The sequence below is a fragment of the Suncus etruscus genome, chromosome 11, assembly GCF_024139225.1.
Source record: "Suncus etruscus isolate mSunEtr1 chromosome 11, mSunEtr1.pri.cur, whole genome shotgun sequence".
Classification (NCBI taxonomy): domain Eukaryota; kingdom Metazoa; phylum Chordata; class Mammalia; order Eulipotyphla; family Soricidae; genus Suncus; species Suncus etruscus.
The window spans coordinates 74332808-74399216 of NC_064858.1; the positions used below are offsets into that span (position 1 = coordinate 74332808).

At 43.4% G+C, this 66409-nt stretch overlaps 1 protein-coding gene and 1 pseudogene across 1 annotated transcript; one reads left to right on the plus strand and one right to left on the minus strand.

Annotated features, from left to right (window-relative positions):
• Positions 1-2353: 2353 nt before the first annotated feature.
• ADA2 (adenosine deaminase 2) lies at positions 2354-53533 on the plus strand. The gene is made up of 9 exons (XM_049783424.1): positions 2354-2564; positions 6432-6660; positions 9797-10007; positions 38873-39000; positions 41174-41264; positions 48800-48908; positions 52110-52267; positions 52870-53072; positions 53271-53533. Exons 1-9 carry the CDS (start codon positions 2357-2359, stop codon positions 53368-53370), a joined length of 1437 nt encoding a protein of 478 aa, XP_049639381.1. The 5' UTR covers positions 2354-2356; the 3' UTR covers positions 53371-53533.
• LOC126023726 (uncharacterized) lies at positions 25742-25841 on the minus strand (annotated as a pseudogene).
• Positions 53534-66409: the final 12876 nt, after the last annotated feature.

The following is a 66409-nucleotide window of genomic DNA, read 5'->3' on the forward strand; positions in this document are numbered from 1 at the left end:
AAGAATCATCTCACTTATTTTTAGTTAAAAAGAACCCACTGGCTAAGGGATTAGTGTTACACAACCTGAAACTCAATCATAAAATAACTTTGCAACTTTTAATTTTTTTTTTTAAGTTTTCTGTTTGCTTGTTTGAATCTGGTTCTTGATGCTGGAGTGATAGTACAGCTGGTAGGGTGTTTGCCTTGTATACCCAAGTTCAATTCTGAACATCACATAAGGCCCTCTGAGCCACACCAGAGCCAGGAGTAAACATTTAGAATCATCAGGTATGACCCCAAAACAAAGCAAAACACCCCCCAAAATTGGTTCTCCCCAGGAGAGTTAAACTAAGTAGTACTCAGAATGCCATGAAGTACCTAGGACCCTGTGGACTCCAGTCCCTGTGAGCTATTTCCTTGACCCTCTTCTCATTATCTTTTCTCCTATCTTCCTATACTTTTTTTGTTTTTTGTTTTTTGAGGGAGTCACACCCAGCAGCGCTTAGGGATTACTCCTGGCTCTATACTCAGAAATCACTTCTGGTGGGCTCGGGGGACCATATGGGATGCCGGGATTCGAACCACCGTCCTTCTGCATGCAAGGCAAACGCTTTTACCTCCATGCTATCTCTCTAGCTACTTTTTTTTTTTTTTTTTTTTTTTTTACTGTTCTTGACAGTGTTCAGGATTTACTCATTGTGGATAATTGTTCTTGGGTGTCCTCCTGGTTGTGCAAGGATCATGCAGTTCCTAGACATCTATACCTAGACTCCCATAAGCTTATGTTCTAACCCTTTGAGCTATCTCTTAGGCCCTTTAATTGAATTTTGGAGTGGGTTATTTGTTTTTGGTTTGTTTTGGGATTTGCAGTAGGTCTAGGTTTAATTTTACTCCCTTTTTTCTTTTCCTGGCCACATTGGCATTGTTTAGAGTTTATGTTTAACTATGCACTCAGGGATCACTGCTGGAGGTACTCTGGACTATATGGGGGGGGGGGTTCATTGTCTGACTTTCTTTTTAGTTCCTTTTCTCTTTGTGTGTTATATCCTTTCTCCTTCCCTTATTTCCCTTCCCTTCCTGTTTGTTTTTCTAACGATGAGGGTAAATGTTGAACCACTGTTTATGGTTTAGCTAGGGATCTTTGTCTATAATATGCTGCAAATGACCCCTGTGTGGCTCCAGGGGTCCCAGTGGCTGTGCTACTGGAATCACACTTAGCATGTATGAAATGCTGGAAATCTAACCTATGTCCTCCCACTTGCAAAGCAGGTGCTTGACCACTCATCACATCTCCCAGAATCTCTATTTTGGTTTTTGATGTAGGAGCCTGCAGTGCTGAGAGCTTATTCCTGGCTCTGTATTCAGAGATCCTGGTGGAGTTAGGGGAACCATATGTGGATGATGGGAATCGAGCCTGAGTTGCTCGAGTTGTGCAAGGCAAATGCCCAATCCACTATACTTTTGATCTAGCCCCTCTCAGCCTCTATATGTGTGTGTGTGAGTGTATGTGTGTTTAATTTCTTTATTATGTTGAAGGATTTATTTGCTGTCTGTTTTGGAGTCACACTCACTGATGTTCGGGCTTACTCCTGGCTCCATGCTCAGGGCCACTTCTGGCCATAGTTGGAAAACCACCAGGATACTCAGAATCAAACCAGGGTCAACCATGTTCAAGACAAGTGTCTTAAAATCTGTACTATTTTCTGGCACCTGAAGGTTTTTTTTTGTTTGTTTGTTTTTGTCTTGTGATTTTGTGTTCTCTTAGTATATTTAAAAGTGAAACACTTGGGGCCGGGCGGTGGCGCTGGAGGTAAGGTGCCTGCCTTGCCTGCGCTAGCCTAGGACGGACCGCGGTTCGATCCCCCGGCGCCCCATATGGTCCCCCAAGAAGCCAGGAGCAACTTCTGAGCGCATAGCCAGGAGTAACCCCTGAGCATCACAGGGTGTGGCCCAAAAACAAAACAAAAAAAAAAGTGAAACACTTTTATTGGGGGGGGCTCTGTACTCAGAAATCACTCCTGGCAGGAGTGATCCTTGAAGCAATATAGGATGCCAGGACTGAACTCAGGTCACCCCATGCAAGGCAAATGCCCTGTAGCCCAAAAGTGAAACACTTTAATGGTCAGACAGAGTACAGTAAGTAAGGCACTTGCTTTATGGATGTCAGAAATCAAATTCAGGTTTGATAACTGCGAAGCAAGCATCTTACCTTTTGAATCTACATTGAGTCTACATCTGAACTATTTCCTTTTTCAGGCATCATGCTATTGGCGGAGAACCCCCCTGCACAGGCTGTCCTGTTCTCCCTATTTTGGGGGGTGACTATTTCATTCTGCTCAGCCATCCCCATAAATGACACACGGAACCAGCTGCTAATGAAAGAGAAGATGATGCGCCTGGGGGGGCATCTGGTGCTGAAGGAAGAAGAGGAGCTTGCCAATTCAAAGCTCATGTTGCTCAAAAGAGCTGAGATGATGGAGGCCAAAAGGACCCAGACTTTCCCACCCAGTATGCACTTTTTCCAGGCTAAGAATCTCATTGAGAAGAGTGGGGTCTTTAATATTCTAAAGAAGATGCCCAAAGGTAAATATTTAGAGATATTGGTTTTAGAGGATGAGAAGATAGAAAAAACTATACTGGCAGCTGATATTGCCATTGAAGTTATAGTTCTAAATAAAGTCAAGATATTTCCCTTAAACAAATGTTTCTTTGTTCTTGTGGGCAAAGTAAGAGAGTAACTGCTCATTCATCTTGGATACAAAATCACTGCTTCCAGGAGAAGAAAAATAGCTCTGAAAAGGACCTTGAAATTGCTCGTCTTTCAGTAAAGCTGAATATGTATCCAATCTGGTGATCTTCCTTTAATTCTTTTCTAGGAATTATGGTGCTTGGTTGCTGAGTTTGGGGATTTCAGGAATTTCACCCTCAGGGTTGCCTAGGGATAAACTCCTGTCATAATCTCCAGGCTCCTCTGTCCTGCTGCTGCTGCTGCTGCTGCTGCTGCTGCTGCTGCTGCTGCTGCTGCTGCTGCTGCTGCTGCTGCTGCTGCTGCAGACACTACTGGTGCCGCCATCTCTCTGCCATTTTTTTTCTCCCCAAAAAACATATACCGGTAGATAGAGCTGGAGAGAGAGTTCAATGGACTAGTGCATGTCCATTGGGGTTAGACTCCCAGATTACAGAGTTGAAAATAACCCCAGCCCCTTTCAATTTTCAAACTGGAGAGGGAGCTCGAAGTTGGACCCAGCAGAGCACACATGCCAGGAAAGCCGTCCCTCTTTTTTTCTGGTATGTCAGGGTCGCTGGTCAGACAGCGGGCCACAGATCTCCTGGACCGAACACTGGGTCCAGGAGACTGGGACCCCCCACGCCAGACGGGTTATCATGGCCGGCCCTGGCAACTCGGGCCCTGGGAGGCGGGCGGAGGAGGGAAACCGCTCCCCTACGTATATTGGACCCCTGTTTTGTTTGCTAGTAATACTATTTTTGAAAACCGCGCTGGCGGTTTTTTAAAGCATTATCCAAAAACGTTCCTGATCCTAGATTGTTCCTAGGAATAGAATCAGGATGCCCAAGATTTTGATAAAACACTCAAATTGACCTTTATTGTCTAGTCTTTTATGTATTGCCTCTCCCCTCACCCCTGTGTCTCTCCTACCTCCTCATACCCAAACCCTGAACCATTATCTTCCCCTTATTCAACCCTCTTTATCCTCAGTTCCTAATTGGGTAGACACCAAGACTGACCTTCTACACCAACACCACCATCCAGCTCCTCATTGAAAGATATCCTCTCGGTCCCCAGCTCATGCCTCTACAAATAATTACAACCAACATGCCTGTTGACCCCTGCTTGGTGGCCCCTCATGCTCCCATCAAACTATGGACTGTTGCATGATACCGGAATCAGCTTCAGCAAAACCCCTAGTTCAAGGACAATATTGGGTTCCGTAATGCCACAAAACATGTCTCAAATTCAACTATCACCTGTTGTCTTCAAATACCCTTGTTTTCTTTCTTTTTTTTCTTTTTAAAACATAAAATGGTCACATGTATCTCTTTTGTATATCTCAGATGTATTCCCTTAACATCTATAATTCTTTTCGAATATCCTCACATAGTGACAATTTTGCCCACTAGATTAGTTATTTAATTGTTTGATTTTCCCCCTGTGAGATCTGTTTTATAAGCAATACTGGTATAAGAGTAACTCTGTGGGGCCGGGCGGTGGCGCTAACGGTAAGGTGCCTGCCTTGCCTGCGCTAGCCTTGGACGGACCGCGGTTCGATCCCCCGGCGTCCCATATGGTCCCCCAAGCCAGGAGCGACTTCTGAGCGCATAGCCAGGAGTAACCCCTGAGCGTCACCGGGTGTGGCCCAAAAAACCAAAAAAAAAAAAAAAGAGTAACTCTGTATAGATTTCACATTTATACCAAGTTACGGGAAATGTTGGACTTTATTCTTCGGGCCCCAGATGCACCAACAATATCTTGTGGCATTGCTTCTCTTTTGCATAGGCACATTAAAATGGGAAAATAATACATATGCAAACAAGTTCTTATCTAATAGAGATGGGAACACAAATTTGGTAATGTAATTAGGCCTTTTACCCTGAACATTGGCATAATGATTTGGCTCAGGCCTCAGAAGAATGGGCATCAACCACACACACCTGAACAATGGATACCATCTATGGAAACAACCACAATTGTCTATAACATTACCAGGATCCAAGCCTCTTCCAGGGAAGACCTACCACTGCTTTGGCATTGACTTACTCCAAAGAGTGCTCCCAACACCCAGGCAACTCAGCAACAGTCTGCATGCAGGGCAGATCGCTCCGCATTTAATGGTATGCTGAAACTAGAGGATGCTCCATATCAGCCTGACATCGATGAAAGAAATGCACAGAATCCAGAGTCTTTAAGTATAAGAGTCTGATACCAACGATAGCTAAAGTGTGAAAAAGTTTCACTGGGACCTTGAGAATGACTGGCGTTGGATAGACTGGTATGCCTGGAACCCAGAGTCTGTCTTATGCCAATAAACTTCTGGGGTGAGACATTTTTGTAATCAGGTCAAGGATTTTTTTTTCCATTTTCTCCATTTTTCTGGACCTATGCAAACATTGGCGATTGCCACTATCACACCTTTACTATATATTTTTACTCTTATCCTTTAAGGAAAAAAATACAACTTACTGAACTTAAAAACAAATAACTGTAGTAGAATGCCTGTCTCGAATACAGGCAGGGGAGGGGAAGGGGGAGGGGTTAATGTTGCACTGGTGAAGGGGTGTTATTCTGGTTATGACTGTAACCCAAATATGATCATGTTACTTAAATTTAAAAAAATATTTAAAAAAGGGCCCAGAGGGGCCGGGCAGTGGCGCTAAAGGTAAGGTGCCTGCCTTGCCTGCGCTAGCCTTGGACGGACCGCGGTTCGATCCACCGGTGTCCCATATGGTCCCCCAAGCCAGGAGCAACTTCTGAGCGCGTAGCCAGGAGTAACCCCTGAGCGTTACTGGGTGTGGCCCAAAAACCAAAAAAAAAAAAAAAAAAAAAAAAAAAAAAGGGCCCAGAGAGATAGCACAGCGGCATTTTCCTTGCAAGCAGCCGATCCAGGACCAAAGGTGGTTGGTTCGAATCCTGGTGTCCCATATGGTCCCCCGTGCCTGCCAGGAGCTATTTCTGAGCAAACAGCCAGGAGTAACCCCTGAGCACTGCCGGGTGTGACCCAAAAAAAAAAAAAAAAGAAAAAAAAAAATAACCCCAGAACACAACTAGATGTGGCCCAAAACCCAAAAGATAAAAACAAAATACAACAAAACTAGGTAGGGGCGGGAAAAAAAAGAAGAAGAAGAAAAAAAAAAAACTAGGTAGAGTTCCCAACAGCCTGATATGATATATGATATGAGATATATATATAATGATACAGCCTCCAACCTAACCCAAGCCTGCAAACAAGTCTGTTTTTCTGAATGAGACTACCCTGGCTCCTCTCTAGCAAAGGAAGCAGTCAAGATACCCCTTCTAAAACTGAAACGAGAAAGTCAAGAACTATAGTAATGCAAAGATGATATAGGCCTAGAACAATTTGAGCTAGAAAGGATAGTACCATTCATTTAATTTACAGAACTGAGCCAGATAGAAATCTTTGTGCTTGCCACTTTTTCTTATCTATCTACAGTCCTCACTGAGCACTGAACTTTTTTGTTTGTTTGTTTGTTTTTTATTTTTGGGTCACACCCCGCAGCGCTCAGGGGTTCCTCCTGGCTCCATGCTCAGAAATCGCTCCTGGCAGGCTCAAGGAACCATATGGGATGCCGGGATTCGAACCACCGTCTTTCTGTATTCAAGGCAAACGCCTTACTTCCATGCTATTTCTCCGGCCCCAGAGCACTGAAATTTTACTCAAGTTTTCCAATCTTATTTTTGTTTCTTCCTTCCAGGTGCTGCCTTACACCTCCATGACTTTGGCATTTTGAATATGAACTGGCTGGTGAAAAATGTGACATACAGGCCCCATTGCCATTTCTGTCACACCCCAAGGGGGGGCCTGAAGTTCAAATTTGCACACCCATCTCCCCCTGACCCTCTACCATTAACAGAATGTTCAGAGTGGATTTTGCTAGAAAATTACCGTAAGCAGCTGCAGAATGTCACTGAGTTTGACAACAAGTAAGTGAAATTCAGAAAAAAACTAGTCATGTGCCAGTCCCAGGGAGCAGCAATATGTGGTATAATTCTCCTGGTTGCAGAAACTTTCTTTGTTTGTTTGTTTTTTAGGTCACACTCGGCAGCGCTCAGGGGTTACTCCTGACTCTCAGAAATTGCTCCTGGCAGGCTCAGGGGACCATATGGGATGTCGGGATTCTAACCACTGACCTTCTGAAGGAAAAGCAAACGCCTTACCTCCATGCTATCTCTCCAGCCCCGCAGAAGCTTTAATACAAAGCTAGTGTTGGGGATCAGAGAGATAGTATAGATTTGAGATATACATGATCCCCCAAGTACCACCAAGAATGATCCTTGACCACAGCTGTGTATGATCAAAAAAGAAAAAACTTGCCTTGAACCTGAGAGACTACACAAGAGTTAACGCACTTGCCTTGCATCCTGTCAATACCAGTTTAAATCGATGGTACTGCATATGGTCTCCAAACTCTGCCAGTAATCACTACCTGGAGTGATCTTCAAGCATAGAGTTAGGAGCAGCATCCAGCATTGCATGTCACACCAAAACAACAAAGCACTGTCTGGATAAATAGTACAGGTTTAAGGCACTGCTATTACTACTAGGCTGAGTGTGACCCCAAAACAAAACAAAACAAAAAAATAAGTTTTTTGGGAGGGTCATACATGACTATGCCCAGGGGTTACTCCTGGTTCTGCACTCAGAAATTGCCCCTGGCAGGCTTGGGGGAACCAATGGGATGCTGGGAATCAAACCACCTTCTGTCCTGAGTTGGCTGTGTGCAAGGCAAATGCCCTACCACTGTGCTATCTCTCCCCCACCCCTAAAAATTAGGTATTTAAATACTTAGAGCATCTTTGAGTATAGCTGAATACCCGCCCACCCCCAAATTCAGGGGTCAGACCAGGAATGTAGCACAGTGGTAGAGTATGTGTGAGGTTCTGGGTTTGATTTCCAATATTAGAAGTTTCCCCAAGCATAGTTGGAGGTTTACACATGAACACTAAATCAGAAGTTGCTTCAGAGAACAGCCAGGTGTGGACCAAAAACATAAGAAAAAACAAGGGTGGCATTCAATATGCAATGGACTAGGGCACATGCTTCACATGCAAGAGTCCCTGGCACTGCATTTATGATCCTCTGCACACCAATTGAAGCTACCCCTGAGCACAGATCTGGGAGTAGCCCCCAGATATAAAATCAAAAACAACAATCAGTGGCTGAGTATGTAGATTAGTTGTAGGAAGTCTGCCTTCAACACATCAATTCCTGGTATAGAGATATCCCCTATCCCACCTTCCCCCAAATCAGAAGACCTTTTTAATTTTATTTTTTCTTTGGGGTTGGGGTTGGGGAATAGCTCAGGGGCTATTCCTGGCTTTGTGCACAGGAATAATTCCTGGGGATGCTCTGAGCCCATATTTGGTAGGTATCAAATTAGGGACATCTGTATGCAAAACAAGTACCTTATATCCTGTTCTATCTCTCAAGTTTTTCCTTTCTTTTAAAGTGTTTGGTGTTTCAGCCATACTTAGTGGTTCTCAGGGGCTATTCCTGACTCTACTCAGAAGTAGAGTACCATGTGGTACTAGAGTTAGAAACCACACTTCCTGCTTGTGTTCTAGTCCATTGAGCATCTCCATGGACTAGGACTAGGAGGCCTTTTAACTTTATAGAATAATTTCCTTGGCAAAAGCTTTCAATTGTTTTTTTTTTTTTTTTTTGCCCATAAGTTCCTGGCACATTTAAAATTCTACTTAAATCTATAAAATATAGTAATGGCAACCATGTTCCTGAATGAATTCCCAATAAATTGGGATTTGACTTAATGTGTAATAAGACTAGAGAAAAGAAAAGACTGTAACACCAGAAGCAATGACATTCCTGCTGGTGGATGAGATAGATTGAAAGCTAAAGAAAATAACTTTCTAAGGAACTTGTTCAGTAATATTAGACATCATACTCACATTTTAATCATAGAATCCCTAAGAGTGATTTCAAGGAGTTATTTCCCTTTATGTTTAATAAGGTGATTGATGCTCAGCATGGTTAAGGAGGTTGCCCACATCCACACAGTAGGAAATGTCTAGTCAGGGTGCTCATGGTGGACCAGGCAGTGCTCATGTCCATCATAACCCTTGTAGTAGTTGCTGGGGCTACTGTAACAGAAAATGCCACATAGTGGGCAGTTAATAAGTGCATTTCCTGGGTCTGGGGAGATAGTAAAGGATAAGGTACAGCCTACCCAAATTTAGTCCTCAGCACCATGTGATCCCGTGAGCACCACCAGGTATGGCCCAAACTTAATACCTCTACCCCACCTGCCAAAAGAAGTATTTTCTGCCCAGTCTGGAGGTAGAATTTAAGTTCCAGGAGCAGTTCCTGGATTGGCAAGTTTGTTTCTCCTAAGACCTCTTTCCTGGTTTGCCATGTTTCTGGTTTTTCAGGTGGAAATATACATAGTCCTCTGTATGTGCACCACTGTCTGACACAGGATATTAGGGAGCTCCCAACTTACCCCACTCATGACCTTAATGGTAATAAAGTAATTAAGATCGCCTTATCATAGAAACCATATATATTGGGGCTGGATAGATAGCATGGAGGTTGAGCATTTGCCTTTCATACAGAAGGTCGATGGTTCGAATCCCGACATCCCATATAGTCTTCTGAGCCAGGAGCGATTTCTGAGCGCAGAGCCAGGAGCAACCCCTGAGCACTGCCGGATGTGACCCAAAAAACAATAACAAAAACAAAACAAAACAAAATAAACCACATATATTTAACAGATCTTCAACTATAATCACACTAAGGGCTAGGATTTCAAAATATAAATTTGGAAGGGGTGAAGAGACATAATTCAAGATGGAGTGTTTCCTCCACACCCCAAAGAGCTATAAGTGCCATGGCATCATCAATTTGCTAAGAACTGGGATGGGAATAGGAGACCCTAAGAGATATCTTCTGGGGAGCACACCTCCATTTTAGGATTGATTCCTTCACCGGAATGTTAGGGTCCTGTCTTTACTGCTCACTAAGCTGCACCCTGGTTTACTTCTTGGTAAAGAGCCAAACAGTGGCCTGAGTCCTCCTCCATGTGTCACTTTGTGTCCTGAACAGCCTGCTGAAGAATTTTACTCTGATGACCGAGAACCCAGATGTGACTTATGCAAGCCAAGATCTTATATGGTCCAAGTTCGAAAGCATCTTCTTCGACATTGCTGGCCTCGTGCAATTTGCTCCTGTCTTCAGGGACTACCTCCTCCAGGGCCTGAAGGAGTTCTATGAGGACAATGTGCTCTACCTGGAGCTTCGAGCCATGCTCTTTCCGGTAAGCCTTTTCCCTTCTCTGTCTTTTGTTTGTTTGTTTGTTTTGGGGCCATACCCGGTGACGCTCAGGGGTTACTCCTGGCTATGCGCTCAGAAATCCCTCCTTGCTTGGGGACCATATGGGACATTGGGAAATCGAGCTGTGGTTTGTCCTAGGCTAGCATGCGCAAGACAGACGCCTTACACCCCGAGCCACTGCTCTGGCCCCCCTTCTCTATCTTGTTCTGACTTTAGATCTTATCCTTTCAGTTTCCCAGGCCCCTGGCTTAGAATTATCCAGGACAGAATGTTGACTTTGCCATAAGGTATGCTTTTCCAGGGGCTACCATGAGCACAGAGATTTCATAAACTTGACCCCCTCAAAACTTAACCTTCACTGCCCTTTCATCTTTTTCCTTCATGATCTCCAAGTCTCCCATCTTCCCCCCAGGGCCTGCTGCTGCTCAGGGTTCTCTGCCCTTGGATTCTAAGCATCATTCAGTGCTTGAATCATTCTTAACCTCCTTTCATATAAAAATGTAATTCTTTAGCATGATGTTCTTGGTATTAGGGTGACTGAGGAATTTAGGAAATGAATTGAGTTGTATTCAGTGGGAACAGGTTAGTTCCTGAACCCGTTTTGTGGAATTCGGTTTCATTTTAACTGGGGTCTCTTCAAGTAGTGCCGTTATCATCATGATATGATGATAAGGAAGCCTGCTCCCTTAGAGGTTTCTCCTAGGCCCATGACAAGATGTTGCACAGAGCTCAGAACTAGGTTGTCAGGGTCGACTATGCTAGCCAAATGATTGTGGGGAAGACATGGTATCCCCATCTTCCTTCCTCCCAGCCTGGGCCCCTCTGATTCTGCCTTCACCTGTTCTTGGTCTAGGCCTTTGACCTTCACAAGGTCTCCCCAACTACACTCCCTCCTAGAGCCATCAAACTTGCCTGGATTCCTGTTAGAGCCATGCTCTTTTTTTTGGGGGGGGGGGTCCACACCCGGCATGCTCAGGGGTTACTCCTGGCTCTATGCTCAGAAATCGCCCCTGGCAGGCACGGTGGACCATATGGGATGCTGGGATTCGAACCACTGTCCTTCTGCATGGAAGGCAAACGCCTTATCTCCATGCTATCTCACCAGCCCAGAGCCATGCTCTTTCTATGTTGTTTCAAGTCACTCTATGCTCAACCCTTCCCTCACTCTCCTCAAAAGGTTTGTTTGAGTGATTTCAAAATATTGCCAGGATAAAGTTTAGCTCTTGAGTGTCATGAAATGCAAGACTATAGGTCTTTCTTATGAGTCTACTCCTCACCACCTTCTCTACCTTCTAAGTGTCTCTCCTTTTGTCATTTTTGCATTTGGGCCACACCTGGCAATGTTTGGGGGTGTCTCTGAACCTACACTCAGGAATTACTCCTGGAAGAACTCAGGGAACCATATGAAATGCTGGGGTTTGAGCCTGGTCAGCCAAACTCTATACGATTGCCTTATGGGCTGTTGACAATTGTGCCAGCCCTTTTGTGTCTCTCCTTCAGTTCCAACTTTCTCTTCTCTCTCTTCCTTCTTCATTTTTTTCCTTTCCTCCTATGAGGTTAAGTTTAGTATGCTAGGTATACATGGCACATAGGAACATTCCCTTAAGTATAACAATTCTGGGCCAAGGAGGTGACTCAAGGGGCCAGAGCATATGCTTTGCATGTAGAAGCCCCAGATTAGATTTCTAGTACTGCCTAGTACTCCAAGAAAGAAAGAAAAAAAAAGAAAAGGAAAGGGAAAAAAAGGAAGGAAGGAAGGAAGGAAGGAAGGAAGGGAGGAAGGAAGGAAGGAAGGAAGGAAGGAAGGAAGGAACCAAGCAAGCAAGAAAGAAAGAAAGAAAGAAAGAAAGAAAGAAAGAAAGAAAGAAAGAAAGAAAGAAAGAAAGAAAGAAAGAAAGAAGGAGGGAAGGAAGGAAGGAAGGAAGGAAGGAAGGAAGGAAGGAAGGAAGGAAGGAAGGAAGGAAGGGAGAGAGAGAGAGAAAGGAAGGAAGGAAGGAAGGAGGAAGGAAGAAAGAAAGAAAGAAAGAAAGAAAGAAAGGAAAGAAAGAAAGAAAGAAAGAAAGAAAGAAAGAAAGAAAGAAAGAAAGAAAGAAAGAAAGAAAGAAAAGAAAGAAAGAAAAGAAAGAAAGAAAGAAAGAAAGAAAGAAAGAAAGAAAGAAAGAAAGAAAGAAAGAAAGAAAGAAAGAAAGAAAGAAAGAAAGAAAGAAAGAAAGAAAGAAAGAAAGAAAGCACAGCGGTGTTTGCCTTGCAAGCAGCCAATCCAGGACCAAAGGTGGTTGGTTCAAATCCCGGTGTCCCACGTGGTCCCCCGTGCCTCCTGCCAGGAGCTATTTCTGAGCAGACAGCCAGGAGTAACCCCTGAGCAATGCTGGGTGTGGCCCAAAAAACAAAAAAAAAGAAAAGAAAAGAAAAGAAAAAAGGGAAGGAAGGAAGGAAGGAAGGAAGGAAGGAAGGAAGGAAGGAAGGAAGGAAGGAAGGAAGGAAGGAAGGAAACAATTTTTTGCTGAGGCAATTACAATGAATATATATTTATATATTATTTTAGATGCAAAAGAATGATGAACTATTTAGGGGCTGGAGAGATAGTAGAGAGGGTAGGACATTTGCCTTATACGGGCTGACTCAAGTTCAATTCCCAGCATCCCAGCATGGCCAGGGGTAATTCCTGAGTAAAGAGCCAGAAGTAACCCCTGAACATCTCTAGGTATGGCCCAGAACAACAAAAACAACAACAAAAAATTATGTAAAGGTTGTAATAAGGATACAAAGTGGAAATGGTTAGCATTATTTAATAGGTAAGGAAAAGACTGAATCTGCATCATGCTGGAAGCAAAACATTTCAGAGAATCTTGAAAGAACATTCCAGAGAATTCTGGAAGATGAGAATCATTCACTAAATTGAATTGCAAGTGTAGAAGAAGGGAGTAAATTCTGAGACTCATTAGTTGGCTGGTTTCCCAGGAGTTCATGGCTGCCACATGTTGCTTGTTTTCAGCCACCTGCAGTTTGCGGTATTCATTGTGTTCATGTTAATGCCAACCCTGGAATGGACAGGTCATCAGCAAGGAGTGGCACACAAGAAGCCAGAAAGAGTAATGAGAAAAGGTGCATTTCAGCCAAGGGTTGTTGAGTAGCCTCTTGGATCTTATTGAGCCAGCCAAGCTTCTAGCTCTCTGCTGCTTTCCCTTCCACTTATGTTAGCCAGAGTTTAACATAAATCATCTGAGGATCAAGGTTGATGTAATTAAGAGTATTTGTACTAATTAACTCAGAAAAGCTAAAAGGAAAAAATACAAAGTGAATTTTACAGTTGTATGACAACAGGGATCAGCATACTCTATGAACGATTGTCAGGAAATACAGAGAGCTCTTCATGATTAGATCATAAAGACTCCGGGGGTAATCATTGACTGTTCTTGGGGCTTACTTGTGTCACTGTGCTCAGGAATCATTCCTGTGGTCTTGGGAGACCATGTGGGGTGGAGACAAGGGATCCTTCCTGATGTGCTACCTCTCCTCCTCACCCCCCAAAGGATAGCTGAACACAAAGGAGTTGAACATGTTTGCAGTTTGTTAACAAGCTCACTCTTATGGTGTTAAGGAAAAATAGTGTTTTTGGAGTAGTGTTTCTCAACTTTTTTCTGGCTGTGGCTTTCTTCCAACCATGTTTCCAACCATCCTATACTAGAGACAGTCTCATGCTGTGAGGGCCACCATTTACACAATTTTCACCTGTACCCCCATGAAATATATAGACCCTGGTTGAGAAATACTTAATTAGCATTTAAAGGGCTCATCTGAAGAAAGAAAGAGAAATAGAAGGTCAGAGACCCTTAAAGAGACCAGATACCTGCTGTTAAAGATGATGAAGAGTGTAATGAAGTCAGAGCAACAGAAAGATGGGTCCCAGTAAGTGCAGACTCTGCAGGTAAAGGTAACTGCCTGCAATGGGGTGAGGATTCTGGTATTTGACTCCATTGTAAATAGTGGTTATAGTCTGGAGACAAGAACTCTAGGAAGAGCAGGATGAAAATGAAACAATGATGATTTTGGTTTTGTAGTGTCAGAGATACCTGTAAGATGACCATATAAATGAGACTGGAATAATAGTATAGTGTTTTTACCTTGCGTGCTGCTAACCTAGGTTTGATTCCTGGGCACTACATATGATGTCCTGAGACCTATAAGGAGTGTTGAGCACAGAGCCAGGAATAATCCCTGAGCACTGCAAAATATGACCCCAAAACCAAATTCAAAACAAAGTCCATAGGAAGATATTCATGGATTTAAAGAGGAGAGTTCTAGCTTAAAGACACAATTTGATGTTTATCTGTCCAAAGATCATCTCTATTCAAATGCCTAGAAGCAGAAGGTCTCATATAACAAGGCACAGTCAAGAAAAATATGGATTGACAGTGCTGGTGGGGATGTGGAGAGAAAGGAACTCTTATTTACTGCTGGTGGGAATGCCGTCTAGTTCAGCCTTTATGGAAAACATGGAGATTCCTCAAAAAACTGGAAACTGAGCTCCCATATGATCCAGCTATACCATTCCTAGGGATATACCCTAGAACACAAAAATACAATTCAAGAATCCCTTCCTCACACCATATTCATTGCAGTGTTATTTATAATAGCCAGACTCTAAAAACAACCAAGATGCCCTTCAACCTATGAATGGCTAAAGAAACTTTATGAACTTGTGTCACTCCCTAGTACACATACATCTGTAGTACAGATACACATGGAATATTATGCAGCTGTCAGGAGAGATGAGGTCATGAAATTTTTCTATACTTGGATGTACATTGAATCTATTATGTTGAGTGAAATAAGTCAGAGGGAGAGAGATAGACACAGAATAGTCTCACTCATCTAAAAACCCAGTTTTAAGAAAAATTAAAGACATTATTATAATAAGGCCCAGAAACAATAGAATTAAGGGCTGGAAGGGCAGGAAAGGCTGGCTCACAATTTGAAGCTCATCACAAAGAATGGTGAATGCTGTTAGGGAAACTAACTACATTAACAACTAGCATGACAATGTTAAAGAATGAGATAAGTAGAATGCCTGTCTCAATACAGGCAGGGGTGAGGGAGGAAGGGGGCATTGGTGGTGGGAATGTTGCACTGGTGAAGGGGGGTATTCTGTTTATGACTGAAACCCAACTTTAAACATGCTTGTAATCATGGTGCTTAGATAAATATTTTATTAAAAAATTAAAAAAATATGGATTGAGTTTAAATTTTTAGTGGGTAGGTTGGTGAGCTATAGGGTTTATCCTGGCTCTGTGCTCAGGGATCACTCTTGGCAGAGATTGGAGAATCATAAATGGTGTCTGAGTCAATTGCATACAGGGCAAGTGTCTTAATCTCTGAGCTTGTTCTGGAAAATGTGGGTTGGAAATAGTCTATTAGATTTGAAAAGATGAAAGCTACCTTTGAGCACTTAATAATAAGGACATGCTAAGAAGTATAATGTCTGGGGCCGGTGAGGTGGCGCTAGAGGTAAGGTGTGTTTGCCTTGCAAGCGCTAGCCAAAGAAGGACCGAGGTTCCATCCCCCGGTGTCCCATATGGTCCCCCCAAGCCAGGGGCAATTTCTGAGCGCTTAGCCAAGAGTAACCCCTGAGCATCAAACAGGTGTGGCCCAAAACAACAAACAAACAAACAAAAAAAAAAACAAAAAAAAAGAAGTACAATGTCTAAGAACAGAAAATTGATAAGCAGTGGACTAAGGAGGTGGTTAAGTGCTATCAGCTTGGGCTATTCCTAACATCTCTAGGGAATCATTTTCTCTTTTTGGGATTAGCAAGGAGTCATTCCTCCTAAGCAGTTCCTCCTAGTAAGTACCTTCCCTCCTGTATAATTTCTCTAGCTCTCCCTTCCATTTTAACTTTCTAGACTAATATAAATATATAATATATAATATAAATAACTGGGTGGGGGTCGTGTGAGGAGCTGAAGAAATACTATACCCTGTAGGCATATAACAGACACAGCAGCCAAACTGAGTTTGACCCCAACACACTATATGATTCTCTAATCCTCACTAGGAATGATTCCTGAGCCAGGAGTAAATCCTGGGTAAACTCAGTATTGCCCAAAACCTAAACTTCAAAGCAAGAACCTTCTTGGAACTTGTCACTTCCTAGATTTCTTTTTTTTCTCTCAAATCACAGGTAGTATCTTTAATCTGCCTAATTGGTTCTAGTTTACCTCTCTTCTGCTTATATAGCTTTTCAAAAAGAGGGGACATCCCCAGTTGTGCTGTGTCCAGGGATGCAGTGCTCTGGGCTATCCCTAAAGCACTAGAAACTGCCAGGACCTAACTTGATGGTGCCTGTGAGAACATGGGGTGCCAGGGTATGAACCTGGGGCTTCATACATGCTAGATAAGGACTCTACAGCTCCGCCCTATAACTTGATGATTAAAGGCAGTGTTTTCACATCTGCCCTTTCATAGGGCAGATACATTTTTAATCTATTTCTGGAAACAATGAAATGTACAGTGTGAACCTAATCCTGCCCAAGCCTGTATACATCAGTCAAAAAGGAACATTCCCTGACATCCTCCACTGTTGGCCCCGCTACTGTAGAATAAAAGGGTTCCTCCAGAGGTTATCTTGGGGTCCTGTGAGTCTGAGGCTTAAGGGCGTACACACAGCTATCACTGGGAGTAGACTGGGCCCTGCTGAGCTGCTATTGCCATCAGGAGCTGAGGGCTTGTTCTTACAGCTAGCCACTGGACTGAAAGTTTTATCTGGTGGGAGTCCTTGAGCAGAGTGGGGTTTAGCTTAGCAAAGCTTAGTAGAGTTTTGACATTTTTATGAGCAGCGTAGATAAGACTAAGGCACAAATGATCCTTTCTACAGAAAAGAAAAAGTGACTTCGCCTTCTTTTAAGTGAAAAAATTTCTGAAATGGAAAACAGGCATAGCATTATGCCAGTTCTAGGTAGGGTGGAAATAATTGCATCTTCATAATTTCTCCCCATAATTTTGATCAAGTAAGTTCTAGCTTCACTTGGCAGAGAACGGTAAACTCAAGTTTCTCCCACGAATGTATCAGTTAGCCTCCTAACCCAGCTCTGAAACTGGCAGCACTGAACTCCAATTTTTTCAATGTTTCATTCCAGGACTTGCATTTGTTGTTATGTACCTAATATTATTTTTAAACTTTGTCCTTTTTTTGTTGTTATTTTTATTAAGTCAACAAAAACTTAAAAGCTATTCATAATAGTTTCAGATACATAATATTTCCACTCCAAGTGTTATTTTTGTCCAAACATACAATATAATATGGGACTTTTAGGGGTTGGGGGAGTCTGTTCAGGGTCTTGAAAGTCTCCAAACAATGAACCAAGGTGAGACAAGGTAAAAGTGTAAGCGAGGGGCTGGAGAGATAGCTAGAGGGTAGGGCATTTGCCTTGCATGCAAAAGAATGATGGTTCAAAATCCCAAGCAATCCCATAGGGTTCCCTGAGCCTGCCGAGGAGCAAGTTCTGAGTGTAGAGCCAGAAGTAACCCTCTGATTGCTGCTGGGTTATGACCCCAAAAAACAAAAACAAAAACAAAATAAAAAAGTGAAATGAAATGAGATTCCCTGAAAAGTACAGACTGTGTAGCGGAGCTGACAAGTAAAGAAGACACAATTTTGGGAGCTTTATATATTGGTCTGAGAAGGGTTCCTGGAGTGTTAGGGTTGCATGTTTGGTATGGGGAAGAGTATGTTATAACCTAAAATCGAACCTTGGTGAACTGCATGCGAGGCAAGCGCCCTAACCACTTGTACTTTCTCCCTACCACCCTAAAAATTGATTCTTTTATATTGTTTTGTTTTGTCTTTGAGTCACACTCAGTAGTGCTGAGAGCTTAGTCCACTCTACTATTAGGGATTTCTTCTGGCCATGCTTGGGGAGATCATAGGTAAAGACAGGGTTCAAACCAGTGTCTCTCTCTTGCCCTGAACATTTAATCTTATGTGATAATGCTTCCTATGGAATTAGCATCCTAAATAGGCCTGACTGGTCTGGAGAGATAGTAATAGTTGGTAAGTAGCTTGCCTTGCATGCCTGCTATGTCCCCCAAAACAAGTAAGATAAAATAAAATAGGCCTTATTTATAACTATCTTTGCTTTAGTTTCTCAACTAGATTATGAATCATATTGATCCAACATTGCACAAAATCTTCCCTCAACAGGTACCCGATAGTTCTAATCTTACTGATTGGTGGTCCTACAAATATGGATGGATGCATGAGTCAATGTGGTAGGAGTTCTATTTAAAATTACTATTAGTTGGGAGGCGAGAGAGAGATAGTACAGAATACAAGTCACTTGCTTTGTGTGCAATGACCTGCATTTTATATGATCCACCAAGCACTTCCAGGAGTGATTTCTGAATGTACAGACAGGAGTAAATCCTGAGCACAGCTAGGCATAAATTTTAGAAGTTTGAAAGATGGAAGAGCTCAAACAGGTCATTTTGGTTATACACGGTGAGGGACAGAGGCAGGGCTTATCTAAGAAGTGACCTCAGACTTCAACATCGGCCATCTTTTTTTTTTTTTGGTTTTTGGGCCACACCCGGCGGTGCTCAGGGGTTACTCCTGGCTGTCTGCTCAGAAATAGCTCCAGGCAGGCACGGGGGACCACGTGGGACACCGGGATTCGAACCAACGAACCAACCACCTTTGGTCCTGGATCGGTTTGCTTGCAAAGCAAACGCCGCTGTGCTATCTCTCCGGGCCCACATTGGCCATCTTTTACAGGGAAAGAGCACCCCAGGGCTGGCTGAGGGGACATTTACCTAAAATAAATAGAATGTTTGATGTCCCTACACCAAAATTAATATTGTGTGTGTGTGTGTGTGTGTGTGTGTGTGTGTGTGTGTGTACATATGTTTTGGGGCCACACCCAGCATTGCTCAGTGGGTTACTCCTGGCTCTGCTCTCAGAAATTACTTAAGTAGTAGGTAGAGTACAAACCTATCAGATATTTTCTATTGGGGCAGATGTTGACCTCTCTCGGTGTGAGAGAGCTCTGCACCTCAGCAGAGCCGGCTTCTTAGGGGGATAAGAGTGAACAGAAACCTTCAATGGGCTACTTCAAAGCAGAGACTAAAATCTTGAACTCGGTGGAGCAGGAGGAAGTTGCTGAGAAACTGGATTGTGATAGGAGAAAGAAAAGTCGATGAAGTGAGGATGCATATTCCTACCAAACAAAAGCTCGTAGACAGTAACTTTGGGACCTAGTCAGGGTCCTCTCTCCCCCAGTCAGCTCACCCCCACACCCCAAGTCTTCTTCTCTTTTTTTTTTGGGGGGGGGGCACACCCGGTGATGCTCAAGGGTTTACTCCTGGCTATGCGCTCAGAAAATCGCTCTGGCTTGGGGACCATATGGGATGCCGGGGGATCGAACCGCGGTCCCGTCCTAAGCTAGCACTGGCAAGGCAGACCGCCTTACCGCTTGCGCCAAGAGTAAGCCCCCCCAATTCTTTTTCTGTCCCACCTATCACCACCACCTCCAGCCTTGCTGAAAGGTAAAGGGATTTGAAACTAGAGGCGTGGCAGCCTCAACCACCCCACCCCCACCCCGAAGGATGGGATTTAACCTTTTGTTCTGTTCTGACCCAGGAACAATGGCCTCTGGAAAGCAAGAGGCAGTGCCTTCATGTCCCCCATTAGCTAGAAGTAGGGGGACCCATCAACCCATTAACAACTAAAAACCGGTTGGCGCTGGAATTTCTTTTGCTCAGCTGAGCTGCTCCCTCTACTTGCTGTAGGGCAGATTCTGGGCTCAGGATGATGTAGATGGACTATTCAGGCTCTTCAGCCTCCTAATTGTGTTCCTTAGGCTTGCTAACAAAGACCTTTAGTAACAGTTGCTGGGCGGGTTTTACCTCCTGGGCTCCAGTCCCTCCCCCAGACCCATCCCAGGCTCCTCACCAGAGTTCTGGCAACATCCTAACAGCCCCCAAGAGGGGTGGCCATAGGAGCGCACTAGGGGCACTTGCTCTTTGGAGGTTTTGGCTGGAGCGATAAGAAGGGCTGGAGTTTTAGCATATAAGAAGGGCTGGAGTTTTAGCATATCAGCTAGGGTCTTTGTCTTGCATACGACTGATCCAGGTTTGATCCTTGGCATCCTATATGATCCCCTGAGCCTGCCAGGAGTAATTTATGGTCATAGAGCCAGGAATAATCCCTGAGAGCCGATGGGTATGCTTTCCCCCCACAAAACAACAACAACAACAACAACAACAAAAACAAAAACCCAACCCTTCATCATTATCATGAGGGGATTTTTTTGGGAAAGAACAAATCAGTAGCAGAGGTAAAGAACTATGATGGGTCATCTTCCCAGACACCTTGGGAAACAGCCATCCATGGCAACAAAGCACTACTATGTTCTACCTACACACCACACCACACACACACACACACACACACACACTCACACCACACAGACACCCTTGCAAGGCTGTTGGGTTGTTTTTCTGGATTATTTGGGGATTGTGTGGTGTCCAACACTATTGGTGCTCAGAGCTTACTCTTTTTTTCTTGGTTTTTCGGCCACACCCGTTTGATGTTCAGGGGTTACTCCTGGCTAAGTGCTCAGAAATTGCCCCTGGCTTGGGAGGACCATATGGGATGCCGGGAGGGAGATGGAACCGCGGTCCTTCCTTGGCTAGCGCTTGCAAGGCAGACAACCTTACCTCTAGCGCCACAGAGCTTACTCTTGGTTCTGCACTCAGGGATAACTCCTGGTGAGGCTCAGGGGACCATGTGGGGTGATATACTTATCAGTGATCACACTATTGTTTCAGCTCCAGTTTCTGGATTCTTTTTTTTTTTTTTTTTAGGTCTTTGGGCCACAGCCGGCGGTGCTCAGGGATTACTCCTGGCTGTCTGCTCAGAAATAGCTCCTGGCAGGCCTGGGGGACCAAATGGGACACCGGGAACCATCGTTGGTCCTGGATCAGCTGCTTGCAAGGCAAACACCGCTGTGCTATCTCTCTCTCCGGGCCCCAGTTTCTGGATTCTTTTTTTTTTTTTTTTTTTTTTTGGTTTTTGGGTCACACCCGGCGATGCTCAGGTGTTACTCCTGGCTGTCTGCTCAGAAATAGCTCCTGGCAGGCACGGGGGACCATATGGGACACCGGGATTCGAACCAACCACCTTTGGTCCTGGATCAGCTGCTTGCAAGGCAAACGCTGCTGAGCTATCTCTCCGGGCCCAGTTTCTGGATTCTTAATAGAATGTTGAAAGTTCTATCTGGGACTGGAGAGACAGCACAGCAATAGGGTGTTTGCCTGGCAGGCAGCCGATCCATTTTGGGCCACACCCAGCACCCAACAGCACGCAGGGGCTACTCCTGGTTCTATGCTCAGAAATAGCCCCAGCAAGCTCAGGAGACCATATGGGATTCCGGGATTCAAACCACCATCCTTCTGTAATGCAAGGCAAACATCCTACAGCAGTGCTATCTTTCTGGCTCCCAGGAGCGATTTTTGAGTGCAGAGCCAGGAGTAACTCCAGAGCACAGCAAGGTGTGACATAAAAACAAAATAAAACAAAAAAAGTTCTATCTGTGCCACAGAGAAATTGCTCAATGTTAAAGTACTTTGTGGGAGACCTTGGGTTCTTTTATTATCCACATGACTAAGCCTTTACCTATTTGCTGCTTGCAATAAGTCCCTGGGACCACATGGTCCCCAGAGCACCAAACTAAAAGTATCCCTTTTAGTAATCCTCAGTACCAGACTGGGTGAGCACCCAACAGAAACCAAAATTTCATCTGGCCTTTTGGAAATGGATGACATTGACGGCCAGAAGATAGTAAAATGGTAATGGCATATGCCTGACATGCCTGACCAGGTTTGACTCTTGATACCAGATATTCCTTGGAGCTTCTGGGCAGGGTGCAGTCCTGGAGGCCCCCAGCAATACTAGGTGACCCAGGTATCATCAGCACTATAGAGCCTGACCTTTAACTCTTTCTCTAGGTCCTTGCACAGAATTGATGGCCTAGTTGGCCAAGAATCATTGATGAGGTCCATGGATCCCTATGCACTAGGCAATAGTGATGCTGTTTACTTATCTTTCAACATGACCAAAATGGTATTTTGAGTTTTTTGTTTGTTTTAGCTTATATCTGATAATGCTGGGGGAGGGCATATTGTGTCCCACAGTTCTCTGAGACCTTATGGTTTCAGCATAGAAAGCATGTGATTCAGTCTTTCAGCCTTTGTGCTAACTCCAAAATGATAGCTTTTTTTCTTTAGCTGCACTTTATACATTAGAATCAGAGGCTTCACTCCAAAATTTGCATCTCAAAATGTTTGACTTTCCTGTTTGAGTGCTTGCGATTTCTTCTTTGTTTTATTATTTCCCAAAACACTCATTGCCAATTCCCTTTGTAGCCACATACACCCCATCTATCTGCCTGTGTATTGATATCCGTAAATAGAACATAGCTTTGATGTCAGGTATGTTGACATCATTTGATGGATGGCTCTCCAAATGATGTGAGTGGGAGAAACAGGGAGAAAAGGAGATGGTAGCTTCAATGGAGAGAGTGCGACAACTGTCCTGTTTGATCCACCTTGTTGTCCTTGGAGAAGTCCTTGGGATGAGATAGGACTGGTAAAGTGAGCCATGCATGCCTGCACAGTGTGGATACCACCAGCATTTCCCCAGTCCTATGAGATAAGATGCTCCTGAAGTCCATTTTATTTACCTGCATAAATTCAATCCTTCTCACAGTGTTTTGGAGCTGCCCAGGTTTATTGTCTGTTCTCACAGAAAAGAATTTCAGGAGGAAAGGACTAGTTAAGTAAAACATTTTTATTAGGAAGTATGGCAAGAGAGGAGTAAAGTTCAGGAGTGTGGTTTATCTAGAGGAGAGAGAACCAGGAATGGCTATGGAAAGAGATTATATATGAACTCCCAAGTGCTTTGGCTGGAATTCCTTGCATTCTTGAAAGTTAATCAGGGTCTTGTCAGAGTGGAATATTTGGTAGTCTCTCATTCTTTTTGGTTTCATTTTGGGACCACCTGTTGATGTTCACACACGTCTATTTATGTACTCAGGAATTAATTATTCCTGGTGAGGCACAGGGGACTATAGGGGATGTCAAGGATCAACTGCTCTACAGTGTGCAAGGCAAGTGTCCTACCCAATGTATTATTTCTCTCTCATATTCGTATATCAAAACCTTTTGCTCTTCTAGAAGTTTTTTTTATTTCCTCAAGCATCCCATATTTCTCTGGGCTATTCCCAAGTTATTTAGAACCTATCAGGCATCAGGTTTCTTCAGCTCAAAGAGAATCCAGCATTCTTGCCATTGAGCTACTTTAGTATTGGTGGAAAAGCAATTCTCTAGGCATCTTCTGGGTTTCTGTGTGTCCATAGAATATTCTAAATAGGTCACAAGTGAAATTCTCTTAAGTTGGGAACCAAGGCATGAGTCTAGGATAGGACAGGGTATTATAGGAAAAATACAATTTTAGAAAGTAGGGCCCGGAGAGATAGCACAGCGGCGTTTGCCTTGCAAGCAGCCGATCCAGGACCAAAAGTGGTTGGTTCGAATCCCGGTGTCCCATATGGTCCCCCGTGCCTGCCAGGAGCTATTTCTGAGCAGACAGCCAGGAGTAACCCCTGAGCACCGCCGGGTGTGGCCCAAAAACCAAAAAAACAAAAAACAATTTTAGAAAGTAGAGAAAAGGGGCCGGGCGGTGGCGCTGGAGGTAAGGTGCCTGCGCTAGCCTAGGACGGACCACGGTTCGATCCCCCGGCGTCCCATATGGTCCCCCAAGAAGCCAGGAGCAACTTCTGAGCGCATAGCCAGGAGTAACCCCTGAGCATCACAGGGTGTGGCCCAAAAACCAAAAAAAAAAAAAAAAAGAAAGTAGAGAAAAAATTGAAAAACTTTGGTTTAAATCACATTTTTACTTCCTGAAAAACTCATTGCCAGGTGCCCTTATCTATCTTCCTGTTTGAATTTGAGTAGATTCCCCACAAATTTACAGTTTGTGGAGAGCTAGTATAGCTGATAAAGTGCTTGCCTTGCATATGGCCTAGCAGAGTTCAATTCCTAACATACTATATGGTACCCCAATCCCTGAGCCCCACCAGAAATAATTCTTGAGTACGGATCCACTTCTGATAATTACCAGGTATGGGCCCCCCAAAATATTTAGTTTCCCAATTAAATTAAAAACATTTTTTTTGTTTGTTTTTGGGTCACACCTGGCAGCGTTCAGGGGTTACTCCTGGCTCCAGGCTCAGAAAGCGCTCCTGGCAGGCACGGGGGACCATATGGGATGCCGGGATTCGAACCACCATCTCAAACCACCATCCTTCTGGATGCAAGGCAAACGCCTTACCTCCATGCTATCTCTCCGGCCCTAAAGTTAAAAACTGAGATAATCTAGGAGCAAGATATAGCTCCTTGTTAGAGCACATGCTTTACATGTATGAGGCCTTGGGTTTGATCACCAGCACTGAGACAGGAAACCAGTATGCAGAAAGGAAAAAAGAGAGAGAAAGATAGTACAGGACAGAAGGCATTTTCCTTGTAGGTTGTCTACCCCAGTTCAATCCCTAGCACATAGAAATGTCAGGAGTGGAACTGGAGCACAGAGCCAGAAATAATCCCTGCCCAACACTGGATACATCTCAGCTCTTGCCCCCCCCCCCAAGTTAAAATGAACTGAGTCAAATGTATTTCTAATTGGATAAGTCTTATTACTTAGAAATCAACTCATGTTGCTGGACAACTGGAGATTTTGTGGTTTTTGTACATCTGTTGAGCAATCGGTCATTTAGCATTATTATGAATTGTTTTTGACTCTCCTTTCCCTTTTTTTTTTTTTAGTTTTGTTCTTTTTTTTTTTTTTTTTTTTTTTTTGGTTTTTGGGCCACACCTGGCGTTGCTCAGGGGTTACTCGTGGCTGTCTGCTCAGAAATAGCTCCTGGGCCCGGAGAGATAGCACAGTGGCGTTTGCCTTGCAAGCAGCCAATCCAGGACCAAAGGTGGTTGGTTCAAATCCCGGTGTCCCATATGGTCCCCCGTGCCTGCCAGGAGCTATTTCTGAGCAGGACAGCCAGGAGGTAAGCCTGCTGAGCACCACTGGGTGTGGCCCGAAAAACCTAAGAAAAAAAAGAAAGAGAAGAAATAGCTCCTGGAGGCAGGGGGACCATATGGGGAAACCAGGATTCGAACCAACCACCTTTGGTCCTGGATCGGCTGCTTGCAAGGCAAACGCCGCTGTGCTGTGCTAATCTCTTCGGGCCTTAGTTTTGTTCTTTGATCATACCAACTGTACTTCTGGATCACTCCTGGCTCTGTGCTCAGGAATCATTTCTGGTGAGCTTGTGGTGCAGGGCTTGAACTTGGGTCCATTTCCATGCAAAGCAAGCCCCCTATCTGCTATAGTACTCTAAAGCTTCTTTTTCTTTTATATCTATAGCCTGGGATCAAGCCCAGGTGGAACTTTAACACTGAGCATTGACCTCTTATTTCTAAGACTTTATGGGGGCTGGAGAGATAGCACAGAAGTAAGGCGTTTGCCTTAGAGGCAGAACGATGGTGGTTCAAATCCCGGCATCCCATATGGTCTCCCGAGCCTGCCAGGAGCCATTTTCTGAGCATAGAGGCCAGGAGTAACCCCTGAGCGCTGCCTGGGTGTGACCCCCCCCCCCAAAAAAAAAAAAAAGAAATATGGACCACTTCACGAATTTACATGTCAACCTTGCACAGCGACCATGCTAATCTTTCCTGTTTTATTCCAATATGTGCTGCCAAAGATGAGCACTCACTTTATCTTTCTTTTTTTGGAGTGGAGGGTTTAGGGGCACAGCCCGGTGAGATGCTCAGGGGTTACTTCTGGCTGTCTAGCTCAGGAAATAGGCTCCTGGCAGGCACGGGGAACCATATGGGGACAACTGGATTCGAACCAACCACCTTAGGTCCTGGGGTCGGCTGCTTGCTAGGCAAACACAGCTGTTGCTATCTCACCGGCCCCCTTCACTTTATCTTTTATAGCAAATCTTTGTACATTCATTTGATCTTTATCTAATACTGCTATGGGTTTAATTGATTTGGAAAAGATTCTATCTGCCCTGGGTGCTTAAATCTGAAAGGTTGACTGAAACACCCAAACCCAATTAGAGCCTGGCCTTTTGGTACTATTCTATTTGGTTCTATTCATTCTAATTGTGAGGGATTGCTACTCTACTCTTGAGAGGGTCTCCAGTGCTTTGAAGTGAGGAGCTATTGAGGCATTCAGATCTTGCCCTGGGTGCTTCATCAAACCTGTAGTTTCTTTTCCTTTTTGCAGGAGGGTAGTTGGGGGTTATTCCTGTGCTCAGGAATGGTCCTTGTCAGTGCTTGGGGCTTAATGTGAGTCATAAAATTGAGTCAGCCACATGCAAGGTAATCAATCACCTTATCTCTCTTCAACCTTCCAGCCCAGGCCTGCAGTTTCTGTAGCAGAGGCTACAGCTGTTGGAGCACAGAGCATGGGCCAGCCTTAAGTCTGATTTTCTGGGTTACCAAATTTAGGCCATGCTTTCAACACCACTCTAGCCTCTGCAGTCTATAACCACATTCTGAGTGGCTCTCTGATGCTATGGAGCCAGCAGTGCAGGAGATGAAAAACTCTAGAAGACAGATTCCCTCTTCTCCAGTGTATGCTGACATGGAAGGAATCACTACCACAAGCAAAAGCCCCAACAGCCTTCTTGTTTCTTTGTTCATCTCTCTGTACAGTTGATGACTCTGCCAGGGATCTTTTTTCAGTAAATTGTGGCTTATTGATTTTCAAAAAAGAGTTTTTTTGTCTTCTTTTTGTTCTGCTAGTACTATTCAACCTGCTACTCTTCCCACAAACATCTATTCATTTCCTATTCAATCCATCTATTCATATTCATGGTGCCTAGGGATTTTTTTGTGTTTTTCCAAATTCTAAGTGGATAGCCTTATGCTTTAATTTTATGGAAATTTTTGTTTTGTTTTGTTTTTTGAGGGGGCTTTACCCAGTGGTGCTCTGGGGTTACTCCTGGCTCTGCACTCAGAAATTGCTCTTGGCAGGCTTGGGGGACAATTTGGGATGCTGGGGATTGAACCAGGGTCCATCCTGGGTCAGCCATATGCAAGGCAAATGCCCCACTGCTATGCTATTGTTCCAACCCCATAGTTTTATGGGGTTTTTATAGAAGGGGTTTAACACCACATTCACCCCTACTTCCCTCAAGGATCTATAATCTAGTTTGCATGTTTGCAGTTGGCTCTGGGATGACAGAGTAATCAAGACATAGGTAGAATTTCATTTAAGCTGGGTGATGCCAAGACATCAAGTAGCAATGTTTGGTTGGATTTATACAGTTTCTCTCAAAACTTTTACAGTAAAAAAAAAATTAATGGAAGCCAAATCCAGCTATGCTCAAGATGTCATTCCTGACTCTGCAGTCAGGAAATATCCTGGTGGTACTTGGGGGACTATAGGAGGTACCAGGATCGAACCCAGGTTAGGTTTGTGGCAAGGGATGTGCCCTACCTGCTATACTATCTCTCTAGCCCCCTAATATTTTTTTGAGAACTGAAGACTTTGAAGGATTGTACAGCAGGTAAGACACTTGCCCTAGATGTGCTGACTGACCAGAATTTGACCCAGATTTGGCATCACATATGATCCTTCTGAAACTCCACCAGAAGTAGCTTGAGCTCAGAGCCAGTGAGTTAACTTGAGTACTGGGTTTAGCCTACCACCCTCAAAAAACCAACCAACCAGGCCAAAAGTGATAGCACAGTTGTAGGGGTATTTGCCTGATCCAGTACAGGACTTGGCTTGTTCCCTGGCATCTCATATTTTCCTCTGGGCCCAGGAGCAATTTCTGAGCATCACAGGGTATAGCCCCCCCAAAGGCAACAACAACAAAATAAGCCCACCAACCAAAAATTTTGAGTAATCCCCAAAAGCTTCCACTTATATAGATATCTCTTATAATATTCTATTTTTTTTGGTCACACCCGTTTGATGCTCAGGGGTTACTCCTGAATAAGCACTCAGAAATCACCCCTGGGCTTTGGGGGGGGACCATATGGGACGCCAGGGGATCGGAAATCGAGGTCCTTCCTTGGCTAGCGCTTGCAAGGCAGACAGACACCTTACCTCTAGCGCCACCTCACTGGCCCCTATCTCGTATAATAATTCTATAAATATATTAGAAGTTAAAACAGAGTGGAATAATGAAAACCCAAATACAATGAAAACATAGACATATGAACTTGTATACAGTAGAAAACTGACAGGGCTGGAGGATAGGGCATGAGGGGCAATGTTTTTGATGGAGGGAAGCATTCATCTGGGAGGAAGTTGTGCTAAAAAGTAAAGATTATGAAACACCTATCAGCAATGGTGAAAAGTAAAGATATGAAACCCTATCCATCAAATGGTACTGTAAATTAAAGTGCAAAAATTATGTAATTAAATAAAAGCACTTTTTGGGGGCCAGGAGTGATAGTACAGTGGGGTAGGGCTATTATCTTGCATCTGGCCAACCTTAGTTCAATCCTGGCATCCCATACAGTTTCCTGAACGAACATCAGGATAATTCCCTGAGCACAAAGCTAAGAGTAATTCCCCCCAAAATCAACCTCTTATAAAAGCAGACTTGGGTAAGTAGAAAGCAAGAGGAAAGCATTATGAGAGAAGTAGGACACTAGTAAAGGAATTGTTATTGAAATATTGGTATGCCTGAAACTTATTAAGAACTTGATCATTAATAACTTGGTAATTTTATGATGACTAAAAAACAATTTTAATTAAAACAGCTACAGTGGCCAGAGTGGTGGTGCAGAGTGGTAGGGCATTTGCCTTGCATTGTGCTAACCTAGGACCAGACTTACGATTCGATCCCCAGCATCCCATATGGTCCCCCCAAGATTGGAGTGATTTCTAAACACATAGCCAGGAGGTAACCCCTGAGTGTCACTGGGCATAGCCCCAAAAAGCAAAAAAAAAAAAAAAAAAAAAAAAAAAAAAAAAAAAAAGAAGTCCACATAATTATACATGGTTAAATCACTAGTCTTTTTTTTTTTTTTTTTTTTTTTTTTGCTTTTGGGCCACACCTGTGACGCTCAGGGGTAACTCCTGGCTAATGCGCTCAGAAGTTGCTCCTGGCTTCTTGGGGGACCATATGGGATTGCCGGGGGATCGAACCGCGGTCCGTCCTAGGCTAGCGCAGGCAAAGGCAGGCACCTTACCTTCCAGCGCCACCGCCCGGCCCCAAATCACTAGTCTTGTGGAGCAATAGCACACAGCAGGTAGGGCATTTGCCTTGCACACAGCCAACCCAGGTTTAATCCCAGGCATCCCATATGATCTCCCGAGCCTGCCAGTAGTAATTTCTGAATGCAGAGCCAGCAGTAATCCCTGAGCACTGCTGGGTGTAGGCCCCCCAAAAGCACTAGCCTTGCATGTGGCCACCAGTTCAATTCCCAGTGCTGTATGGTCTCCCAAGTATTGCCAGGAGTTACCCTTGAGCACAAAAATTAAAAGTAGCAAAAATTAAAAGCACCACCAAAAAAAAAAAAAAAAAAAAAAAAAAAAGCACCACCAAGTGTATTTTTCTCAGACACCAAAAAGAAATTAAAGTAGAACATTTCAGGCTGGGGGTGTGCTCAGTGGTATAACACTTGCTTAGCATATGTGAGATTCTTTTTTTTTTTTTAATATCTTTATTTAAGCACCATGATGACAAGCATGTTTGTAATTGGATTTCAGTTATAAAAAAGAGAGGCCGGATGGGACAGAGTGATAACACAGCCATAAGGGGTTTGCCTTGCACATCGCTGACCAAAGCGGACCTGAGTTCAATCCCCAGTGTCCTATATGGTCCTGTGAGCCAGGAATGATTTCTGAGTGTATAGCCAGGAGTAACCCCTGAGCACCACAGAATGTGGCATAAAAACAAAACAAAACAAAACAAAACAAACAAACAAAAAAAGATAGCACAGTGGTAGAGCATTTGCCTTGCATACAGCCAATCCAGGACAAACTGTAGTTCGAAACCTGGCATCCCATATGGTCCCCCAAGCCTACCAGGAGCAATTTCTGAGCACAGAGCCAGGGGTAACCCCTGAGTACTGCCAGGTATGACCCCCCCAAAATAAAAGAACTAATAAAAACCCCAGTTATAAAAGGACACCCCACTTCACCAGGGCAACATTCCCACAACCGATAACCCCCACCTTTACCCTCCTCCCCCTTCCTCTGCCGGTATTCAAGACAGGAATTCTATTTCTCTCACTCACTACCATGTCATGATGATTGTTAGTGTAGTTATCTCTCTAAGTGCACTCACCACTCTTTGTGGTAAGCTTCATATCATGGGCTGGTCCTTCCAGACCTTATCTCTATTGCCTCTGGATATTATTATAATGTCTTTTATCTTTCTTAAATTTTATTGATGAGTAAGACTATTCTGTGTCTATTTCTCTCCCTTTGACTTATTTCACTCAGCATAATAGTCTCCATGTCCATCAATGTATAGGAAAATTTCATGACTTGATTTTTTTCCCTCATGGCTGTATAATATTTCATTGTGTATATGTACCACAGTTTCTTTAGCCACTCATCTGTTGTCAGGCATCTGGGTTGTTTCCAGATTCTGACTTTTGTAAATAGCACCACAATGAATATAGGTGTGCAGAAGACATTTGTTTGTTCATTTGCTTATTTGTTTTTGGGTCACACCCTGCAGTGCTCAGGGGTTACTCCTGGCTCTGTGCTCAGAAATTGCCCCTGGCAGGCATGGGGGACCATATGGAATGCCGGAAATTTAACCCAGGTCTGTGCACCGTGTGCGAGGCTAATACCCTACCACTGTGCTATCTCTCCGGCCCCTGTTTTAATGACTATAGCTTTGTAGCTTTTGTAGTACTAAAGTTGGGGAAACTGATGCCTACCATCTTCCTTTTCCTTAGGGTTGCTTTGACTATGGGTGTTTATTGGGTGGGTGTTTATTATTCCAGATGAATTTCAGAAGAGTTTGATCTACTTCTTTTTTTTTTTTTTTTTTTTTTAAGAATGTCATGGGTGGGCCAGAGAGATAGCATGTAGGTAGGGTATTTGCCTTGCATGCAAAAGGATGGTGGTTCAAATCCCGGCATCCCATATAGTCTCCTGAGCCTGCCAGGAACAATTTCTAAGCATTGAGCCAGGAGTAACCTCTGAGCACTGCTGGGTGTGACCCAAAAACAAAAATAACAAAAAACGAATGTCATGGGTATCCTTAGAGGAACTTCATTGAGTTTCTACAATGCTTTGGGGAGCATTACCATTTTAATTATGTTAATCCTCCCAATCCATGAACAGGGTATGTGTCTCCATTTCCTTGTGTCCTCTTTTATTTTTTTATTTTTTTGGTTTTTTGGTTTTTTGGGCCACACCTGGCGGTGCTCAGGGGTTACTCCTGGCTGTCTGCTCAGAAATAGTTCCTTGCAGGCATGGGGGAACATATGGGATACAGGGATTCAAACCAACCACCTTTGGTCCTGGATTGGCTGCTTGCAAGGCAAACGCCGCTGTGCTCTCTCTCCGGGGCCCTCTCTTTTATTTCTTAAAGCAGTTGTGTTTTTTTTTTGTTTGTTTTTTTGTTGGTTTTTTTTTGTAGTTTTCTTTGTATAGGTCCTTTACCTCTTTAGTTAAGTTGACTCCAAGGTATTTGAGTTTGTATGGCACTAATGAGATTGTTTTTTTGTTTTTTTTGTTTTTGTTTTTTGGTTTTTGGGCCACACTCAGGGGTTACTCCTGGCTATATGCTCAGAAATTGCCCCTGGCTTGGGGGGACCATATGGGACGCCGGGGGATCGAACCGCCGTCCATCCTACACTAGCACTTGCAAGGCAGACACCTTACCTCTAGTGCCACCTTCCCGACCCAGGGATTGTTTTTTGTTTTTTTTTTTTTTTTTTTTTTGGTTTTTGGGCCACACCCGGTAACGCTCAGGGGTTACTCCTGGCTATGCGCTCAGAAGTCGCTCCTGGCTTGGGGGGGACCATATGGGACGCCGGGGGGATTGAACCGCGGTCCGTCTCCTAGGCTAGCGCAGGTAAGGCAGGCACCTTACCTCCAGCGCCACCGCCCGGCCCCAGGGATTGTTTTTTAATGCCTATTTCTTCTCTATCATTATTTGTGTATGAGAAACCATTGATTTTTGCTTGTTAATTTTTTAGCCTACCACTTTGCTATATGAATCTATTGTTTCTAGAAGCTTTCTGGTAGAGTCTTTAGGGTTTTCTAAATATAGTGTCATGTCTTCTGCAAACAGTGAGAGCTTGACTTTTCTTTCCTATCTGGATGTTTTTGATATCTTTTTCTTGCCTAATTGCTCTGGCAAGTACTTTCAATACTATGTTGAATATGAGTGATGAGAGGGGGCTGTCTTGTCTTGTACTAGATTTTAGGGGAAAGGCTTTTAATTTATATCCATTGACAATAATATTTGCCATTGGCTGTGGTAGATGACCTTGACTATATTCATTAATGTTTCTTCCATTCCCATCTTGAGAGTTTTTTTTTTTATCATGAATGGGTTTTGGACCTTATTGAATTCTCTGCAACTATTAATCATATGGTTTTTATTTTTTCTTTTGTTGATATGGTTTATTATATTGATTGATTTACATATGTTAAACCATCCTTGCATTCCTGGAATGAAACCTACTTGATCATGGTGTATGATGTTCTTGATGTTCTTGATTGGATTCTTTTTGCCAGAATTTTGTTGAGGATATTTGTATCTGTGCATTGAAGAAAAATGTGTATCCAGTCTTCTGGGATGGAGTGCTCTATATTGATTGGATCCTTTTTGCCAGAATTTTGTAGAGGATATTTGTATCTGTGCATTGAAGAAAAATGTGTATCCAGTTTTCTGGGATGGAGTGTTCTATATATCTATATCTACTAGTCTACTTTGTTCCATTTCTGCTTTCAGATATAGTATATTCTTGTTGGGTTTCAGCCTAGTTGACCTATCAAGGGGTGAAAGGGTGATGTTGAGGTCTCCCACTATTATTGTGTTGCTATTTATGTCTTCTTTCAGATTTGTCAACAATTGTATTAAATGTTTTGCTGGTCCCTAATTGGGTGATATGTGTTTAAATATGAAATTTCTTCCTGTTGTACATATCCCTTTATTATTACAAAATATCCATTTTTCTCCCTTATAACTTTTCAAAGTCTAAAGTTTGTGTCATCTGATATTAATGTGACCACTCCAACTTTTTTAAGGAAGTTGTTTGCTTGGATGATTGTCCTCCAACCTTTGATTTTAAGTCAATGTTTGTTCTAACTATTCATATTTGTTTCTTGTAGGCAGCAGAATGTTGTGTTCAGCTTTTTGATCCATTTTGCCACTCTGTGTCACTTAACAGGTGCACTTAGTCCATTGATGTTGAGAGAATAATTGTCACGAGATTTAGTGTCATTTTTATATAGGACTTTAGTGTGTCTCTGGTCTGTCTTGTCTTAAAGTAGACCTTTAAGTTTTTTTGTTTTTTTTTTTTGTTTTTTGTTTTTTTGGGCCACACCCGGCGGTGCTCAGGGGTTCCTCCTGGCTGTCTGCTCAGAAATAGCTCCTGGCAGGCACGGGGGGACCATATGGGACACCGGGATTCGAACCAACCACCTTTGGTCCTGGATCGGCTGCTTGCAAGGCAAACGCCGCTGTGCTATCTCTCCGGGCCCGACCTTTAAGTTTTTAAGGCTGGTTTTGAGTCTGTAAAGTTTCTGAGCTGTTGTTTATCCATGAAGCTATGTATACTACCTTCAAACCTGAAAATGAGTCTGACTTGGTGCAGTATTCTAGGCAAAAAATTTATTTCATTGAGTTTTGTCACAACTACTGATCCACCACTGCCTTCTGGTATTGAGGTTTCTTGTGACTAGTCTGCTGTAAATCTTAAGGATGTTCTTTTGAATGCAATTTCCTTTTTGATCTCTGCTTTTAGTATTCTGTTTTGTTTTGTTTTTGTTTTTGGGCCACACCCGGCGGTGCTCAGTGGTTACTCCTGGCTCTCTGCTCAGAAATAGCTCCTGGCAGCCATGGGGCATGGGGGGCAATGCCGGGATTTGAACCAACCACCTTAGGTCCTGGGTCAGTTGCTTGCAAGGCAAATGCCACTGTTCTATCTCTCCGGCTGCCTTCAGTATTCTAACCCTATTTCTGGTATTCATCATTGTGACTAGGATGTATATTGGGGTGATTTTCTTTCTTTCTTTCTTTCTTTCTTTCTTTCTTTCTTTCTTTCTTTCTTTCTTTCTTTCTTTCTTTCTTTCTTTCTTTCTTTCTTTCTTTCTTTCTTTCTTTCTTTCTTTCTTTCTTTCTTTCTTTCTTTCTTTCTTTCTTTCTTTCTTTCTTTCTTTCTTTCTTTCTTTCTTTCTTAATGACAAACTGTAAGGTCTAAATTATTTTTTGTTTGTTTTTGTTTTGGGGTCACACCCAGCAGTGCTCAGGGATTACTCCTGGCTCTATGCTCAGAAATTGCTCCTGGCAGGCTCAGGAGACCATATGGGATGCTGGGATTCGAACCACCATCCTTCTGCATGCAAGGCATATGCCCTACCTCCATGCTATCTCTCCGGCCCCTATTTATTTTTAATTAAATAATTTATGTATTTAAACGCCATGATTACAAACATAATTGTAGTTGGATTTCAATCATAACAAGAACACCCCCCTTCACCCATGCAACCTTCCCATTACCAGTGCCCCCATCTCTTCCCTTCCCCACACCCCTCCTGTATTCCAGATAGGCTTTCTACATCCCTCACTCACTGACATTGTTTTGATTTGTGTGTGTGTGTTGTGTGTGTGTGTGTTGTGTGTGTGTGTGTGTGTGTGTGTGTGTGATTTTTGGGTCACACCCGGCAGTGCTCAGGGAAAACTCCTGGCTCCATTCTCAGAAATTGCTCCTGGCAGGCATGGGGGACCATATGGGAAGCCGGATTTGAACTGATGACCTTCTGCATGAAAGGCAAACGCCTTACCTCCATGCTATCTTTCCGGCCCCATACTGACATTGTTATGATAGTTCTCAGCATAGTTATTTCTCTAACTGCACTCACTACTCTTCGTGGTGAGCTTCATATCTTGAATTGGTCCTTCCAGCCCTCAACTCTGGGAATTATTTCAATGTCTTTAATTTTTCTTAAAATCAATATATGAGTGAGACTATTCTGTTTGTCTCTCTCCCCCTCTGAGTAATTTCACTCAAAATAATATTTTCTATGTATATCCATGTATCAAAAATTTTTATGACTTCCTCTCTCCTGACTTGGGATGCTTTTCTTTGGGTCTCTTTTAGCTGGTACTTTTTAGGCATGCAGGATTTGGTTGTATGCAGTCTTTAGTTCTGGAAGTTTCTCTGTAATGATGTTCTTTTTTTTTTTTTTTTTTGGTTTTTCTTTTTTTTTGGGGGGCCACATCCGGCGATGTTTAGGGGTTACTCCTGGCTGTCTGCTCAGAAATAGCTCCTGGCAGGCACGGGGGGCCCATGTGGGACACCGGGATTCGAACCAACTACCTTTGGTCCTGGATCAGCTGCTTGCAAGGCAAACACCGCTGTGCTATCTCTCCGGGCCCTGTAATGATGTTCTTGACTATTGATTCCTCCTGGGGATTTTCCTCCTGGGTTTCTGGGAATTCAATGATTCTTATGTTGTTTATGTTAAGTTTATAAAAAAAACTTCTATTTTCATCGCTTCACTTTTTTTTTTTTTTTTTTTTGGTTTTTGGGCCACACCCTGTGCCGCTCAGGGGTTACTCCTGGCTATGCGCTCAGAAGTTGCTCCTGGCTTCTTGGGGGACCATATGGGACACCAGGGGATCAAACCGCGGTCCGTCCTAGGCTAGCGCAGGCAAGGCAGGCACCTTACCTCCAGCGCCACCGCCCGGCCCGCTTCACTTTTTCTTTTTTGGTTTTTGGGTCACACCCGGCAGTGCTGAGGGGTTACTCCTGGCTCTATGCTCAGAAATCGCTCCTAGCAGGCTCAGAGGACCACATGATATGCCGGGAGTTGAACCACCATCCTTTTGCGTGCAAGGCAAATACACTAACTCCATGCTATCTCTCTGGACCCTCTTCACAATTTTTTTTTATTTTTGGGTCACACCTGGCAGCGCTCAGGGGTTACTCCTGGCTCCAGGCTCAGTAATCACTCCTGGCAGGCTCAAGGGACCATATGGGATGCTGGGATTTAAACGAATGACCTTCTGCATGAAAGGCAAAAGCCTTACCTCCATGCTATCTCTCCAGCCCCCCTCTGTGGGGTGCGTGGTCACCCACACCCCTCTTCACATTTTTTAAGGATTTTCTCCATTGTCTGATCATTTGCTTTAAAGGCTCTTTTCGAATCTCTTCTTTGTATGAAGTTGTTATGCATCTCATATTCCAGCTCACTGTTTCCATCCTCAGCTGCTGTTACTCTGTTAGAGAGGCTTTCCAGTGAGGTTTTCATTTTGTCTACCAAGTTTTTCAGTCCTATTATTTCAGTTTGGAGTTTTCTGATTTCTGTTTTTATATCCTCTTGATTCTTATTTGTGGTTCGTTCATCTCAATCCATGCTTTCTTTTAGTTCTAAGATCATCCTCCATATTTCTTCTCTAGCCTTATCTGAAAGGCTAAATAGGTAGTTGACACTTTTTGGGTCATCAGAGCTGCCATCTTCATTCTCTAAGCATGGTGTTGGCCTATGTTGTTTCCCCATTATCATGCTTGTAGTGTGGTGTTGTCTACATGTTGTGCTGGCATTTATTGGCTACAAGACATGGCTCCTCTCGCCCTGCCCTTTGTGGGTGAAGACAGCTCACCTCTCTTGTCATGCCTCAGGAACTGTACTGGGTGGGGTGGTTTCTGGCTGCCTCATAGAACAGAGCAGAGGCCATTTAAAGAGTTTTGCATGTGCCAAAGCATATGTGAGGTTCTGTGTTCAATTCCTGGCATTGCAAACAGAGTTTCAAAACACAAGATGATACAGTATAATAGAAGTTTGAAGATTTGACTCTATAGACTTCCTGAGATAGTCTAGGGACTCTCAGGGGATTCCAAAACATATCGAGAGCAATGTGCTCATGTATAATTGACAGACTCTCAACTTCAAAGACTAAGGATCAAGCGTTTGGAGGTCTGAGAAGGTGAAGATGAAACTTTTCCTTTATCCTTGTAGGTTCAGTTCTCAGGGACTTATGCCCTGATAATGCCCCACTAAAAGAAAAAAGTGCATGAAGATTTTTTTGATGTTTTACTGTTCATTTGCAGAGAGCCTTTATATAAAAGAAATAAAGATGCAAAGAAGTAGGTAGAGCAGTTATATTAATGAGTGTGATCGTTGTGGAGAAGTGGTGTGACAAAGGAAAAAGTCTTCCAGGGATGATGAGTTCTGGAAAGGTATTCACCAGCATCCAGTTCTGTGAGGTCAGGGAAATAAGAGCTGACTCCAGGAGGAAGAAGTTTCCTCCCATAGGAGAGCAGGAGACCTTCAGCTCTTCCCCTGCTTCTCTGTCTCTGCCCCTGGTCCTTACAGCTCCAACTCTGTGAACACGACTAGGATTATCAACCATTTAGTCCCTTAGTTGCAGAGGTCTCCTTCATCAACTGGCTGCCTGCAGAGCCAAATCATTTCCTGCTTGGCAAATCCTACTCATTTCTCAAGATCTGACTCAGTCATTTCCTCCCAGAAACTTCTGATCTCATTCTATTAAAATGAACTCCTTCTTGGGGCTGGGGATATAGTATAGTAGATAAGACACTTGAATTGCATGCTGTAAGTCCCCTTTGATCCCTAGCACTAACCTTGAATATAATCCCCCAAGCACTGTCGAAAATCACTGCTGAGTACAGAGTGGAATTAGTCCCTAATACTGCTAGATGTGGTCCCAAAACCCCACCCCAAAATACCCCACCCCAAATAACAAATTAAAAAAAATCTTTTTTCCCTCTGAAGTCCCCTATAAGTATCCCTCAACTAGTGTTTACTTCTTTGCCACTAAATTTTAAACTCCTTGAGAGTATTATCTTATCTTTTTGGCACTTATTTGCCCCATTCGAGGATTAGTCCAATGTTTTTTGGGGGAAGGAGAGGGACTTGAAGGGGCTCAGAGGACCATTTGGTATGGAAAATTAATTCCAGGATTTTTGTCTCCTGTCATGGGACAAAATCGAACCACTTTTCAGAATTTCTTCCATTCTGCCTTGCCCTCCAGTCTACAGAAGTTCTCATATAGTGCTTGACACATTACCACTTTGTTTGGGATTAAACCTGGCATAGAAGCAGGGCAGGGCAGAGAGCTACAAGGGGCATTGGCTTCCAGCTCCTTGCTAACACTTCTAATATCAGATTTGGCATGATGTGGTTCAGCTTGCTAAGTGGACACTTTTGAAGGAGTCTCATCACATTTCTTACCCACTGTATCTTTTCCCTTTATCTTTACGCACTGTCTCTTCCTGACTCCTCTCACTCTGCCCCTTAGTCATGCGATTCGGGGCATTCCTACTTAGGAGTCATCCCTTCTAGGGGTAAGAGAAGGGGGAGATAAAGTAGATATTCTGGTCTGAGTTCTCATCTCACATGCAAATACATTTCATCTTCATTCAGTACATTTGTGCTTCTGCTTAGGCACTGTTTAGGTGCAGGACCCAGAAATGAACAGAGCAGCAGCTTTGCAGTCTTGTGGCCTCAAAGAAGTTGCAAAATCCAGGCTGTTTGGGGCATGGTTGGTGACTGAGGATGAAGTTTTGTCCCGCGTCATTCTAACACTTTTTGGGACCATACTTCTTCAGGTGTATGAACTAAACGGGACAGTCCATGATCAAGAGTGGTCAGTAAGGACCTACGAGGAAGTGGCTCAAATGTTTGTGAAAGAGCATCCTGGGTTTATTGGAATCAAAATCATTTATTCAGTTCACAGGTGAGTGAGAAAATGGCTGAAAATAGAAGAGTTGTTTAAACAGGCTGATCAGTAGAAGTGGAAAGAGAGAAGGGAAAATGGAGGCTGGCCAAAGACTGCATGCAGCACATGGATTCAGCGTGTGCATGTGAAGAATTCTTTGAAACTGTGCAATTTGAGGTGGGGCCAGAGGATATCACAGTGGTAAGGCATTTGCCTTGCAGGTGGCCAACACAGGACAGATCCCAGTTTGAATCCTGGCATCCCATATGGTCCCTTGAGCCTGCCAGGAGCAACTTCTGAGCTCAGAGCCACTCAGTAACCACTGAGTGCTGCCAGGTGTGACCCAAAAACAAGCAAATGAAACTGTGCAGCTTGAGGTAGTTTTTTTGTTTGTTTTTTAGGTTATACCCGATTGGGGGGGGGACACATGTGACATAGGGAATTGAACCTGGACCAACCATGTGCAAACCAAGCTCCTTACCCACTGTACTATATGTCTCCAGCCCAAGTTCCAGCTTGGAACTTTATAGCCCAACAGAAAATTTAAAAATGTGGCAATTTTCTAGGTAATTCTAAGGCTTAATGTCATGCTATCCTGGGTGACTCAGTTTTGGTAGAATATTTTTGCCTAAAGGGTCAGATAATAGACTTTTTCATTTCTGTTTGCCTCTGGGATTTGGCTTAATATCTATCAGGTGCTGTGTGGAAGGTCTAGTGGCAGTAACCTCCACTGCAATATGTGTAACCAGAGTGTGGAAATTTGACTTTACTCAAGCTTAGAAAACTTTCACACTTCTTTCTGATTTTATTCAAAATCTCCACTTTTTGTAAACAACAGAAGCTGTCTAAAGCTTGGGAAGAGTCCAGGTTGGAGCCATAAGCACAGTCACATGGGTTGACCCTAGTCAGGGCTTAGGGAACAGTTGCTTCTCCATTTATTTGGTCCATTTATTTGGGGCTGGGCTCTGGGTTGCAGTCAGACAGACTTCTAGGAACCCCTCCTTTGTCCTGTCCTTCTGAATTTCTTTCCTTCCTTGTGATGGTCTGGGGAGCACAGGAGGTAAGGCTTGAAGGCACTTACAAAGTTCTCCTCTCACAAGTTCCTAAATGCAAAGGCTATTGGGGATCTGGGGAGGGCATCAGTAGGTGTGGAATAGGTGTATAGAATGGAGGGTCTGGATGTGTGAGTCAGCATGCTAAGCCTTCCTTTTAGAGTGTATCTGCTCTTTTCTTTGGTTGTGTTCATGGCCTTGCTGCTCACTTCATCTCTACCTATCCAGGAAAACAAGAAAGGCAGTAATGGGCTGTTTCTGGAATGCCCAGGGCTTTGCAATTTTTGTTAGGAAAAATTATGTCCCATTACTAGTCCCGCCACCCACAGACACTCAAGTGACCTGTGGTATCTCAAGGGCCATGAATGGGGAGTTGGTCTCTGTACTGCTACCCAAGACCCACCTCTCAGAGACGAGAAGCAAGTCATAGACAAGGCCACTAACTTCCTGCAAATGCAAACAAATAGGACCTAGGAGACAGCTCAGAATACCGAGGAGCAAGCTTTGTAAGCAGGCAGACCTGAGCTTGAATCCAGGACTGCACAGTGCCCAGAAATGACCCTGTACCACCAACCACATGAAAAAAAAAGTCAAAATAGGCTTCCGTGCTTTTCAGGCCCCCTGGAGTCAGTTACAGACCTTAATTGGGTGGACTTGGGAAGAAAATCTCCCAGATGCAGTCACTTAAAGGAATCACAATAATGGTCAAGGAAATACTTCAACTGGTTGGAGCACAACTTTTGCATGTGGGAAACCTAATTCCATCCCTGGCACTGAATGGTACCATGAGCATCTTGTCAGGAATATCTTTCAGAACCACTGTTACAAAAAACCTGAGGAAGAGGGGCCCGGAGAGATAGCACAGCGGCGTTTGCCTTGCAAGCAGCCGATTCAGGACCAAAGGTGGTTGGTTCGAATCCCGGTATCCCACATGGTCCCCCGTGCCTGCCAGGAGCTATTTCTGAGCAGACAGCCAGGAATAACCCCTGAGCAACGCCGGGTGTGGCCCAAAAACCAAAAAAAAAAACCAAAAAAAAAAAAAAAACCTGAGGAAGAAACAATAGTTTAGTGGGCCCCATAGTCATGAACCTGGGAATGAACTGAGCAGACACTGACTCCCATGCTTCTGTCTTACTTAGGATCGCCAAAGCATCGCTTATAAAGAAATCTGTCCAAGATGCCATGAAGCTCCGGACTTTGTTCCCCAAGATGGTGGCGGGGTTCGACCTGGTAACTCATTGTACAACAAAACTCTTGAGCCAGGGCTGAGGCCTAGTCAGGGTGCAGTGGCGTAGGGGAGAGAACAATGCAGAGAAAAGATAGAGCAGAAAGAGATGGGGTGGGGATGGGGGGAAATGTAGGGAATCTATGGATGATGTTGAGCTATATCTCTTTGCCCAGAGTGCCTGTGCCCAGTCTAGCAAACACTTCACAGCTGCTAGGGTATTGGGGGCACCCTTAGGGATAAGAAAGTCACCCTTCTGGTTTTCTTTTCTGAGTTCCTCTTGGACTCACACCCAACTATCCAAGTCAGGTCCCAGGACAGCCACACTGCCCATTTGTTCATTTTGTTTGTTAAGGCAGCTAGGCTCATCACTATACCACCAACACCGTGTTTGTTTTTTCTGCTACACCAGGCAGCACTCTAGGTTTTCTCTTGGCTCTGCACTCAGGTTTCTCCTGGTTTGGTGATCCAGAGATTCAACTTGGGCCTGCCATGTGCAAGGCAACTAGTCTTGCCAGGAACTCTCTTCAGAGTTCTAATTGTTTTGGATGCAGGTATTTTCCTGGGATATTTCTGGGATTTTCAAAGCTTTTCTGGCCTCTCCAGAACGTGGGAGAAGCCTCTCCCACCTCACCTTTTCTTTTAGATACTGAAACCTCTGAAACCTGAGGGTTATTGACACTGATCAGGACATTGATAAGAGGCCTAAAAAGAAGAGGGATGGGTGGTTATCTACGAAGTGTGCTCACAAGCTCTGCTGCTTTTAAGTCTATGCTCTCTTCTACACATTGAATATTCGTGTTTTGGACCTAAGAGATAGCACAGCGATAGGGTGTTTGCCTTGCACGCAGCCGATCCAGGATGTGTGGTTGGTCAAATCTCGGCATCCCATATGGTCCTCCGAGCCTGCCAGGAGCGATTTCTGAGCACAGAGCCAGGAGTAACTCCTCAGCGCCACCAGGTGTGACCTCCCCAAAAAAGAATATTTGTGTTTTGTGTCAGTGACCCCCTTCACAAATCAAACATATTTTGAAAGAGAAACCCTATATTCTTTTTTTTGTTTTTGTTTTATATTTCTTTTGGGCCACACCCATTTGATGCTCAGAGGTTACTCCTGGCTAAGCGCTCAGAAATTGCCCCTGGCTTGGGGGGACCATACGGGATGCCAGGGGATCGAACCGCAGTCCTTCCTTGCAAGGTAGACACCTTACCTCTAGCGCCACCTCGCCGGCCCCGAGAAACCCTATATTTTAAGGTTTCCTTTTTGCCTGGCACATAGCTACAAATCCCAGAAAGCATAAAGCTCATCTTAAAAATCTGGTTTTGGGGGCCAGAGCTGTGGCACAAGTGGTAGGGCATTTGCCTTGCACACGCTGATCAAGGACAGACCGTAGTTCGATTCCCCAGTGTCCCATCTGGTCCCCTAAGCCAGAGCAATTTCTGAATGGATAGCCAGGAGTAACCTCTCGTATCATCAGGTGTGGCCCCAAAACCAAAACAATATAAAAAAAAATCTGGTTTTAGTGATGAGGAACCAATTAACATAGGAACTGAAGGATAGGGCTGCAGGGGGAGAGAACTCAAGAGCCACACACTGATTGTGCCAGGGCACAAGTTCATACTCGTTATCTCTTTAGATCTTGGTTTTCTTTTCTTTTATTTTATTTTATTTGCCATACTCAGTGATGGCTCTGTGTTTGGGAACCACTTCCAGAGGTGTCACTGGGAATTGAAACCAGGTGACCTGCATGCAAATTTGTGCTCAACCCATTGATATGTTTCTCATGCCCCCTCAGACTTTGATGAATTTTCCTTGTTGATGCATGCAAGGCCTGAGTCTCTGCCACTGACAGTTATCACTCTATCATTGAGCAACATCTCTTCCCTGTCTTTGTCATTATCATATTTTTTCTCTTGACTTTTCTAAGTCTGTTTCCCTATTTTGTTGTTTTTGTGTTATGTTTTGGGTTCACACCTGGCAGGGCTCATATGTTACTCCTGACTATGCTCAAGGATAGCTCCTGTCAAGGCTAAAAGGGGACCGTATAGAATGCTGGAGCTATATATATGCTGGGTGTATAGTAATTAATCCTAACCTCTGTACTATCACTTCTACCCTCCCTCAATTTTTTTGTTTGTTTTTTTTGGTCACACCCGGCAGCTCTCAGGGGTCATGCTCAGAAATTGCCCCTGGCAGGCACGGGGGGGGGGGGGGGGAGGGGGCAATGGGATTCTGGGATTCGAACCACCACCCTTCTGCATGGAAGGCAAATGCCTTACCTCCATGCTATCTAACTGGCCCTACCCTCCTCAATTTCTTTTCTTTTCTTTTTTTTTTTTTTTTTTTTTTTTGGTTTTTGGTTTTTGGGCCACACCCAGCGTTGCTCAGGGGTTACTCCTGGCTATCTGCTCGGAAATAGCTCCTGGCAGTGCATGGGGGACCATGTGGGACACCAAGATTTGAACCAACTACCTTAGGCTCTGGATCAGCTACTTGCAAGGCAAACGCCGCTATGCTATCTCTCCGGCCCGCACGTTTTTTCCCTCCCTCATTTCTTATTCTCTCTCTGTACTGCTCACTTTCTCTGTGTCTATGTCTTTCTGTCTCTGTCTTTCTCGGTTTGTTTTTTCTTCCTCTCTCTTTTGCTTTCTTTCCTTATAAAAAGCTCAAATCTGGGCCCGGAGAGATAGCACAGTGGCGTTTGCCTTGCAAGCAGCCGATCCAGGACCAAAGGTGGTTGGTTCGAATCCCGGTGTCCCATATGGTCCCCCGTGCCTGCCAGGAGCTATTTCTGAGCAGACAGCCAGGAGTAACCCCTGAGCACCACCGGGTGTGGCCCAAAAACCAAAAAAAAAAAAAAAAAAAAAGAATTTGCTCCTGGCAGGCTCAGGAAACCACATGGGATGCTGGGATTCGAGCCGGAATCATCCTTTGTTGGCCACATGCAAAGCAAAAGCCTTACCACTGTGTTAGTGCTCTGGCCCCAGAAGGAATCTCTCTTCAATGAAGTGGAAGAAATTTTAGGAATAAATACAATGTCCAAAGTGAAAAATTCCAAGAAAGCCAGTGAAAGAAAAGAAAGGCAGCAAAGAAAGTGTTTAGTCTAATGGAATCCAGGGCTGGTCGAGAAACTAGGAGACAATTCTAGAAGTAAAGTACTCATTCAGCTGAGTAAGAAATTAGAGAAAGTTGAAGAGCATAGTTATTGCCAAGAAAAGAAATTGTTCCATAATATACCAGAAAATGGCAAGGCTATGAAAAGAATAAAAGAAACTATGAAGGAAAAAGATTGCAACATGCTCAGTGAAGTTAGAGAAGACAACAGAGATTAGAGAGAATGGACAGGTTAAAGAAATGAGAGAGGGAAAAGAACCTCATAACTTCATGGATAAAGGAAAAATTCCAAATTCCTTCAGAGAAAAAAAAGAATTGACCGATGAAGGGGTTGTGTTCTGGCTGGCAGCTGACATTTCATCAACAACACTTTATGTTAGCAAGCAATGAAGGCATGTCTTCAACACTCTAAGGGAAAATGGTTTTGAGACAGAGTTTCTCTGCCAAGTTAAATTAGCTTTTAAATATGATGGTGAAATGAGAACCTTTTCTGAATTGCAAAGCCTCAGCAAATTTGAAGCCAAAAATCTTTTATGGAAGAATTGCTGAAAGTATTCCTAGAGAGGAAGAAAACAAAGTGAAGAAAAAGAAGATGCAGGGTTTTTTTGTTTGTTTGGTTTTGGTTTGGGTTTTTGGGTCACACCCGGTAGTGCTCAGGGGTTACTCCTGGCTCTACGCTCAGAAATCACTCCTGGAAGGCTCAGGGGACCATATGGGATGCCAGGATTCAAATCACCGTCCTTCTGCATGCAAGGCAAATGCCTTACCTCCATGCTATCTCTCCGGCCCCTGAAGACACAGGTTTTGAGAGAAAAAAAAAAAAAAGAATCAAACTATAACGGACTCCAAGTGTCAAGCTGAGGAATCTACCCATGATGGCATGAGCTTTCTATTTATGAAAGAGGTAAAAGCTGCTAAGTCAGGAGAGGACAGAGACTTCAGGATCCAGGAGTCTTCTATCTGGTAAGAAAAAGATGATTAGGGGCCGGAGAGATAGCATGGAGGTAAGGTGTTTGCTTTTCATGCAAGAGGTCATCGGTTTGTATCCCGGCGTCCCATGTGGTCCCCCATGCCTGCCAGGAGCAATTTCTGAGCCTGGAGCCAGGAATAACCCCTGAGCACTGCCGGGTGTGACCCAAAAACCACACACACAAAAAAAAAAAAAAAGAAAAGAAAAGAAAAGAAAAGAAAAAGATGATTAGAGAAGATAGAGTCCTTAGAGCTAGAGGATTCAGAATAGCAGCAGGTAGATGAGGCCTTGGAATTTGAGGAGGAAGGAGATGAGACTTCAGTTCTGGGGGCAGAAAAAAAATCTCAGGGCTAGAGGAGGAGATGAAAGAGGGGAATGGAGAGGTCTCTGAGCTGGAGGAGAAAGAAGTGTGAGTTTTTGAGAAACAGGACTCAAGTTGTCATGATCACACTGTGGTAGATTCAGTCTAAAGTTGAAATAGTCATGGTGAACTTAGAGGAGATGGCTGGCACAGTAGTCAGAGAAATGGGGCCCTCTCTTCACCTTTCACCTCTGGTTTTCATCAGTAGAGATTAGTTCTGTTGAGCAAAAGCAGAATTTATGGACCAATTAGAGTATTGCATCTGGAATCATGAACCTCTTAAAAAAATAAAACAAAACACTGAGCAGCCAGAGAGACAGCACAGCAGCGTTTGCAAGCAGCCAATTCAGGACCGAAGGTGGTTGGTTCGAATCCTTGTGTCCCATATGGTCCCCCGTGCCTGCCAGGAGCTATTTCTGAGCAGATAGCCAGGAGTAACCCCTGAATGCTACTGGGTGTGGCCCAAAAACCAAAACAAACCAAAAAAAACCAAAACAAACAAACAAAAAAAAAAACACTGAAGAAGAAGAGAGAGTGACAAACCAAATCCTTGCAAAGAGCAGAGCTCCTGTCCAAAAGGGCTGACTCAATGCAAGAAACAAAAGACCTTGAAAGTGTTATTCGTATTTTCCAAGAACTACAAGAAGGGGTTGGGAATATTAAACATTACAGCCCAGAAGTCTTGCAAATAAAGAACTCAATTGATGCTCTGAATAGCAGAATAGACATTTTTGAATTGAGAGTTAATGAGATCAGATTGAAAATGGATCAATGGGGCCCGGAGAGATAGCACAGCAGCGTTTGCCTTGCAAGCAGCCGATCCAGGACCAAAGGTGGTTGGTTCGAATCCCGGTGTCCCATATGGTCCCCCGTGCCTGCCAGGAGCTATTTCTGAGCAGACAGCCAGGAGTAACCCCTGAGCACCGCCAGGTGTGACCCAAAAACAAAAACAAAACAAAAACAAAAACAAAAAAAAAAAAGAAAATGGATCAATGAACTCTGTGGATCCAAAACAAATGGCCACGTACATCATCAACAAAGAAAGGCTAAGAGATATTGAGGATATATCTTGAAGTGCCAATATCCAGATGATTGGAATTCCAGAAAATTAGAATAAAGAAAATTTCACAGAGGATATAATCAAGGAAATAATCAATGAAAACTTTCAAGAACTCAAGAGAGATTCCAGTCTTGAGATTGTCAGTGTCTATTGAGTTCCCAGTAAATTTGATGACAATAGACTCACCCCAAGACACATCTTAGTGAAGTTTTGAAATTCTCATGACAAAGAGAATTATGGCTTTCCAGAGAGTGAGAAGAAATAACTTATAGAGACTGGAAAGATAGCATGAAGGTGGGGCCGGAGAGATAGCATGGAGGTAAGGCGTTTGCCTTTCATGCAGGAGGTCATCGGTTCGAATCCCGGCGTCCCATATGGTCCCCCGTGCCTGCCAGGAACAATTTCTGAGCCTGGAGCCAGGAATAATCTCTGAGCACTGCCGGGTGTGACCCAAAAACCACAAAAAAAAAAAAAAAAAAAGATAGCATGAAGGTAAGGCATTTGCCTCAAATGCAGAAGGTAATGCAGTGGTTCGAATCCTGGCATCCCATATGGCCCCCTGAGCCTGCCAGGAGCGATTTCTGAGTGTAAAGCCAGGAGTAACCCCTGAGCACTGCCGGGTGTGATCCCCTCCCCCCAAAATAAAACTTATAGAAGGACAAGAATTCAATCGGCTGACTGTCAATTTATCATTGAGCACTATGGATGCAAATAGACTCACATCATCTGAGTTCTACAGGAAGAAGGCTTTAAGCCTAGAATCCTCTACCCTGTCAAATTGACTTTTTGTTTTTTGTTTTTAAGTCACACCTGGCAGCGCTCAGGGGTTACTCCTGGCTCTGCACTCAGAAATTGCTTCTGGCAGGCACTGGGGACATATGGGATGTCAGGATTTGAACCACCAGCTGTCCTGAATTGGCTGTTTGCAAGGCAAATGCCCTACCAATGTGCTATCTCTCCAGCCCCAAATTGGTTTAATTTTTTTAATTTTTTAATTTTTAAGGCAAAATGAAGATATTTTTTGATATTGAAGAGTTCGAAGATTTTATTTTTTGCATTTTCCCCTTAAAAGGGTTACTGGAGAATATACTTTAGCATTTAGAGTGACCCTAAACACAACACATAAGCTTGTTTCCCTTTCATGTCCATATAAAATATGGGAAACTACAAAAATGTTATACCTCTTTAGGGCAATGAACAAGTTAAAAGCATATGTATTAAGGACAAGGGGAAGGGTCATATATGAAGCAGATGTTGGTCAAGTTTAAAGGTATATTAAAAATTTGGTGGTAGGGGCCGGGCGGTGGCGCTGGAGGTAAGGTAAGCCTTACCTGCGCTAGCCTAGGAGACGGACCGCGGTTCGATCCCCCGGCGTCCCATATGGTCCCCCAAGCCAGGAGCGACTTCTGAGCGCATAGCCAGGAGTAACCCCTGAGCGTCACCGGGTGTGTCCCAAAAACCAAAAAAAAAAAAAAAAATTTGGTGGTAGCCATGTAGTTTGTGTAAGTTTTCTAAACTACTGTGGGATCTGTTCATGTAACCATAGACTAGAAAATGGAGGTTGGGGAAATTGATGGAAATACTCAGGTAATAGCACAATAAGATAAATGAGGAAAAAGGCAAAACATGAACTCAAAAGATGGCTATGTCACGCGAATTCTTGAGCTTTTATTAAATTCTTTGAATTGCTTAAAAATAACTAGAGGATGTGAGCTGCTGAGATAGCACAGGGGCATTTGCCTTGCAAGCAGCTGACCCAGGACCCAAGGTGATTGGTTCAAATTCTGGCACCCCATATGGTCCCCCGTGCCTGCCAGGAGCTATTTCTGAGTAGATGGCCTGGAGTAACCCCTGAGTGCCACTGGGTGTGGCCCAAAAACAAACAAACAAATAAATAAATAAATAAAATTAGAGGATGAATGTCAAAGTCCTTGGGCAAAAAGGTGTCACTGGGCTGTTGGTGGTATCTCAGTAAGGAATGGCAAGAACAAGCAGGCAGATAGATGCCTCTGTCTCATTTTCTCTGTCTCTCAGGTTGGACATGAAGACACTGGTTATACCTTGTATGACTATATGGAAGCACTGATGTTTCCAGCGTCACTTGGTTTTAAACTGCCATACTTTTTCCATGCTGGAGAGACAGGTAGGCCATGAGGGAGCAGCTGGGGAAGGGAAAAGTGGAGCCTGCCAACCACTGAGCACTGTGGGTTCATTTGTTGGAGATGCCGACAACAACACTGTTGAGTGCATCTCTCATCCTGAAGAGTGACATGAACCATAGTATCTATTAGCCAATGAAAGCTGTGATTTCTCATTCTTACTAATGCAGCAAGTGTAAAGCTCTGAACAGGAGCCTTGTCTGATAATGTCCATTTTTTCAGGAATGAATGGTGCTTACCAGAGAATGCATCTGTTTAAAATCACACACCTGGGGCCAGAGTGATAGCACAGGGGGTAGGGTGTTTGCCTTGCAAGCAGCAGACCTGAGTTCAATCCCTGTTATCCCATATGCTCCTCAAAGCCTTCCAGGAATGATTTCTGAGCACAGAGCCAGGAATAAACTCTGAACACCATAGGGTATGTCCCTCAAAACAAAAATAAATGAAGATATAAATAAATAAATAAATAAATAAATAAATAAATAAATAAATAAAAATCACTCACCTGGAAGTAGTAGCAGGAGAGGAATGAGGAGCTGGCTGGAGGCGCTGTCCACTATTACTGGTGCTGAAGAGGAAGCCCCTGACCCTCAAGCAGCCTGGCATTTCAACTGTTCCTGAAATGTTACCAGCCTGCCCACTTAATTGTTTCCAATTCCTCAGAAGTTCCAGCAAACAAGAAAAGAGCAATGAAAAAGCTTGACTCTCACAACCAGGCATAAACCTGGCCTTATCCTATGGTCTCCTAGAGGAAGAATCATGTTTATTATTATTTTTTCCTTATAATTCCAGTCGACTTAGATCCAATTTAGATTAAAGCTGTTTGAGAACATTTTAAAAATTGCTTGTGGAGCATAGGGAAGGAAGATGGTAACCCTGAAGAGCTTATGGTCTTGTTGGGAAAATTCTATGAACCTTGTAAAATCATTGCAGCAGTTCGAAACTCTAGCACAATGTTTCACAAACTCTAAGATGTATGGTCCTAGATTATTTAGCCAGGATTTTGGTGTTCAATACTATGAGATATGTCATTTGCAAACATAAAAGATATTTGTCGGGGGTAGGGGGGTGGATACTAGATAGGGAACCTGTGAAAATCTTCCTAAAATGGATGTCCTTAAAATAAATTAACAATATGTTCTATTATTCCTAACTGAAAGGCATTTTACATTTTACATGGGGATACTTTTGACTGCTAGGAGTTAAGTACACATCTCCCAGGGGTTGTATTTTATTTTCAGTTTTGGGGCTCTACCAGACTTGTGGACTACTCCTTTGGCCTAGTTCTTACGAGTTGCTTCTGGTGGTGCTTGAGGAACTATACAGTGCCAGATATCTAATTCAGGCTGCCTGCATGCAAATCAGGCACTCCAATAGATTTTTACAATAAGATTATCTCATATAGCAAGCTGCCATTGGGCCAATGATATCAGGGATATGGCTCAGCTATAGAGCAATGCTTTTCAGGTCCCGGGGTTCCATTTCATCTCTAGCATGATGGGGCCACAAGGAATACACCATATCAAGTCCTGGATTTCTCTCTACTGGTCATTTAAAAATGAAATACTATTCAGGCATAAACCACATCGAGTGAAGCAAAAGAAAAAATACTTCCTCTAGGACTCCTTTCATTATAAAGAACCAGAATCCCTCACCCCCAATGTCCTCCCAGACCAAGTATAAAGAAATCCAGACCTGAGATTTTATTTGAGGCTCATATCTGGCAGTGATTAGGGCGTCTCCCAGCCTGGTGATCTGGGGTTGCTTTCGATGGTACCTGGGGTACCATGAGGCATTGTGGATCAAACCTAGGCCTCCTGTATGCAAGCTTAATCCAGTGAGCCATCTCTCTGTGCCCAGTACAGTGGCTTTAACCCTCTGCTGAAACTCTATTTGCAAGTAGGTGCAAGTATGGATGTGAGGCAGCAGCTACAGTATTTGATTGCTTCTTCCATGTGATCATTGCAACTGACAGTGTTTTAATAACCTATAGGGATTAAGGGCTGGAAAAAGTAGTTTAATGGGATAAGCATGCTAAAGATCTGGGTTTGATCCCCCTTGCTACATGGTCTCCTGGGCATGACCAGGAGCAACCTTTGAGCATCAGGTCAGGAGTAGCCCCTAAGCACTAGTAAGTGTTGCCCCAAATAAAACAAAAACATACATTAAATACTTACAATTATAGAATCTAACATATTGTTGTAAAAGTCATAAACATAAGAGTCTCAGAATATATCTTGAAAAAAAAATGAGGGTCAGAGCGGTGGCACTAGAGGTAAGGCATCTGCCTTGCAAGTGCTAGCCTAGGAAGAACTGCCGTTGGATCCACTGGTGTCCCATATGGTCCCCCAAACCAGGAACGATTTCTGAACACATAGCCAGGAGTAACCCCTCAATGTCAACTGGTGTGACTGCCCCAAAAAATAAACAAACAAACAAACAACAACAACAACAAAATGAAAAGAGAAAATGGGCTCGACAAGATACTATTGATGATCACACACCCAACTTGGGCTTGAGTTCAAGCCCTAGCAACTGACCACCACCAGTAGTTATCCCTGAGTGCAAAGCTAGGAGTAAGCCTGAATAACACTGGATGTGGTTAAAATAAATAAATTAATAAACTAATTAATATATATACAAGAAAAGAAAGGAAGAAAGAAAAAAAGAAAAATTATGGACTGTGGGGTCAGATAGACCAAGGTTTTAAATACAATTTTGCTACTAAATAACTATCCTCTCTCAATTTAGCCAATGGAAGTTTCAACCTCTTCACCTGTTAAACATACATATATGTATACAATGTATACAATGAAAGGATGAAATACCCTTTTAGAAAGAAAGTGTGTGGGGCCGGAGCAGTGGCTTGATAAGACTTGCCTTGCATGCAGCTGGCCTAGGACCGAGGACCAACCGCTGTTATATCCCCTGGCATCCCATATGGTCCCCCAAGCCAGGAGGGATTTCTGAGCGCATAGCCAGGAGTAACCCCTGGGAGTCACTGGGTGTGGCCCAAAAACAAACAAACAAACTAACAAACAAAAAGAAATGTGTATCTTTATGTATATGTATTTGTGTTACTGTTCATTTCTCTTTCTTTACTTGCTTGGGGGGCGTCTGGAGCCTTTATCTAAGGGTGGCCTGTGAATCAGATCAATCATGGTAAAGACAGCTTCTTCCCCCAGACTGGCAGGGCACTTCCATAGACAGAAACCTTTTGGATGCATTAATACTGAACTCTACCAGGATTGGCCATGGATTTGCTTTAAGTAAACACCCAGCAGTCTTGACTGAGTTCTGGAGGAAGGATATCCCCATAGAAGTCTGTCCCATCTCCAACCAGGTATGTATCATTTATGGGATGACCCTCTTATTACCTTCTCAAACTCCAACCTCCACCTTTGCTCCAATTCCCAGATTTGCTCCTATTGATTTTTCTCCTTATAATTTTTCCATCTCCTTATAATTTCTCTCCTTACGTCACTTGTTTTCTGTATTTCATTACTCGTTAGTAAAGTCATTTAGGAATAGCCCTTTGCCTAAACCGTTAATGACCATTAGGCAGTGTTGAGGATTTCCCATGACAATGTACAAAGTTGTGAACCAAGCTTAAGAAAGGGACAATGGAGACCTCCTGTGGTAGGATTACCCAAAATACCCAGAATAAACACTGTTGCCTAGCCGCTTTGTTCCCCTGCCTATCTTGCTGCCTTCCAGAGCTACTCTGCTCTGAGCAGGATAAAGTGACACTCTGAGATTGTGCTGAAACTTAGAGAAGAATTGGAAGGCTCTGAGGACTTGCTCTATTCCTGTGTCAGGACTTCACAGAAGACAGCTGGGTACTCAGAAAGGTGATAGGGCTGAGAAAGGAGCTGATGGTGTTCGTGGTAGACACTTTATCTTTTTTCCTGGCTAAGCTTATCTTTCCTATCTCCTTTTGGGCAGGTTTTGAAATTGGTGTCAGACTTAAGAAACCACCCTGCAGCAGTTCTAATGGCCACTGGATACCCAATGGTGATTAGCTCTGATGATCCCGCTCTCTTTGGAGCTAAAGGCTTGTCCTATGATTTCTATGAGGCCTTCATGGGCATTGGGGGAATGGAGGCTGACCTGAGGACCCTCAAACAGCTGGCCATGAACTCTATCAAGTAAGTTCTATGAGCTTTCTAGACCTCTTATTCCTTCCCACCCTTATATTTTATTTCGAGGCTGAGGGCTCACTGATTTTTTTTTTCCCCATGTCTCTGATACATCATTGCTCTCATGGGAGTGGGTAACTGTTTACCTCTTGCTCCTTCTCCTGTTTTCAGCTCTTCCCTAGGCTGACCTAGATTCCTCTCCTCCAGGTACAGTGCCCTGACGCAGAGTGAAAAGTTGGCTGCCATGGAAACCTGGGAAGCCAGATGGAATAAATTTGTAGCTGACCTGGCAAGGAATCCAAAGTGAGGAGAGCCAGTCCCCTTCCTCTGCTTCCCTCCACAAGCCATCTTCATGGTGCTCAGTGTTGAATCCACTACTATGTGGTCTCTCCTCCATTGCCTCTCAACACTGACCTCATGAAGGCCTGCAATGGCTTCCACTCCACTCGACCTCTCAGAAATATCTGACTAGCTGAGCAAATTCAACGTTTTAAAACTCTTCCTATCTCTCAATTTCACTAATGTCAAGTCTTACCCTTTCTAATAGTTATTTCTTAGGTCTTTTCCAGATATTCTTTCTGTATGATCTTCATGCTGATTATCCTCAGCACTTAGATCTAAATATTTTTTCTGATGATTTTCAATTGCATAATGTTTTTTGTTTGTTTGTTTGTTTGTTTTGGTTTGTTTTTTGAATCACACTGGGTGGCTCTCAGGGGTTACTCCTGGTTCTGCGCTCAGGAATCGCTCCTGGCTGGTCAGGTCATATGGGGTGCTGGGATTCGAACCACTATCTATCCTGGGTTGTTTGCATGCAACGCCCTATCGCTGTGCTATCTCCCCAAACCTCAATTGCATCATGTACTTATGCTTTAGGTATGCCACATTGTTGATCCCACCTACCACCAAAATGCCAGCCATTATCACTTAACCAATGTCCTGGAATCTCATCTCATCTGCCTGCCCACTCCCTTTCCCTTGATAACTCAGTTTTACCATCTAGACAGACCTTTGTTCTGTTTTGATAGGGTAGGATCATACCTGTGGTGCTCAGAAGTTTTGTCCTTTTATGGGCTTGGTGGTCACTCCAAATAATGCTGGGTAACTGTGAAGTGCTGGAGATCCAGCCGGTCCTCTCAAGTGTAAAGCATGCACTCAGCCCAGTGAGTTCTCTCCTGCCCTAAGGGTTTGTTCTCATTGCCCATGCTATCCCCTGGCCTAGTTTCTTTATACTATACATGTGAGTGAGATCATTTGATACATTGTCTTCCTCCTCTGATTGATCTCTTTGCTTTTCTTCACTTCTTTTCTCCTCTCTGCTCACCTATACTCTTAAAGTGTACATTTTGCCCATTCATTGGCCTTTTTTTTTTGGGGGGGGGTGTTTGAAACATACCCAGTGATGCTCAGTAGTTACTCCTGGCTCTGCACTTAGAAATCACTCTGGCAGGCTCAGAGGACCATATGGGATGCAAGGAAAATGCCTTACTCACTGTACTACTGCTTTAGCCCCTGATCATTGCTTTCTTTATTTTTGGTCACACCTGGCTCTGGGCTTTGTGGCCACTCCTGATTGATTCTGTGCTGAGGGACTATTCCTTTTTGAATATCTTTGAATATTTTGAATATTTTTGTTTGTTTTTGGGTCACACCCAGCAACGCTCAGGGGTTACTCCTGGCTCTATGCTCAGAAATTGCTTCTAGCAGGCTTGGGGAACCATATGGGATTCCGAGACTTGAACCACCGACCTTCTGCATGCAAGGCAAACGCTTTATCTCCATGCTATCTCTCTGGCCCCAATATTTTAATTTTTTTGTTTTTGTTTTGTTTTTGGGTCACACCCGGTGGTGCTCAGGGGTTACTCCTGGCTCTCTGCTCAGAAATAGCTCCTGGCAGGCACAGGGGACCATATGGGATACTGGAATTTGAACCAACCACCTTAGGTCCAGGATCGGCTGCTTGCAAAGCAAACACTGCTGTGTTATCTCTCTGGGCCCCTATTTTGAATATTTTTAATGATTCCCAAAGTTATTCACTGGGGTAGCTCATTATTATTTCAGAAATCAGGCTGGAAAAGATTGGATAGGATGCTTGAATTGAATATAGCTGACCTTTAGTTTGATCCTCAGCACCCCACATGGTCCTTGTCTACATGAGGAGTGATATTAAAGCACAGAACTAGAAATAAGGTATGAACACAGCTGGGTGTGACCCCAAAACCAAAAAAAACCCTGCCCTTTCCCCACAAGAAATCTCAGAAATCTACAATGTGCAATTCTGCACTCTCAGTCGCTGGTCTCTACCATTTTGGTAAATGGCACCTCCATTTGGCTCTGTGCTCCCAGCAGGGACAATTTGTTGCCAGAAATCAAAACCTGGCCTCCTGTGTGCTAAGTAGGAGGTTTAAAATTGGATGTGATGGGCCAGAAGAGAGAGTACATCAGGTAGGGCATTTACCTTGCATGAGGAGAACAGGTTTGATCCCTCAACATCTCATATGATCCCCTGAACACTTCCAGGAGAAATTCCTGAGTGCAGGAATTAGTAACCCCTAAGTATTAATGAATATGGTCCAAAACCAATTAAACAACTGAAACCATGTGATCCCTCTGAGCACTGCTGGTTGTGGTCAATGAAAAAAGAGAGTTTGTAGCAAAGTCTTTAAGTTAACAGGACATCTCTTTATAATATAGATTGATGTAGTATTTAAGTGAGGTTAAAACTTTCATTTCTTGTCGGAAGAATTGTCTGCACTGAGAAATCCTGAAGACCTGGGGCTTCAAGGGTCCCTAACCTGCCAGGCATTTTGTGCAGACAGTACCTTTGTCTGGCCTTCACTGTATGCCCAGCCTGGACTCCTTGTCCCGAGTTCTGAATACATTGCTTGAGTTTCCTGGATAGTCAGGGAAACTTCTGAAAATCCAGTGTGGCTAGTGGTGCAAATCATTGTCTTTTCCAGGGGTAACCATAGAAAACTTAGGTCATCATTTTTAAATAATTCAAATTGATCAAAGAATCACGTATATAGTACAAAGAACTAGATTGCCTTATTCATTATTATCACATAATAATCAGACTTTGGCCACTTTGTTAAGGTATCTCTGCCAAGATTTGCCACTGTAAAGCTTTCTCTTTGTGATTAATAAATATTTAGTGGGGAAACAATTTATGTAGACAACTTATTCCTTGACAAACCTATAGTTTTCTGTTCTGTATTGGTTTTGTTTGTTTTTGAAGCACCCAACGAGTGCTTCAGGGGCTACCCCAGCTTGATGCTTGCAGGGTGGAAGTGGGTGTGGGGGGAGGGAGGATGTTGTTCTCAGCAGCACTGACTGCAAACAAAACACTATGCAAAACCTTTGATCATCTCTCTGGTCTCAAACCCTTGTTTCTGCATCAATTGAGGACTAAGGATTGTTACCTGAATCCACTATGATTAAGATGAAACTAAGAAGAAATTATCCCAAATCATTGTAGTTTAAAAACAGAAAAACTGGGGCCGAAGAGATAGCATGGAGTTAGGGCATTTGCCTTGCATACAGAAGGACGGTGGTTCAAATCCCGGCATCCCATATAGTCCCCTGAGCCTGCCAGGAGCAATTTCTGAGCATAGAGCCAGGAATAAACCCTGAGTGCTGCCGGGTGTGACCCAAAAACTGAAAGAAAGAAAAAAAAAAAGGCAACAACAACAGGAAAACTGTACTAACTCATTTTTTATGCGTCAGGAACATGCAAAGGGCCCACCCAGGTCAGTTCAGAGAATTTTAAGATTGCAGTCAGAAAGGAGGAGCTGCTGTAGCTGAGGGTGCTCTCAGACAGTTCCTTTCTATACAGTCTCAGTGTTCAAAGATGCAAAAAGGCTACTGTGGGTTTTCTCAAGTGATAGCTGAAAGTTTCCAAAGTCAATGTTCGAAATTCTGTTGCTTTTTCACATAATGAAAATTCTGACATCCTCTATTGGAGGTAAATATGTTCTTAAACTCTCCTAGTTTCAAGAGAAGGAACAAAGTTACCCTATTTTGGGGGCAGGAGCAGTGGCGTAGTGGTAGGGCATTTGCTTTGCAGGCGGCTAACCTAAGATGGACTGTGATTTGATCTCCTGGCGTCCCATATGGTCCCCCAAGCCAGGAGCAACTTCTGAGCACATTGCCAGGAGTAACCCCTGAGCGTTACCAGGTATGGCCCAAAACCATATATATATATACATATACACATATATATACATATATATACATATATACACACACACACACTTTGAGGGGAAGGCTACTGCCCTCAGGGAGCTGGGGAGCCGTTTTTCAACTGTGCGTTTGAGACCATGTGGTGTCAGATTTTGAGTCCTGGGTTCCCACATGCAATGCATATGTCCAAGGCATTTCTCTTACCCTAAAACACTAGGGAGGGCATGTTGTCTAGGATATAGTGTTACCAATATGAAAATCTAGATTTTTTAAATTGTATTAAAGCATGTGATTTACAACGTTATTCATAGTTGAGTTTTAGAGATACAGTGTTCCAGCATCAATCCATCTCAACTTCCTCCACCAATGTTCCCACCCAGGTTCCCTCCCATAACCCTGATTTTCTAGTTCTACTATGTTTGCGAAGATTAACTTCCTCTTAAAGCCAGAGAGGTGGCTCAGCGGTAGGGCATTTGCCTTGCAGCAACTGACCCCAAAAAAGATTAACTTCCATTATTTGCACATGGCTTTTGCAGGAGAGAATGAGAGAGCACGCCTGCAGTGCTCAGGGCTTATTCCTGGCTCTGTGCTCCGGGATCACTTCGGGCTAGTTTTGAGAACCCATATTGGATGCCAGGAATTGAAATTAGGCTGGCCTGGCAAGACAAGAACTCCCAGTGGGTGAACTCAGGTTTTCTGAGTCTTAGCGCAGCTGTTTTCTCTGCGTGCTGGAGGCTGCCTGGGTTTCACAGTAACAGGATCCACAGGCTGAGTCCCACCATTTCTCTGGCTCAGAGGATGGGGTCCAGGCACCTTAGCCTCCAGCCTCCAACCTCCAGCCTCCTCTGAGAAACTGAGGGCAAAATTGTGCTCCCTGACCAGGTAGCTTTTCCTTCCGAAACAAGCAAAGCTGCTCTTGACATATATGGTTCCAGTCCTGGAAATAGCCTTGGTTTCCTGACCCCCACACCCTGCCGGCGCTTCCAGGAATGGGTTCTTGGAGGAAAGGCCTTCCCTTTGTACAGGGTTCCTGGGGAGAGCTCTGGTCCCCAGAATTTGCAAACTATCCCTCACCCCGCCTCCCGGCCCCCTCGACTCCCTCAGCGCTAGAATCCGGCGTCAGTGGGAGATGGCCGGAGACCAAGGCACGTAGGAATCAAATAGCGCTTTCGTGGCCTGAGAGCTGCAAGGACTTCGTGCTTCGAGCTGGGAGCACCTGTGGATGTTGGCGGCGGCGGTCGGCGGGATGCTGCTGACCCCTGGTGGTCTCTCGCGGTGCACAGGCTGCTCCAAACTGCTTTCCCAGCCCTCTGCTGTCACCTCCTGTCACTGCTCAGATAGCACACAATAATAAATTCATGTTCTTAAAAAAAAAGTCTATCAAAATTAATTAATTAATTAATTCATGTTCTAAACATGCTTATGGTCGTAAATTTGAAAACCTCAAAAAGCAAATATGGAAGTTCTGTGAAGAAGCACCCAGGTCATTATTATCTTCCCTCCTGGGATGAAGGGCAGGGATCCAAATTGACAGGAAAAACTGAATAGACACGATTCATGTCCAGAAGTTTTCAGGGGTGGCTGGAGAGATAGCAATGGGACTGGAGAGATAGCATGGAGATAGGGCATTTGCTTTGCATGCAGAAGGACGGTGGTTCAAATCCCGGCATCCTATATGGTCCCCCCGAGCCTGCCAGGAGCGATTTATGAGTGTAGAGCCAGGAGGAACCCCTGAGCACTGCTGGGTGTGACCCAAAAACAAAACAAACAAACAAAAAAACAAACAAGTTTTCAGGGTTTGTAGCAATTGCTACATGTAAATTATAGAACTTAAAAGCAGAGTAAATATGAAAATGTCCTTTCAGCCCATCCCAATGACCCATGTTTTGTTGTGAGAGCAGTGACCCTGATTCTGTCTGTCTGTTACAAGGATACGGAATTCTGGTCCAACCTAAGCTGTAGGAGAAATGCTGTGTTGGTCTGGTGGAAATTTGCTTCAATTGGACATTCATATCGAATTTATGTTCACGCCAAAAACAAGTTATTTGACTTAATCAGGAAAAAAGAAGGTATAGAAGATAAAACAAATAAACAAAAAGCGCCCATAACGCCCTCACTTTAATGAGTTGGGCCATTTTCTTTCCACAGTAATTGGTCCTAAGAGTCTCATCTATTTCTGCTGTACCACCTGCTACTGACAGCACATATGCTTTGCTTTTGTGCACAAATTCACCCCAGATAGCAAGGTCTCTCTTGACTTGAGCTTTCTAGTACTCTGGATAAATTTAAAGCACAAAGTACAAAATAAAAAAGTAGTATAGTGCCATTTATTTATTTTGCCATTTATTTTTTATTACTTTATTTAAACATCATAGCTTATATAGCTGCTCATAGTCCACTAATTTCTGACATTTCATGTTCCAACACCAATCAACCCCCAGTGTAAAATTCCCGCTACCATTGTCCCAAGATTCCCACTCACTTCCAAGCCTGCCCTCTTTTTTTTTTTTTATACTTTTTTTTTGGGGGGGGCCACACCCATTTGACGCTCAGGGGTTACTCCTGGCTATGAGCTCAGAAATCGCCCCTGGCTTGGGGAGACCATATGGGACGCCGGGGATCGAACCGTGGTCCGTCCTACGCTAGCGCTTGTAAGGCAGACACCTTACCTCTAGCGCCACCTTCCCGGCCCCAAGCCTGCCCTCTTGGAAGGCAAAAATACTATACTTTATATTACTCACTTACAAATAAAAGGTAATGAAAAATAATTTGGGGGGGTTGTTCAGTCACACCCAGTGGCACTCAGGAGTCACTCCTGGCTCTTTGCTTAGAAATCACTCCTGGCAGGCTCGGGGAACCATATGGGATGCCAGGTATTGAACTTAGGTCTGTCCCTGGTTGGCCGTGTGCAAGGCAAATGCCTTAAGGCTATCACTCTGGCCCCAAGGTAATGAAAAATTTTAAGTATTTTTAAAAAGATTTTTAAAACTAAAAAGGATTAATATATTAAAATGGCAATATTTCCAAAAGCATTGTACAGATTTAATGCAATCCTTGTAAGGGTATGCATGACAGTTTTTGAAGAAATAGATCAGACACTCCTGAAATTCATTTGGAACAATAAACCCCCACAAATAGCTAAGAAACAATAGTTAAATAACCAAAACTCAATAGCTAAAAAGCTAAGAGAAATCTTTGGGAAAAAGGAGAGGCTTTTCTTTTCCCCAACTTGAAACTTAACTATAAAGCAGTAGTCATTATAATTGGGTGGTATTAGAATAAAGACAGACCTTCAGATCAATGGAATAGTCTTGAATATTCTGACACTGACTTCAGATATATAAGCAATTAATCTTTGATAAGTGGGCAAAAAATATGAAGTGGAGCAATGAAAGCTTCTTCAACAAATAGTACTGAAAAATTGGTCAGCTACATAAAAAAAGTGAACTCAGGGGCCGGAGAGATAGCACAGTGGTGTTTGACTTGCAAGCAGCGATCCAGGACCTAAGGTGGTTGGTTCAAATCCCGGTGTCCCATACAGTCCCCCGTGCCTGCCAGGAGCTATTTCTGAGCAGATAGCCAGGAGTAACCCCTGAGCACTGCCAGGTGTGGCCCAAAAAATAAAAAAACAAAACAAAAACAAAAGTGAACTCAGACCTCTCTTTAACGCCATCTACAAAATCAAATAAAAATGGATTAAAGACTTTAATATTAGACCTGAAACCTTACGATACATAGAAGAATATTTAGGTAGAACACTCCATGACATTAAAATTAAAGGCATTTTCAAGGATGAAACAACATTGGCCAGTAACTGGAAGTGAATATAAACATATGGGACTACCTTAAACTCAGAAGTTTTTGTACCACAAAGGAAATGGTAACATGGATACAAAAGGCTCTCCATGGAAAGGGAGAAACTAGTTACCCAATACCCATCTGATAAAGGGTTAATATCTATGATATGTAAGGTACTGGTAGAGCTTTGCAAAAAAAAAAAAAATTCTTTTTTCTTTTTCTTGCTTTTTTTTTTTTTTTTTGCTTTTTGGGCCACATCGGTGGTGCTCAGGGGTTACTCCTGGCTATGCACTTGAAAATTGCTCCTGGCTTGGGGGACCATATGGGACACCAGGGATCAAACCCAGATCCATCATGGATCAGCTGCGTGCAAGGCAAATGCCCTACTGCTGCACTATTGCTCCAGCCCAAGAAAAAAATTCTAACCCTATTCAAAAATGGGGAGAAGACATGAACATATGTTTTCTCAAATGGCAGTTGGAAAAAATCTCTGCAAAGAACTAGGTGCTGATATTCCACTCCTAGGGATATACCCTAGGAACACAAAATACAATACAAAAATCCCTTCCTCACACCTGTATTCATTGCAGTGCTATTTACAATAGCCAGACTCTGGAAACAACCAAGATGCCCTTCAGAGGATGAATGGCTAAAGAAACTGTGGGACATATACACAATGGAATATTATGCAGCTGTCAGGAAAGATGAAGTCATGAAATTTTTCTATACATGGATGTACATGGAATCTATTTTGCTGAGTGAAATAAGTCAGAAGGAGAGAGATAGACACAGAATAGTCTCACTCATCTGTGGATTTTAAGAAAATTAAAGACGGGCCCGGAGAGATAGCATAGCTGGGTTTGCCTTGCAAGCAGCCGATCCAGGACCAAAGGTGGTTGGTTCAAATCCCGGTGTCCCATATGGTCCCCTGTGCCTGCCACGAGCTATTTCTGAGCAGACAGCCAGGAGTAACCCCTGAACACCACCGGGTGTGGCCCAAAAACCAAAAAAAAAAATTAAAGACATAACTGTAATAAGGCTCAGAGACAATAGAAGTAAGGGCTGGGAGAGCTGGAAGGACTGGCTCACAATTTGAAGCTCACCACAAAAAGTGGTGAACACTGTTAGGGAAATACCTACACTAACAACTAGCATGACAATGCTAAAGAATGAGAAAAATAGAATCCCTGTCTCAAATACAGGCAGGGGCAGGGGAGGAGAGGAGCATTAGTGGTAAAGGGGGTGGTATTTTGTTTATGACTGAAACTCAACTACAAATATGCTTGTAATCATGGTGCTTAAATGAAGATTTATATATTAAAAAAAAAAAAGAAGAACTTTGGAGCTGGAGAGATAGCATGGAGGTAGGGTGTTTGCCTTACATGCAGAAGGTTGATAGTTTGAATTCCAGCAGCCCATATAGTTTCCTGAGCCTGCCAGGAGCAACCCCTGAGCACTTCCATACCATACCAGCTTCCACAGCTGCTCATAATCCACTCATTTCTGCCATTTCATGTCCCAACACCAATCTACCCCAGTGTAAAATTTAAGTATGACTAAAACTTAATCATGAACAACTTTGCAATTGTGAGAAAGGAATAAAAATTTCAACTGTGGGCCGGGCGGTGGAGCTAAAGGTAAGGTGCCTGCCTTGCCTGCGCTAGCTTTGGACGAACCGCGGTTCGATCCCCCGGTGTCCCATATGGTCCCCCAAGCCAGGAGCAACTTCTGAGCACATAGCCAGGAGTAACCCCTGAGCATTACCGGGTGTGGCCCAAAAACCAAAAAAAAAAAAAAAAAAAATTTCAACTGTATTATGAACAACCTTATAACCATAGTTTTTAAATAATTAATTAATAAAAAATAAAGCAGGGCCGGAGAGATAGCATGGAGGTAAGGCGTTTTTGCCTTTCATGCAGAAGGTCATTGGTTCAAATCCCGGCATCTCATATAGTCCCCTGAGCCTGCCAGGAGCAATTTCTGAGCATGGAGCCAGGAGTAACCCCTGAGTGCTGCCGGGTGTGACTCAAAAAACAAACTAACTAACTAACTAACTAAAATAAAAAATAAAGCACAAAAAAAGAAAAGTTGTGGAAATTATTTTATCTCACAATGATGCTATTAAGTCATTGTTGGAACCTATACTTTACTACTAGTTGGTCTTCCTATTGTTTTGTTTTTTCTTTCTTTTTTTTTTTTTTTTTTTGTAGTTTTTGGGTCACACCCGGCAGTGCTCAGGGGTTTTTCCTGGCTCCGTGCTCAGAAATTGCTTCTGGCAGGCACGGGGGACCATATGGGACGCTGGATTCGAACTGATGATCTTCTGCATGAAAGGTAAATAAATGCCTTACCTCCATGCTATCTCTCCGGCCCCTATTGTTTTGTTTCTTAACATTAGGTGACTTCTGTGCCACTTTGACATCTAATCTGGTGTGTTCCTACTGGGATGACAATTTTGAAAAATTTGGATTCCAGGAATTCCAGGTTTTGTGGCTAGTATGGTTGTGTCTGTGGGCATAGTAATGACTGCCAGGCCTTCTGGAAGTATTAGGATGCGGGAGGGTGCCCTCATTTACTCCAACAAAGTCCTCATGATTTACTCCTGACTCTGAACTCAGTAGTTACTCCTGGAAGTGTTCCAGGGGACCATATGGGATGCTTGGAATTGAACCTAGGTAGGCAGTATATAAAACAAATGCCTTAACCACTACTTCAGTCCCAAATTATTTTAAAAAATTTAATTAAAAAATAGTATATTAAGACTCTAGCTTACCTCCTGGCAGGGTTTTCCTTTGGGGCTATTGTAGGTTTGAAAATGTAAATAAGGGGGCCGGAGAGATAGCATGGAGGTAAGGCGTTTGCCTTTCATGCAAAAGGTCATCGGTTCAAATCCCTGCATCCCATATGGTCCCCCGTGCCTGCCAGGAGCAATTTCTGAGCATGGAGCCAGGAGTAACCCCTGAGCACTGCCGGGTGTGACCTAAAAACCACACACACAAGAAAGAAAGAAAGAAAGAAAGAAAGAAAGAAAGAAAGAAAGAAAGAAAGAAAGAAAGAAAGAAAGAAAGAAAGAAAGAAAGAAAGAAAGAAAGAAAGAAAGAAAGAAAGAAAGAAAGAAAGAAGGAAGGAAGGAAGGAAGGAAGGAAGGAAGGAAGGAAGGAAGGAAGGAAGGAAGGAAGGAAGGAAGGAAGGAAGGAAGGAAGGAAGGAAGGAAGGAAGGAAGGAAGGAAGGAAGGAAGGAAGGAAGGAAGGAAAAAAGGAAGGAAGGAAGAGAGAGGAAGAAAGAGAAAGAAAGAAAGAAAGAAAGAAAGAAAGAAAGAAAGAAAGAAAGAAAGAAAGAAAGAAAGAAAGAAAGAAAGAAAGAAAGAAAGAAAGAAAGAAAGAAAGAGAGAAAGAAAGAAGAGAAAATATAAATAAGGATAGTTGGCAGTGTAGTTATGTATCTCCTCAGATAATAGAGAGGAAGGAGAAATGAATGGGAGCTACTGGAAAGGACAACAGAAGCATATCCAAGGATCTGTTAATACCACCGAGTGCCTCTCTGTTGAATAAAGTCAAAATCTGGTTGAAATTCAAAGAGAATGGTCACAATAAATGGCAGAAGTCCCACCCTAAATATGTATCATGTGGACCCAACTTAAACTCCATGAGATTGGATCGTGATCATTCAACCCCAACCCCAGATCCCAGATGTAGAATCAATATAGTTCTCTGCAACAACACTAGGAACAAACTCCCCCCTGGGAAATTCCTCATACTGCTCTGGCACCAACTTGTGCCAGTTTTGATATGACATCCTGACAAGGAGGAAATGGCAACAACTTGATCTAAGAGCAGGTTGTCCTATCTCATCACCTAACGGTAAGATGAAATCAAAAGACATGTCATCCTTTGATCTGTGCAAAAACCAAGAGCGCTAACTACAGAAGACTGACTTTGACAAACATGAATGGGCAGAACTTATCCTGGGACCAATAAAAAAGACCCTAGCCTAGGCTTGAACCTAGAACTTGTACAAAAATCAAGATCTCTAATTCCAGAGGTCTGACTTAGACTACTGTGACAGAGCAGAACTTCTGAAACCATAATGAAAGACTATCCTAAGGTTCAGCCTAGGATCTGAGCAAAAACCTAGACCACTAATTACAGAAGATTGATTACAACAACAATGATGGAACAGAACTTCTAGAACCGTAAAGACTCTATCCTAGACTTCATCCTATGACCTGTGCAAATACCAAGATCTCTAGCTAAAGAGGCATGATATTATCATCCACAACTGAGTGGAAAGTTTCCTGGCACCATAAAAAGACTTTGGGTGTAAAAATGGGCATGTACCGGGCCAGCGAGGTGGCACTAGAGATAAGGTGTGTGCCTTGCAAGTGCTAGCCAAGGAAGGACCACAGTTCAATCTCCCGGCATCCCATATGGTCCCCTCAAGCCAGTGGCAATTTCTGAGCGCTTAGTCAGGAGTAACCGATGAGCATCAAACGGGTGTGGGCCAAAAAACAAAACAAAAACAAAACAAAACAAAAAGGGCATGTACAGAGCCTGTAGTTGTTCCCATGGCAGTATGCTTCAAGGGCAGAAAAACCCTGAGTCTCTTAGGCCAAGAAAATTTTCTTTCTTATTTCCCCAATACTTACTGTGCCTATGCAATAAAACAAAACAAAACAAAAAACAAAGGAAGTACAAAACCTTGCCACACTGGCATGCCTTCCTTTTTTTCCCCTTTTTTCTTTCTTTTTATTTATATATTTTTCTTTTTCTTTCTTCTTTTTTCTTTCTTCTTTTTTCTTTTCTTCCTTGTTCACTTTTGTGGTTATTGTTTGGTATTTTTTTGTTGCTAGGTGCTTTTTTTTTTTTTTTTTTTTTTTTTTTTGGTTTTTGGTTTTTGGGCCACATCCATTTGACGCTCAAGGGTTACTTCTGGCTATGCGCTCAGAAATCGCCCCTGGCTTGGGGGAACCATATGGGACGCCGGGGGTTGAACCGCTGTCCCGTTCTACGCTAGTGCTTGCAAGGCAGACACCTTACCTCTAGCGCCACCTTCCCAGCCCCACTAGGTGCTTTTTAAAAAAATTTTTGTTGTTGTTGTTTGCTGGCTTTTGTTATGTTTTTCTTCTTTTTTCTCTTTCTTCTTATACATTGATATTTAAAACCTCTAGATGGATTCCTCCTAGTTTCTTATTTTCTTCCAACAGAACCACGCAACTTGAACCATCCTGTTCTGCCTCATGAATTGAGGGGGAAAAATGGTTGGTAGCAGGACCAAACAGTCACATGAACTGTGGAAATAAAAAAGTGGAAATAAAAAATGATCAGACTTAAACACCAAACCCAAAATCAACGACAACAGAATCGAT

What these genes read in the sequence shown, in the direction of transcription:
- ADA2 (XM_049783424.1), top strand. Translation starts at nt 2,357, where the DNA reads ATGAAAGAGAAGATGATGCGCCTGGGGGGGCATCTGGTGCTGAAGGAA. An exon ending in TCTAAAGAAGATGCCCAAAG is followed by an intron (nt 2,565 to 6,431) that starts GTAAATATTTAG and finishes TCTTCCTTCCAG; the next exon opens with GTGCTGCCTTACACCTCCAT. An exon ending in GTCACTGAGTTTGACAACAA is followed by an intron (nt 6,661 to 9,796) that starts GTAAGTGAAATT and finishes TGTCCTGAACAG; the next exon opens with CCTGCTGAAGAATTTTACTC.